Source organism: Camelus dromedarius, chromosome 26 (assembly GCF_036321535.1).
Source record: "Camelus dromedarius isolate mCamDro1 chromosome 26, mCamDro1.pat, whole genome shotgun sequence".
Taxonomy (NCBI): Eukaryota; Metazoa; Chordata; class Mammalia; order Artiodactyla; family Camelidae; genus Camelus; species Camelus dromedarius.
The window spans coordinates 28,332,267-28,404,355 of NC_087461.1; the positions used below are offsets into that span (position 1 = coordinate 28,332,267).

The 72,089-nt window shown below is 37.9% G+C and overlaps 3 long non-coding RNA genes and 1 pseudogene across 8 annotated transcripts in view; 2 read left to right on the forward strand and 2 right to left on the reverse strand.

Moving 5' to 3' along the window:
- LOC116151703 (uncharacterized) overlaps window positions 1-1,835 on the reverse strand; it is a 12,016-nt gene extending 10,181 nt beyond the window's left edge. For 2 of the 3 annotated variants that reach the window (XR_010377998.1, XR_010377997.1), the window contains exon 1: window positions 1,362-1,727. This is a non-coding gene — a long non-coding RNA (uncharacterized LOC116151703). The other variant, XR_004135216.2, reaches the window with a different exon arrangement.
- A 2,893-nt stretch (window positions 1,836-4,728) lies between these two features.
- Window positions 4,729-28,670, reverse strand: LOC135319415 (uncharacterized). Of its 4 annotated transcripts, XR_010378000.1 has the most exons (7): window positions 28,229-28,670; window positions 27,135-27,259; window positions 26,310-26,420; window positions 16,723-16,818; window positions 11,732-11,872; window positions 8,638-8,811; window positions 4,729-5,715 (listed from the first exon to the last, which is right to left on the reverse strand). It is a non-coding gene; the product is annotated as an uncharacterized LOC135319415 (long non-coding RNA). The 4 variants fall into 4 exon arrangements; XR_010377999.1 differs by lacking the exons at window positions 4,729-5,715; window positions 8,638-8,811 and having other exon boundaries at window positions 11,477-11,872; window positions 28,229-28,657; XR_010378001.1 differs by lacking the exons at window positions 4,729-5,715; window positions 8,638-8,811; window positions 11,732-11,872 and adding an exon at window positions 13,894-14,169 and having other exon boundaries at window positions 28,229-28,661.
- Window positions 28,671-28,868: 198 nt separating this feature from the next.
- On the forward strand, window positions 28,869-29,412 carry LOC135319370 (diphosphoinositol polyphosphate phosphohydrolase 2-like; annotated as a pseudogene).
- A 14,471-nt stretch (window positions 29,413-43,883) lies between these two features.
- LOC135319371 (uncharacterized) lies at window positions 43,884-46,931 on the forward strand. The gene is made up of 2 exons (XR_010377890.1): window positions 43,884-44,053; window positions 46,253-46,931. It is a non-coding gene; the product is annotated as an uncharacterized LOC135319371 (long non-coding RNA).
- The last annotated feature ends 25,158 nt before the right edge of the window (window positions 46,932-72,089 follow it).

Sequence of the window (72,089 nt, forward strand, 5' to 3'; positions counted from 1 at the left end):
CCAGCTGAGCTAACGGGGTATCCTTTGGGGAAAATGTTGCCTCTCTGGTCTCTTTTAGGGGTTTGGAAGTTGGCTGGGAGGCTCTGTTCCCATGTAACATGTTAGGGCATGACTGAGCCTCGGGGGAAGAGCTGCCTGCCATTGGACTGTAGGTGGTTTCTTGTTCTGAGCTGATAAATTTAAGATGAATTCCATTCATCTAAAGATTTTTAAGTTCATCTCTGTAGGCAAACCTAAGTGAGTTTTAGTTAAATGAGGTACCAAAATAGGCAACTGAGCAAGGGCTTGTCTTCCAAAAGCATTTGTGAGTCATGATGCAGTTTCTAGAGGTATAGTGTTGTGCACGGTGGGCAGGTTCCCAGCCCTCCCCAAGAGTATTTGTGCTAGGTATTTACCCTAAGGGGTCACAAGCCTTTCACTTTCACCTTCCCAGGAATGCCATTGGAACTAGAAATTTCCCCAGCTCTTCAATTGCTCTGTATTTGGAATTCCTCCCTCAGGGTGCAGCAAACTTGTTTCAACCTCAGGGACTTCTCAATTGCTGTTCTCTGCCTAGAACATTCTTCCCCTAAGAATCTGAATGACTGCTTCCTTCTCAATGGAAGGTCAGCTCCAGTGTGACCTCAGGGATACTTTCCCTAATATCTAGATAAAGTACCACTGCCTGCTACCATCATAGTCCTTCAGACCTGGGTTCATTGCTTGCTGACTTGTTCATATTCTGTTCCCCCCAACACAAACACAAGAATATAAGTTCTGTGAAAGCATGGTTCTTGTCTCCCTTGTTTACCTGTTCTTAAGCCTGGTAGAGAGTAAACTTCCCAACCTGCTGCATGTGATAGTAGGCAAAAAGTTTACCCCTTTGGACATAAAATAGGGATAACATCACCTGTGCTTCCTGCCTCATAGAAAAACTGAGGACCTGGAGTTAGGGTGCTGAAGATACTTTCTCTCCCAGAAACTTGTGACTAATTTTTTGATTCCATATATATCAATACCATTTACCCAATTACATAACCCCAAAAGACTTAGAACATATTTTGTGCTTGTCTTTGCTTTGCTCCCCACTAAACTACTCCTTAAACAATAGTAATCAGTTTGTCCAGAGGCCATATCCTTAAGGTCCCTCCCTTCAGCACCCTTCCTTCACAGCCTCTTGATTGCCTTGAGTCTTTCCAGGACCACTGATAATTGTCTTCCAACCAGCAGTTCAGTTTGTATTCTTTCCCCTCTTCCACCTCCCAAATTTGTCATCCACACTGCAGGAAAATAATTGTTGTGGAAGGCAAATTCCACACCAATACTGCTTAGTTTAATAATCATGTAATGACTTGCTTTGCCACAGGATCATGTCCAAATACCTTGAAGAACCATGTAAGGCAGTCTTCCTCTGTGTGCTTCTGCAACTCTCCAGCTTCACCACTTGCCCCTCTGTCATTTCTAAATCATCAGTGCACACAACATGGACACAATGTGCACAGTCACGTGCCATGCACCAACCATCCCAAACTGTTTGCAGTGCAGAGAGGAAGGTTTCCAGGTGGCTTCACTCCCCTCTATCTGTGGTGTTCACATTGCCTTGTCAAACACCTGCCCATCTTTTAAGAGTCAGTTCAAGTGTACCTATTCTTAAAGAACATTCCAAACACTTGCCCTCTGCCCACCACTTCCAAGAGCTCCTCATTTCTTCCTCTGCACTGACTCTGAGCCTTGTAGTACACCTATTATAATACCCATGCCAGAGATCATCTCTGCCTCCTCCTCAGTGCTCCTTCATGGTCAAGTTATTTGATTCATCTCCTGAGCTTCCTGGGCCAGGCATTATACTTGGCATGTAAATCAGTATCTGGAAAAGAACAAAACAACCAAATTCAGTGTACTTATTATCTAGTAGAGGGCTTCGTTCAATAACATACTTTTGACTGATATTTGAAAAATTGAAAGATCTCCTTGAAGGTTAGAGTTAGGAAGAAGGGATATTGTATTTATGTTGTTAATAGATATCAGTTGAATGGCCAAAATATTTTGTCAATGAGCTAGTGTTAACTGAACATTTACTGTGTTCAGAGTTCTGGATGTGGCCAATTGCAGGGGATGCTTGAAATAGCTTTTGGACATTTCTGAAATGACTCTGGCTTTATCATTTCACTGGGTCAAAATGTTAAATGGTCAGCACAGGTTCTCAGCTTCCAGGCAGTTTAGAACATAGTGCCTGAATGTTTTTTCATCCACTACCCTCTAAAAGGATTTTGAAACACTGTGTCCTTTCCTCATCCATTTAAAAAGATAATATGTAAAAATTTTATCTTGACTTTAAATCATTATAAAAGATGGTGCTTCTTACATTATAAATATTGATTTACAAAAACCACTCTTTTTAATGTACACAATGGAAGCTAAATTAAATACCAAAGTGATTTTGTATCTACCGTGTCATCCATAAAAAAAAAAAAAAACACATTATAAACAAACTCTTCTAGAAAAGCCAGGAATTTTACATAGTTGTTTCCCTTGCAGAACTCATTTCATTCCTCTTCTCCTATAAAACTTAATCCCCATATAACATTCTTGTGTTTGATATCTTTTATTGATTACAAGTGCATTCTTAGCTCACTCTCATCCATGTACACCCACCCCTTGGCTCAGGACACCTGCTGGACATTGGTTGAACATCAATTTCACCTTTTCTGTCTCTTACTTCAAGAGACAGAAAAGGTCCTCACAAAATTGGGAAGGAGGAAAAAGAAAAGTAGAAAAGGAAATCAGTGCAGGACCTGACTTTTGGTGAGGGAGCTAAAAAGGGGAAAACACTGTTTTACTGGGACACACACAGAGAGATCAGTTGGGATTGAAGGAGATCCAATGAGGGTGAGAGGAGTGCACAGCAGATGCCTGGCTGACAGAACTGAAAGAAACCAGCACAAAATATCCCTGTAATCAATCCCCAGACCTTGACTTGAGCTGCTGATGCTGAGCTAGGAATGTCTGCTGAAGCTGAGGGAGAGGGCTGAAGCTGATGGCACAGACTGAGTCTCATGGGGTTGGAGTGTGTTGTTTTCTGTGATTGGTAGTGTCTACAGAACAGAACTGCCTGGGACCTGAATTCAAAAAGCAACATTGCTGACGCACATGGTGTGGATTATCTAGGTATCTCATGGACATATTCACGATCTCTGCAGGTCCAGGGCCAAATTTGGCATTTTTGCAATAGAAGAGAAGCACGGCTCTATCAGAACCATCATAATTTTGGTCTGAGGGACCCAGGGGAAGTTCGGGTTGAAATCAGAATCCATGGCCAAAGAACCTGCATATTTCATAGGCACAACTGTGATTTTTATTGGGTCCAAGGCAGAGGGTGTGGATATGCTCTGTGGTTGTCTTGGCGGTCCCATGCCACAAGGAAGAGAGAGCCAAGAGCAGAGATCTGGGTGCACAGAAGGGGAAGTTGAAGCCTTTCCATCAGCCTTGTCTACCACATGCAAATGTAACAATAGGGATGGCACTGACCTGGTACTTCACTGAGGACCCAGCTGGGGGACTGAAGGATCATTACAGCAGGCCCTAGTGCATGATATCTTTAGATTTGTTTCCACTGGTGTTTCTGTGTAGAATTTGGACATTCCCATGGCAATAGAAAGGACAAAGGAACTGTTATGAGTGTGTATTGGAAACATTCCAACACCACATACCACAGCCTGCACCCCAGAAATGGTTTGGAAGTCTCAATTCCAATAAAAGGAGAAGCCCTAGCCACTCTCCAATCTGTGATAAACACCTAATCAAAATGAGGCTCTGTTAAAAAACAAAAGTAGATTGTGTTCACCACAACAAAAACCACATTGGCAATCATAGAAATAACAGGCAATGCACTCACAAGAATGACATGGCACCACACCATACCAAAAACAGATCTCACAGCAATATCATGGAAATGTGCGCAGCCAACATAGGAAATCTTCCACTTAAAAAAAGCCCTTCAAGTCTACAACAGATAACTGACAATCTTTAACCCATAAAGATAGAGAGATATAATAAAATGAAAAAGAATAACCATTCCCAGACCCAACCTCCAACATACTTGGAAACTGAACAAAAAATAAATTAAAAAAAGGAAGCATGTGAACACCCTTATCTACAGAACAGACTGAAATAAAAATTAGATTATGACTACTTCTTAAAAAAAGTTTTAGTTTTCTAAAATGTCTGAATTTTCAAAGCCACATTTTATATTCTCCACCAACTTTTTCTTGTCAATGAGCCTGAGTAAGGTGTTCACTCAGTGACCAAGAAGATCTCAGGTGTTGTCAGCAGGACCTAAAGCAAGCCTCCTCCTACTTGCTTCATCAAAAGAAAATCGACCTATAGTACCTGCCACTGAGCCAAGAAAACAGGCAGTGAAAAGACATTCAATGTTGTTAATCATCAGAGAAATGCAAATTAAAACCACAGGGAGATATTACCTCGTGTCTACCAGGATGGCTATCATCAAAAAGACCACAAAACCACAAACATTCAGCAACAATGTGGAGAAAAGGGAACCCATATATACTGTTGGTGTATAGTTTATACAGAGACTAGTGTGTGAGAGCTGAGTCCTGGAGGCCTGTGATTTATCCAGGAGGTCAAGTCATTGCAGGCAGCATGTGCTGCTTGAAGCCAATTTTCAGCCCTGGCTGTCCATGGGCATCAGTCTCCTCAGGAGCTGAGTCCCCCGAAATCACACACCCCCACCCAGAGATTCTGATATAATTGGCCCAGGCATCCAGATTTGAAAAGCTTCCCACTTGATTCAATGTGTAGTCACATTGAGAGACACTGTGAGCAACTAGTTCACTCTGGGTTTAGTCAGTATAGTTTATACACCCAAACTAGGAAAAGAAGGAACAATAGAAATGCAAACTATTACAACCACTATGGAAAACAGGACGGTGGCTTCTCAAAAAACTAAAAATAGAACTAATATATGATCTAGCAATTCCACTTCTGGGTATTCATCCAAAGAAAATGAAAACATTAACCTAAAAATATATATGAACCCCAATGTTCATGGTAACCTTATTTACAATTGCCAAGATATGGAAGCAAACTAAGTGTCCATCAACAGATGACTGGATAAAGAAGTTGTGGTATATATAAAATGGAATATTACTGAGCCATAAAAAAGAATGAAATGTTGCCATCTGCAACAATATAGATGGACTTGTGGAGTATTATGCTGAGTGAAATAAGTCAGACAGAAAAAACAAATACTGTAGAATATCACTTATATATGAACTCTGAAAAAGAAAACTAGTGAACATAACAACAACAACAACAACAAAAAACAGACTCACAGGTATGGAGAACAAACTAATGGGTATCCATGGAGACAGGGAAGAGGGGAGGGCAAGACTGGGATAGGGAATTAAGAGGTACAAACTACTACTTATACAATAAATAAGCTACAAGGATATGTTATACAGCACAGGGAATATAGCTGATATCTTATGATAACTATAAATGGAGTATAACCTTTAAAAACTGCAACCTGGAACTTATATAATATTGTACATCAACCCTACCTCAATTAGAAAAACGTCAAAGACCAGTTTGCCCCATGTGACCCAGGTCCCTCCAGTTTTGCCTCCTTTTCCTATCTGTAGGGCTCAGTGTCATCATCTGTTAAATAAGGTACTCAGGCTAGAAGGCCAGCTCTACTTCAAGAATCCTGTAAATCTATTGAAAGCAAACTAAATGATCAAATGAGAAAACTCAACCCCAGCATGAGCAATCCTTACTGCTGGCAGATGTTCCATCTCCACCATGATGAAATGAGGACTAGATAGTGCACACTTGTTCCTTGCTTTCATGGACAGGAAGACACAGCTGATGTTATGTGAGATTTAAGAAGTAGGGAGAACAAGCCACATACTGCACTAAACTTAATACTCTCATCTGCCTTTGCTTTCCCTTCCTTGCACATTTACTGGAGGTGAGATGTGTTTAATTAAGGTTATATACCAATAAAAACCAAATTATTATTTGCTTTTACCCATCAAATTTGTCTATATAGAAAATGTTTTCCAATAATAAAAATAACATTTATTAACCATAAAATTTCAAATAATTTTAAAACACAAAGAGTAGAAAGTAAGAGTTATCCATCTCTTGCCCAGATATATTTTATTTCCTTTAAGGAGTTTAACACGTATCATTCAATACCTTTTCTTATATATATATACATAAAGTATATTTTAAATAAAATGAAATAATACTATGTGTAAATTTTACAACTTGCTTTTTCATTTGACAATATATACTGTAGACATCTTTTCATTTGAATTTACATTGCTTTACCTCATTCTTTTTAAAGGCTGAATAGTATTCTACTGTCCAGATGAAATAAACTGTATTAAGCCCTCCCTACTGAGCCTGGTCCTCTCCTCCCTAAGGTGCAGGCCCCTGCATCTGTGAAGGGGAGACGTGGTCTTGGGGGAAGAGCAGGATGTGCAGACAGAGGTGAGCAGGCAGGGAAGCAGGGCCAGCTGACTGCCACTTTCTGCCCCTCCCCTCTGGCTTTCAGCAACACTTCCTTCATCCTACAGTTACATGAACTGCCTTTTTCTCCTTTCAAGTTTCAAAATTCCCTGCACTCAAAGAATTTTGGAGAAACATTACATGAGCATTTTCTGATTGTTCATTTCAGATTCCTCCTTCTCTCTGACAACACATCTGGCGCTAATCTAAATACTCATGAAGCAAGACCAGCGAACTCACAGAAAGCAAGAGGGGAAGGAACCCCTTGATCTTTCAGTCAACATGGAGGGTTAAAATTGTCCAATTTAAAAATACAGCTGGGCAGATAAGAATAAGAGATACTAGAATATTTAAATCAAATACTTCTGGCTAACTGAGTTATATTGCCAAGCATTTAAGTCACCCTCACTCCAAGAAAAATATTTTACCAGGAATCTGGCCCTTAACAAATCCTATAAAACAGAAGTCAAATAGGACTATCTGCAGACTGATGGTAAGGGTCTATTATTCTCAGAATGCTGGGCTTTTAATTTCAGAATGAAATCCAAGCATGTTACCCAAGCAGCTTATACCTTATATAGCAGATGGTGGACATCAATGGGACAGTTCTGTGTTACTTTGTCAACAACATCTGAGATGGATTGCATAAAATCCGGGTTGGTGAACAGAATTTTGTACAGATATAAAAGAAACAATACACATTTCTCTCAACAACTTTTTTAAAATGTAACTTTAACAAATACAGAATTCACTATGCCTTTTAAACCATCACATTGGAATGAATGTGTCAAATTAATCCAAGTGACTCTGGGCATGGAGTGATGGTGATATGTCCCTTCAAGAGATGAAATGTGTGGGTTTAGAGAGGGAAAAGAAATCAAACAGTAACGAAGACAGACCAGCCCTGCATTAGAATACACAGTGACTCAAACTTTATACGAGATTGTAAAAAGCAAGTGCTCAGTGTATGTGGCATGTAATGAAAAATATTGTAGATAATGAGCATGTGATGTATAGACACTAATGTCATGAAAAGTTAGCCAGGATATAAGAAAAAACCTAGTCAGTGACTCACACTGTAAATCTGAGCTAGAAGACTGGGAATGGGGAATGGTGGTGCCTTCTAGGTGAAACAATCAATATGGTAATAACCATGTTATTAACTAAAAAATCTTACATTCAATTCCATAAGTGAAATAAGCTAAAGTATAAGTAATTCAATTACAAAATTCTTAAAAATGCTTTAAAAATCATGAAAAGTGTCAATGTGCTCGAGGGAAGAAGAAGGCGCCATGCAGCTGTTCACTGGACTTTGCTGGTTTATGTCTATTTTAACTGAAGACTATCACGAGCGAATGAGTGCCGTGATATCAGGTACTGTCAGACATACATTGTGTGCCATTTCCCTGAACAGTCACACACATCGAAGAACAGGCAGTGGTTTGTATTTACCTATTAAATGTAAACTGAATGAGGCAGAAAAATATACCAAAATACAAATAAAGTCCATTTTACTTAAACCTTAAAATATTGCCTCTTAGTTACTGCTTTTACAAACGCAGTAATAATTCTTTGTGACTACTTGCTAAACTGATGATATCTTTAATTCTTCTTTCCAAGGCTGTCCTCAGACAGAAGTTTTATCTAACTTGCAGCAGGGAACACAGCAGGACCAGCTGTACTGGGTTAAATGTTGGACTGAGGATGGATCGTCATGTGTGATGGGAAGGTTATACGTACACTATCGTACTCTTATACAGAGGCAAATTCCAATCAGTCCTCGAGATAAACTAGTTTTCATATCAGTAGGAGAAGAATTTCAAATCCATTCTCTTCTATTGCTCTTAAAGCTTCTTCCTAACTGCTCTTGGTTTAACCAACCATTAACTGTTTAACAGATAGCCAGACCCAAAGAGGAGCACGATGAAACACCCAGTCAAGTGCGTGGACCATGCAGGAGCCAGAGCAGCCACTGAAGCTGCAGCCTACACTCCCAAGGTCCTCCCTGAAAGGTGGCCACCTCACTCGGGAGCCCCACGGGGAGCCACTCTTGCACACACGAGGTGACAGCATTGCTCCACACACGTCATTCTCTGCACACTCAGAAAGCAAACGTCTTACCTCTGGGTGAAAGAAAATTTCAGGGCCTGGGAAACTTTCCTAGCCAACATCAATAATGAATTTCTTCTGGCTTATGGCATTGTTCCCTGTTTGCTGTTTGATCCACTTCCGCTGATCCACGTCATACTTGGCAAACTTCTTGACTATATTGGGGCAAATGTGACAGTACCTCTCCTGCAGACACACACACAGAGATGTCACCAGGCATTAGCGGCCACCCAGTCTGCCCTCCGGCAAACACCCAGTAACTCCAGCACCACAAACCCCCGACATCAGTCCTGCCCAAGGCCACAGCTACAAGGGACACTTACTGGGCTCAGTGATGTCTAACAGCTATGCTCTGGCCACGTACTCTGCTTTCTTTCCAGCTCTGATGTTAGTCCCAGCCTCACTGTGTCACATGTTGCTGCCTACTATCTGAGATGATGTCTGACGGTGCCTATCAAGTCCCTAGTCTCCATCTCCTCTCTTCTTACTCCTTGTATGCCCCCACGTGGCACCTGCCCAGGCACTCGCTGCCACCCACTGGGACAAGCAGACCCGCATCGCAGCCCAACCCAGATCTGAAGGCAGCAGATCTGGCCCTGTGGTCACCACATCCGATTGGCAGGGGGTTAACCTGCTCTGCGGTCTGACACAGCACACTCAGTGGCTCCATGACAGAGAGTTAGTGAGTGCCTAGGCACGTGGGATGCACAAGTGAATAAAACACACACAGACCCCTGCCCACTGGCCCATACACTGGCTGAGATTCAGAGTAACAAGTGACAGTGATAAATAAGTAAATGGCAGAGCACTTTATAAGGTGCTGGGACCATGAACCAAAGGAAAGCCCGACTTTGACAGGATGGAGCTGCCACACATTGGGGCATGAGAACCCGCTCAGTGCCAGCCCCAGCCTGTGCTGTGCAAAGTGTTTCCTCAGCTGGTGATGCCTGACTGGGGGTCTCTGGGTTGATCATCTGTCCTTAGAGCTAACCTCGCAAGAACCGCAGTTGGCCCCTGGGTACCGGATTCTGAAAGTCAGCTTCCTGTGGGCCAGGTGGGCTTTGTTCAATGCCTGCACTCTGTCAGGCCGAAAGCTGGTGCTCAGGAGGACCTCTGAAGGCATTTTCATGATACTAAGTTCAAAATTTCTTAGAATCCCTGAAATGAAACCTAATACCATCCTTGGTATACTCTGCACAACTGTAAGACTGATGGGCCAGACTTGCTACACACCCCTGTGCTCACTGATAACTGAGTGAGTGGGTCACCCCATACAACTTCAAATCTACCAGGCTGAGGGCAGAAACAGTAAGTTGTCCTAAGACACCAGGTCAATGTCTCGCAGCAACTCAGAGGCTTAACTGAAGGCAGGAAGTGCCTCCACAGTGTTGATGGTGTGCAGTGTGTCAGCCCCAAGTCCTGGACCACCACTGTCCCCACCAACAGAATCCACGCATCCACAGGCCCACTCCTGCCCACAGGGGCAACAAGACACAGGGTAACTCTGACCCACTCCCACAGAGGGAAGTGGGGCAAGAACTAACTGACAGCAGGGATGGGGTGGCTGACCTGCAGGGAACACAAGGAGCTCTTCCACTGCCTACCTTCATGGCTGAGTGATACATTGTCACTGCCCAAATGGGCCAAACCTGGTTCAGGGTCAGAGATGGACCCCAGAGAGCCAGTGAGGAAGGTAAAGCCCACCACGAGGACTAGGAGAGCAGCCTCTGTCACAGTCAGCATACTCAGGGCCCTTCTCACCTGCATGGCCACCCCGACAGTCAGGAGCCAGAGGCTGTGAGACATATTGGTAACAGGAATGGGGAGGTGAGGGAACTTGGGTCAACTATCCAAATTTATTTCCTTGAAGAAACACAAGGAAAGGACTAGGGGAAGTTCTAGGAAATATTTTAACATAAAAAGAAAGTCTTATGCTACTTCTGTAAACCTTCCCCCAGGGGGAAAGGATTGACTCCCATGGGCTGCCCAGGACCACACACCCAAGCTGTGAAGTGACCCATCCCTGGAAACTCTAGTCCTGGGTACACCCGGGTACCCAGCCACCCTACTCACATGGGCCCTGACTCGCACCTGTGCACCCTGTCCTAAAAATACCTCTCCGTCCACCAAGAGTGTCATGCAAAATGTGGGACTCCCCCCAGGCACTAGCTTTCCTTCAACCAGCTTGTTACTGGGTGCAAAAGTGGGAGGGAAGGGGGGAGGCTAACCTCCCTTAAACTCCCCTGCAGCTCAGAAACTGTGTGTTCAAGGTCACATGTCACTTCCATGCTTAAATTTTTCTCCAAAAACAAAATCTTTGCTCTTCATATAATAATTATCCTTGTATTAATAAGAATCTCTTCATTTTGACTAAAACAAAACAAAAACAAAACAGTAATTTGTCCTGATTTTGCAACCTGAAGAGAAAATTGCTTTGAAAGGGGTCTGTCAACTGCTACCTACAGAGTGACACAAAGACCAAACCGATGGATCAGTCAAGTGGGCATTTTAAATAAGGACCAATGAGCCATTTTCCTCCGAATCTTACTGATTTAATTTTAGAGCTTCCTGTAACTCCTCCAGCATGGTAACGGAGTCTAGAAAACACAGGTGGACTCTGTTCAATGATTCACCCTAGAACAGCATCACTCTGAATGGTAATTCTCAGGGTACAGAACCACACACAGCAAGAGCTGGAAATGAGTTTGAATTCTGGCTGACTGCACAGGATTCCTCACAGTCACTGCTGCTGCTGTCTGCTCCTTACTCAGGAAATGAAGCCTGGAGGGAGAGGTGCAAGACACATTGGCTAATTGAAGGTTCTGTCTAATCAGGCTCCAATTAGATGACATCGTACTAGGCAGGATGCTCAATACCAGTTATCAAGCTGCTCTCATTTACAGCTGGAGAACTCCACAAGCATCCATGTTCAGAGAAGAGGCTAAGCTTTCAGCCCCTTAATTCAAGTGGTAAACAGATGGAGACCCACATTCATGGGGAGGGGAGGGAAGGCACAGTGGGAGCAGGGGTGGTGGCCACAAGGGGAAGTGTGCAAACACTATTTCTCTCTCACCACCAAACTGGCCCATTTCCCATCTGTTTTTACCTTAATGGCCTTTGTGGTCTCCAGTGGTTGCTCAGGAGGGATTCCCACCTCCCTCTCCCTTGGCAGCTGTTGAATGAAATACATATCTCTACCTGCAATAGGGATGTGTTTGATGCAGCTTCCAATTACCTAACCTTCCACCTGGGGAGACAGAGAAGCAAAACACCATGTGAGTAACTCCAGGAGGAAAGCCCTCCCTGGACTCTAAGTTAGACTCCTGCCCCCACCTGCCCTGGCAATGCAAGCATTTACTGAATCTCCACTCTGTGCAAAGCTCAGGACTGGGGGAGGGGGAATAAAATGACCATGCATGCAATTCCATTAGGAGAACCTGAGATGCTCTGTAAGCAAACAAAGTGGCCTTTCCATTAGGAATGTGAAGAGAAAACCACAGAAGGCAGTTAATTTCCAAAATGCTGCTGTCTGTCCGAACAATGGGTCATTTTATTGTTCCTCTAACAAAAAGGAAAAAGTTTTAACTATTAATTTTATAAACATTTTTATTGAGTTATAGGCATTTTACAATGTTTTGTCAAATTCCAGTGTAGAGCACAATTTTTCAGTTATACATGAACATATATATATTCATTGTCACTTTTTTTTTTTTGCTGTTTAACTATTAATTTTTAAACCAACTACAAATTGGCTTGCATTTAAAAGTCAACCACCTGGTTAGCATGCAGGACTTAGAGTGTGACAACCTGGACTCAGATCCTGGTTCCACATCTGTGGGCAGAGTAACCATGGCCACATCTGTTAACACATATGTTTCAGCCTTGGCACCTTCACCCATCATATGCGGTGAGTGGGTGCACAGAAGAGACCCAGTGACAGGCAGCAGGTCAAGTACACAGCATGGTTTAGGCATGCATTAAAGACTCAATAACCGATCTGCTCACTCTTGTAAGAGCTGCACTTGGTAGGAAGGAACAGTCTGGCAGGTTCCCCTCAACCCTATGCTATGTGAGATCCATGCTGGGGGGAGTTTGGATCCGCTCACCCAGCTGCCCTCCCGGACCAGTGACCAGGCTGTCAGCCGTCACCAGCAGGAGAAGGCCAGGAGCTGTTGTGTGGTCCCAGGTCCTCATCAGCCCCCTGGGGTGCCACTCAACATGCAGGCCACCGGCTGGGAAGGTCCAGCTCGTGCTGGTGGGAGTAGCTGTGCAGAGTGGACAATGTCCCCACCTGCACCAGGTAGAGGAGGCACTCTGAGCTCCCTGATGGCACTGGCTGCTTGTCACACACTCATGGAGACAGAAGGCTGGAGCAAATCCTCATCCATCTGACAGATGGATCAGTTCCACTATGTACAAGCACAGTTACCACTGAAGTTGCAAGAACAGGTGACTGAATTCCTCTTATGTCTTCTGAGGTGCCCAGCTTCTAGAAGTGAGAGAGTGTGTAGCCTTTCTCAGGAGCCCAAGCCAATTGTAAAATATTTAATATCAAGATAAAAGATATGTACACATTATTAAAATAAAAAAATCATAAGAACAGTAGCTCTCGCAAACAGAAACTATTCACAATTTCTATACTCAATACATTACATATAACATTTTCTAAAATTAATTCAACCCATGTTGAGTATCAGCTTCATCACAGATTAAATATATTAAAACAACCCACAGCCAATGGTAGGAAAACAAGTAAGTGAGTTGTGCTACACCCACATGATGGGCTGTCAGGTAGTTACTAAATATCTTTCCACAGAGTATTTAACCATAAAGATACATCAGGGATAAGTCAATATGCAAAATACAACCTCAGGAGCACATTGTACAATTAGAACATGAAATCAGATGGAGGGTATCCCAACTGTGCTTAAAATGTGTATCGTGTGTCTAAGAAAAAGAGCTCAGTAGACTATACCAAAAAAGTGTGGCACAGTCCTCTGGGCAGGTTTGTGGGTCATTCTATTTTCTTCTTTACATTTCTCCATTTTACCTAAATTTTGTACAGTAAATGTAATTTTTATAAATAGGGGGAAAAAACTGCATTAAGAAACAGATAAAAATTTGAACAGCAACTTTCTCTGTGGGCCTGCACATAGTGTGAAACTTGTTTCAGATGCACAGGGGAGGCCAGGAAGCAGACCCACAGGCACAGGCCCTGACCTTGGCCTGCACTGACCTCTGAGGACGTGACCTCAGAGAGAAGCCAGGCAGGACCACACAGCAAGTGGCACCTAAACACCTCACACCCAGGAGGGGGCAGTGTTCTGAGACTGGATGAAGGGGCTGCGAGCACAGAGCATGCTCTGCAGGCCTCCTGCCTCTCCTCACCCCCGGGCAAAGGGGACACTGGCAGGGTGCAATGACAGAGGGGAAAGATTTGGCTTTTTCCTCCTGACTGTAGACACATCAGCCTCCCCCTGCAGTGATTTCTGAACTTTGAGGTATTAAAGCACCAGCATATTAGTACATCATCTCTGCAACGTCCTGAAATAAAAGAGTGACTATTTTTTAAATGAAATAAATGAATTGTTTAAAAAAAAAAACGTTTGCATTTTTTAAATTTGTCTTAGTTGATTTACAAAATTCTGTTAGTTTCCAGTGTATAGCATAGTGATTCATTTATTGCATTTTTAAAAGGAGCTTAGCACATAAACACACAAACCTATATTTGCACAAAAGATACTTGTAATACACAAAATAACAAACATTAGTATCAGGGGTTGCCTCCAAGAAGGGACGTGGAGAAGGAAAGGCAGGTCTGAATTCCCAATGTAACCCCCTCCAGATAGCTTCAATTTATTAAAAAAAAAAAACTTTAAATAATTCATTTAACTAGTCCATTGTACCAAATATATATGTATAGTCTCTTGAAGCCTGAATTAGAAATCACTTCTGTTATATTTTGAAAATTAAAACCAAAAAGTGACATTGCAGAGCATCCTGCAAGTCAAGGTGAACAATCTCTCCTTCTTGGCTCTTAAAAAATTTTTAAAAAGCAAGAAACAAATCCTCTCCAGAGGATTGTCACAGAACACAAAATCATCCTCCAAATGTTCATGTGCCACACCCACTGATACCCAGATTACAGTTCAGAATGAAAGTCAGGAAAACCCTCCTGGCAAAGTGACACCGGGGCCAAGCAGAGCCCAGGGACATCAGACGACTGCTGACAACAGACTGCACAAATCTGCTACTGCCAATTTCCAACTGCCAGTGCCACAGACACTAGGCATCTTCCACTTTCTCACACAACTGTGTTTAAAGGCTCTTGTTACCTTTGCTAAGTACAGGTATGTCTTCAAAAGTGGTGCTTTAATTAACAGAAGGGTTTTTTTCTTTCACTGCTTCCTTCATCTCAAATCAGGTTAGGCCCACAGACAGAGCAGAACTCGCTGCCCTACTGACCATTGGGATAGCGTGAGTGACCCCATCCCTGCTGTCAATGATGATTCCTGTTAATGTGTGTTCACCAACTTGTCATGATGTCCAGTACACAGCTAAGGCCAGCACTGCCTTCACAAATACCACAGAGACCATCAGCATGGGGACTTTCTCAAGTGTTCCACAAGCCTATCTTCAGGTTTGAGCAATAAGCCCTTTCTTTCTTACTGAGTCTGAATGACCTTTCCCTTCCCTACCTTCCATCTTCCTCCCAAATCCAAATTCCAAAGTGGACAACTAACATGTAAATTCTGTGCACCTAATCTGGAGGAGTCAACTTCTCAGTAAGATAAATCAAAGCTTTGCAAAGAAAAGCCAGAGAGAAAGGAATTTTATTGTGGTATCAGGAGGTTTTAATTTCTAATCCACTGGTTCCCAGTGTGGGTCCACAGATGGATTGCAATAAGACTACTTGTGGGGACTTTAGAAAGACAAAATACTGGGCCTGGCACCCAGAAATTCTCATCTGGCAGAACCAGGATAGTGGTTCTCAGCCAGGTGCAATTTTGCCCCCAAGGAGCACCTGGCAATATCTGGTGCCATTTCTCGCTGTCACACTTGAGGGAGGGGAGGCTGGTGGTGGTGCTTCCCCTGGTGGGTCAAGACCAGAGATGCTGCTAGACATCCCACAACACACAGCTCAGTACCCTCCCCTCCCCTGAGGACTGCCCGATCCAAAATTTTGAGGCTGGAAACCCGTGGTCTGATATAAATTCTGAGAATGTGTATTTTGAAAAAAACACTTTTGAGGAGACCTTGCTGCATAGATCACTTTGAGAACCACTGGGCCAGTGTTTCCTGAAGTGTCTCCTAGTCCATGGAACAGAAAGAGCTTAGGGGCGGGGGAATATTTCTGGTTAAATTTGGAAGTGGTGGAATAAACAGAGTTTTCTAATGTAGGCATTTTCAGAGCCTTTAAGACATCACTGTCTACTGAGAACCACCACACAGAGGACACAGCATGTGGAATCTTCCAAGTTAAACATCTATGCAACTCCTCCTCTTTTTTCCTACAAGTAAGGGAATAGAATATGCAGGAAGCATTTTGGAAAACAATTTTATCATTTATTCCCCCAAATTTCAGTCAATTCCCTTATATAGAGGCAGATACATTACACCTAAAAACAACAAACCCCCCCACGAAGAACAAGCAGCTTCAGGGGAAGTTCTGCAAACTCATGGAACCACAGGAGCTCAGATCCACAAAGGGAAACCCTTGAAAGACATTTATTTTGTTTCATTTTGTTTTGTTTTAACAGATTCTATAGTATATTTTCTTTTTTATGATCAGAAGTAAAAAAAGCCAAAGAACCACACCTACATCTTGATCTTGTCTTCCTGAGGAGACCTTAGATTCTAATGAATGTAAACAGACAAAAGCTGGACAAACTCTACACCAGCAGTAAAAACATAAATCACAGAAATTGCTCTGTACAGTGTTTGAGCTCAGACCTGAATGGGATGAGTTCGTGTGCACTTGAGTGCATGGGAAAGGAAACCACACCACACAATCTTACAGAGGCCTCTAGAATCACCATTTCTTCCACATTAGACAACTAAGGTCACTTGGGAATCATGAAAGTCACTTGTCCTTACCTGAACTGCAATGTAGAGTCCCGGTACATTAAATAATTTGAACATAATTTCTGCAAGATATTCTTTATTTTCTGGTGTATTCAGAGGAGGTTCTGTCTGTAAGGAAATATTCACTATATTTAGTGTTCACCCAAATTTCATGTAATTACACCAGAACCGCAAAAAGTTAATCTAAAAGCATGTTCATTAAGATGCTGCACAACTCCTTAATTTGACAGACAGAGAACACCCAGAGTGATTGATTAAACATATTTTGGCTGTGAGGTTTAAAATCTTTGAGAGAGCAAAGCCTCTCTAAACACTTCTGCTCTTACTAATCCCCCCCAAAACAAGAACAAGCTACAGAAAAGGAAACTTCTCCTCGGATAACAGAACACCCAAACACCATGAATCTGAAGAGACGTGCACTGAGCTGCCAAGGGCAATAACAGCCCCACTGAGACCAGATGAGTGAGGACATGGAAAGGGAACACCAGTGACTTCAGATACCAGGCAATATCCAGTTCTCCAGAGAAGAGCAAAAGCAGAGAGCCCTTGCTTGGATTCAGAGTAGTCTGAGCAGCACAGCTGCAGGAGCCTCGCTCCCCAGGCCCCTCCCCTCAGAGCACAGGCAGCAACGTGAGAAGTTACACCTCCACCATCTGCTGTGAGAAAGACAAGCCTGGGACAGAAGCTGCTTCAGCCAGACACTGCCCACCACCCAGCCTAAACCCAACACACAGCCAGTTCAGAAAGATCTCCCCTCACTCAAAGATGAGGAAAGAACACAAAAAGACTAGCCAAACATCAAATAAAAACACTCATAGAAAAAGAGAGGGGAGAGAGAAAATAGGAAAAAACAAATGGCAGATAAAAAACATGTAACCAGAAAAATATAAAAATAAAGCAGATGAAAATCATGACATAGATATCCGAGTTTTTTGAAATGTCTATTTAAAATAATAACTATTATCTAATAGGAGGAAATTAACAGGATTACAGAAAGATAAAAATAAATAAAACTGCTTTTTGTCATTCAGCAATATGTTGAACATTTTTCCACGTTAATAAATATGGATTTACATCACATATTTAAGCTAGGGAAAAAAAGAGAGAAAAAAGGAGAAAAAAAACAACAAAGAAAGGAAAAAAAAATCTAGGCCTTTTGGCAAAAAAATAAATAAATAAAAATCCACATTACCCTTTGTTATATACTGAGCTGTGTGTCCCAAAACTCTTATGCTGAAGCTGCAACCCTCAGGTGACTGTGTTTGGAGATGAAGCCCCTAGAGGGGTAATCCAGGATCAGTGAGGTCACAGGACAGCACTAACATCTCTGCAGGAAAAGGCAGAGGGATCAGGGAGCTATCTCTCACTCACACACAGAGGAAGAGCCACACAAGGACCTGGTGAGAAGGAGGCCATCTGCAAGCCAGGAAGAGAGATCTGACCATAAACCAACCATGATGGCACCTTGATCTCAGACCTAAAGCCCCCAGAGCTGTGAGAAAACAACTGTCTGTTGTTGAAGCCACTCAGCCTATGGTGTTTTGTTAGGCTTATTGAGCAGAGCAACATACTCTTAAAGCAGGAAAAGGGCAGCCTGTCTTGGCCATTGGCACAGCCGCATGCAGGACACTGGGACACACAGGGCCACATTTACAGACTTTTCTGGCAGGAAAATATGACCCCAGAATTCTATATCTGGCCACACTGCCAGTCAAGTCTGTTGCAAAAACAAAATATCTTTAAACATACAACAACTTGAGAGAATCTGGTTTCTATGAACCCTTCATGAATTAACCATCAGACAATAAGCTTTAGCCAAATAATAAGAATGCATAAAGTACAGCCAAAGACTTACAGTGAGCAAGTAGTCCATTTAAGATGTAGGGATAAATGCTTTTCTCTTCTGGGAGAATCTATAGCTATAGAACAGAATGTAAATATTATAAATTAAAACAACAGGAGTAGTATCAAGTTGACAGGCACAGATGGAAAGGAGGAAAATATAAAGACACTGATGCCCTTGTGTCATGGAATCAAAAGATATTGTTTTCTTGTTAGAGCAGCAGAGACACCAGTAAACACAAAGTCACAAACATAAATATCAGAGTAAGTTCACTAACATAAACAATCAAAAGCAGGTGATAGAAGAAAGGAGGAGGAGGTAAGAAATGTGGCCATGTACCAACGTGGTCACTAAGCACAGTAGGAAGTAATCATCCCTAAACAAATACAGGTAAATATCTTATACAAAAGTACAGTTATGTTAAAATATGTTTTACCAATTATCAGAACGAATATGCACCCAATAGAAACCAAAGAGAAAGCCAAGCCTGAGTTTTAAAATATCCATATATAAATAAAACACACTAAAACCAGAAAGCACAGCACCAGAAAAGCAGCTGGGTCCACACATGCCTGCCACACAGCCCAGGCCATTTCAGCACGGGCAACGGGAGAGCTCCAACTCCAATCAGCCCAGCTACACCCCACCTTTGATTTTACCAAGTTTGGAAAGTGATTTCCTCTCTCCATGCATAATTAGCACTGACTTCACAGGAGTCTAAACAAAGTGCTCATGGCAGCACCTGGCATGGGGAACGTACTCAGTGAAAGTGCATTATTATCACTAAAATCATCAGCATGTACCAGTGAGAAACTCACCTACTGAAAAGAAAGTCTCTGAACTAAGACTATGAGACAAAATCAAATTCCATTGTCAAGCCAAGGGACATCTAAAACAAGGTGCCTCAGAGAGGTGCACAGTTGTCACAGCTTCCAAGATCAGAAACAACATAACTGCACATAACTAGGAACTGATTACATAGATTAGGTCACATCCATAAAATGTAACACTTTGCAGCAATTAAAAAGGATGGGCAGTGTGTCTGCAGATATGAAACAATATCTACTATAAATTTGCTACATGAAAATAGGCCTCTCCATACATACACATTCTTAAATATACTTCTGTATCTAAAACATTTTTTAAAAAAGCAAGGTGTATGAGGGAGAGAAATGAGGAGCTGTTTATGGGCACAAAGTTTCGATCTTGCAAGATGGAAAAGTTCTAGAGTTCTGTTACACCACAATATCAATGTAGGTAACGTTACCAAATGATACATTTAAAACTGTGTTAAGTGGGTAAATTTCATATATTTCAAATTATAATTTCTAAAATTTTTAAAGTAAAAATCAAAATGTACCATAGTGTGTCAATTTTGTTACCATTTTATGAAACAAGTTTATGTATAATCCATGTGCCTGCACATAATTATTGCTGGTTAAGCACCAGTAAACTTGGTTTCCTCCAGGAAGGGGATCTGGAAGGCAACACAGAAGTGGGAAGGAGACACTCTTGCACTGGAAATCCTACTCACCTTTTGAATTCTGTGCTGTGTGTATGTTAACTCTTCAAGCAAATAATCAAATCTGGCTATCAACTAGCTGGGGGCTTTAGTTTATACTCCTGTCTGATACAAAGCTCAAACATCATGCCCCAAGTAAGTTTTAATTACTCTAATTAGAATCAATACACTCCCTGAATGGGAGAGAGAAAGCAATCTTAAGACATAGACAAGAAATAATAAAGTCATCAAAAGCAGATTGTAAGTAAGTGATCTAAATGTCATTCAACAACACATTACTTATTTTAATGTGCGTACCTCAAGGGGCTGAGATCAAATTAGTTAATACCTTAATGTTCCCAGTACACATTTAGCTCTGTGTTAGTGATTACTATATCAGATTTTTTTTTTTTTAGTTTTCTTTCATTTAAAGCACATGAAGAATAGCTGTGGATTCCAATATTTAGGTTACAATATATCTCCTTATGGCACCTCCTATCAACCTGAAAAACAGGCCTAATAACTAACTACCTCACAATTGTCTGTGGGATTAAATAAGTGAGTTAATTCATGCAAATATTTGGTGGGGAGAGGGCTGGGCCTTTAGCAAGTGCTGAATATATCAACAATCAACTGTAATATCAAGAATATATCTCAGGCCAGAAGAAATTGAATGTATTAACTCCAGAGACCTAGAGTCTTCTCTTACCTTGAAGAGGAATCCAAGCACCTTAATAAGTTAATTTTATAAACATAACATTTAAACTGATTAGAGGGGGGAATAGGATGAAGAGAGGAAGGCTAGAAAGGTATGCAAAGTGGGAGCACAGTCATGCAATGTTTCCTTCCTGCCTGGTTTAAAAAAAAATGTGAGCCTATAGAAGGCATTCCAACAAGAAGTAGATTAACCCTGGCTCTGGATTCTTCCTGGGTTTAATTTCAGTGTCAAGTGATGTTCCAAATAAATCCCAGATGAATGAAAAAAATATATATAAACATCAAAGGAAAGTAGGTTTACTTACATAAAAATTTACAATTATAGATGTTCAAAAACATAACCTACAAAAAATCAAGTAAGAAAAAGTATTTGCTTATGACAAAAAATTCTTATCTGTTATATGAAAGAGTTCAACCATAAACAGATTGTGGCCATACATACAACAGAATATTATTCAGCCCTAAAAAGGGAAGGAAATTCTGACACATGCTACAATGTGGCTGAACCCTGAAGACCTTATACAAAGTGAAATAAGCCAGTCATGAAAGGACTAATACTGGATGATTCCACTTATATGAGGACCCAGAATAGTTACAGTCATAGAGACAGAGGGGGGATGGTGGGGGCTAGGGCTGGGGGAAGGGGAAAGAGAGTTATTCTTTAATGTGGACAGAGTTTCAGTTTGGAAGATGAAGAAGTTCCTGAGATGGATGGTGGTGATGGTTGCACAACAATGTCAATGTACTCAACTCACCAAACTGTAAATTCAGAAATGGTTAAAATGGTAAATTTTATGGTGTGTGCATTTTATCACAAAAGAAAAATTTAAGTAGAAAAAAGTTCAAAGAAATCATAGCAACAATAAAAGCAATAAAACACTGATATGTACAAAACCCAGGACATGAATAGGCAATTCACAAAGGAGAAAATACAACTAATAAATACATGAAAAACTGTTTAAGATCAAAGTTATTCAAACTTCAAATTAAAAAGTCAAATAATCAAAAGTGATATTAATCAATCCTAAGAGTTCAAATAATGTGGCTTCTTGTACACTGAAGATTTCAGTGTGAAATGGTATACCAGAAATTCAAAATTATTAACACATCTGGACCTCCAAACTATATATATATAAAATTTTTATATTCTTAATATAAAAATGCTCTAAATATAGAAAAAATGTGCAAAGATTACTTTATGTTATGTCTTACAAAACCAAGAAACTGGAAACAAAAGTAAACATCTAAAAACAGTGGGGCTGCTAAACAGACAGGAAACAACCACTGGATACATGATTGCATGACCATTAAAGTGAGGATTATGAAAACCGTGCAAGAAAATGGGGGAGAGGGATGGAGGACACAATATTGAATGCAAAATCATATAAAAACATGAGTGAAAAGATTAAGTATAGCTATACTAAATGTTAATATTTATGATAATGGGATAGGAGTGTGAAAAGCCCCACAAGCATCTTCCAAATTTTCTAAATCGCACTTATAGTTCTATAATAAGAAAAAATTTCATTACAAGAGTTGTGAAACCCTGAGTTACAGCCTGTGTGCGAAGGCCACAGAAACTCCCAATACAACTTCCTGGTTTATTTCTCCACAGGCGGAGAAGCTAACAGAAGAAAGACTTCACCCCAGGGCAGAAGCCACAGCACATCCTGGTGTGGCTTTTCCCTAGCCTGTTGGCTCTGTAACGTGGAAAACACTTTCCATATCCAACCACAGTTGTGAAGACAGCTGAATTCTTGATCTGCCACTGTCTTCATACCTGTAGTCACATCTTTATGGCAGGCACTGCAATTTCCCTACCCAGTATCTATTCTGCCTTCTGCCTTAATGACAGACCACTGATCAATCACAGGCCCAGAAAACAGCATTTCCCAGACTTCCTGGTGTACAGGGATGGCTAAGTAAGTTCTGGCCAATAAGAAGCAAAAGTTATTGGATGTGTCTTCTGGGAAAGCTCCTTACAAGGTTGAAGGTAGACTCATGTAGTAGGCCCACTTCTGCTCTTAACCCCTTCTTTCCTGGAATATGGAGGTGATGACTGGACCTGCAGCAGCTAACTTGTGATCTAAGGCAATCTTAGAATGGAAGCCGTATGCTAAATATACTAGAGCACACAGATCCCTAATGACACCAGGAAGCTGACATACCAGCACTGCCCTCCCTACTACAAATGACTTTAAGAAAAATAAAACCTTTAACTTGCTTAAATCACTGATTTTTGCACTTTAGTACGTGCTGCCAAACAATTCACCATCTGTGAAGAACTAACATTAAAATCTATACACTTCCATTAAGAGAATGTTTACAATAAAATTAGGTTCTCCTGGTTCCTGGATCAAATTCAGCGTTATTAAAGACACATTCTCTGGGTTCTCAGAACCATAATCATAAAACTATGTTTTCCTCAATCCTCCTTTTCTCCTATGTTTACCACCAGTAATTGTTCCTTTAGAGGACTAATTTAAATAAAACCTTCCAAAAACCATTATTTATATATAACGAGATCTAAATTGGAGATATCAAGTTTTTCTTATTTTTTAAATACTGAAGCATATGATTAAAACTTCACATGAATGCAAGTTACATAAGCATTTTTATTCATAATAATGGTAAAATATCATCAAGTATTAATTCAAAAATGAATAATTAGTCAGTACTATAAAAATCAATCCATATTTCTGGATAAAGAAAGCAAGCTGAACACATGCAACTAATATTGCTCCAGTCCCAAACCTCTCCATAACTGCAGTAAAGAAACATTTTTAAAAACATAAATCCTCAAGGAAGGGCAAGTAGGAGTGGAGATGACAATATACTGAAAATGGGAAGAACACGGGCCAGCAGTAACAGACTCAGCAGCGCCAAGGATGTCCAGCTCCACACCAGCCAGTGCTAGTGTACAGGACAGAGCAGGTCTGAGCCACCCTCATGAACCAGGAAGGGAGTTACTGCGGTAAGCCAGGACAAGCCACATGTCATGGTGATTATTATGTGTCAGCCTGACTGGGCTAAGGGGTACCCTGAGAGCTGGTAAACCATTCTTTCTGGGGTGTGCCTGAGAGGGTGTCTCTGGAAGAGCTTAGCATGCAGCAGACTGAGTTTGGAGACCTGCCCTTGCCAATGTGGGTGGGCAGCACACAGGCTACTGAGGACTTGATTGGAACAAAAGGATGAAGGAAGGGTGATCCTCCATCCCTGAGCTGGGACACACATCTTTCCTGCTCTCAGGTGGATGGCAGAGCTCCTGGTTCCCAGCATCCTTGGGCAGCACTGCTGCTTGCTCTTTCTCTCCTGATTCATATTCAAAAAGGTTTGCAAATCTCCTCTACAGTTACAATTCAATTTCCCTTCAAGAGCACTGCAGTTCTTTAGAATATATGATTCTGTCTTGAACTCTGGGCAATTCAGTATTAGAGAAAAGAGTGTGGTTCCCATTTGCTATCTGTTTAGTCCACGTGACCAACATGAGTTGAGTCTCTGAAACTTCTTGAAAAGCATGAGCCGTACTGAGCTCATTCCCACCATGGATGTGCAGATGTCTGTCATGGCAGTCAGAAGGGACAATTTCATAGGCTACTGAGGGAACTTTAATTTAAAACTTTTAGACTCTTTTACACCAAGAAGCCATTAGCTGATGTAGTGGTTCAGTAAATGTCTTCAATGAATTTCTGGACATGGCCACAAATCCCTGTACCTGCTTCACTCCCCTTCAATTATCCCATTAACTGATGAGGAAGGACATAAGCCTGAGATAAAACCACCCTTCTCATAACTTCCTCTGTCACATCATGCAGCAAACCCATCTGCTAACTTCAAAGTACAATACATGTAACACAATATTTTCTTATGTTTAACGTAATAAACTTGATTATTTTTGAACATTCACTTCAGATACTCATTTTTGGCAAAGGACTTAAGCTTTTCCATATTCATACCAAACACCTCCAGTTCGTTCCCAGCAATTGGTTTTATTGTACTGCGGTGTATATGCCAGCTAGAGCAGAAAATTCCTGGTAGGAAAAATTTCCTGTGGGCTGTGTCCTGGTGATTGCATTTGCTCCACAGGCCTAAGACTCAGACTCCCTCTGAGCAGAGAGGGATGGGGCAGGCAGGGAGAGAAAGCTGGGCCCCAGGCCCATGCCTGGAGTCCTGTCAACAGGTAGTTATGTGATGTACAAGAGAAGGGAACATGCCAAACATGGCAGGTGGGAGTCTGTAATATGTTTTGGCTGTAAAGACAAAGCCACTCAGACATACTGTCAGTTTCCTGGCTCCATGTATTTTACATAAACCATCGTAGATATACAGGAGAGAAAATACACAGTGGCCTGTAAAACACAGTACTTGGACGTGGCAATTCCTAGTTGTGAAGATACAGGCAGGAAAAAGCTTAGAGCACTTTCAAGGACTTGATTTAATAGACACGAAATATATAGATTCCACTAACTACCATAACAGCCTTGTACTTAACATATTTTAAGCCAGATAATTCTAAAGAATATTTCATATTTAACATTAGAAAGAATTATATGATTGGATCAGGGACCATTTGACAATGCACTAGCATGGAAAAAATGCAAAGCTAAATTATGTAGGTTTTAATGTGCAGCTTATGTTACATGCAATTGCTCTCCTTAAAGTAAGTGTTTTATACATGTAATTAATTTTAACTTAAAAAGAACATAAAACAATGAAAACAGGATCCACAACCAAGAGACACTTCTCTTCATTTCTCTGTATTGTTTTATTTCATCTGAACAAGATCAATTACATCCACAATATCAGGGCCCATAACTCAGCTCAGTGTTAGTGTGAGATTTAACCTTGGCAAAACAGCACCTTGACTCAGCTCCCTCTGCTGTAAGAAGCAAAGGTCAGAGCCATCCAGTTATTTCAGGAGGATACCTAACTACACAGGTGGTTTCCTACCCAAACCCATTCCTTCCTCCTCATTCCTTGCTGCTGGAGGCCGGTTTAGGTACTTACCTCTTGGGGCCAGGTGATGAGATGTGATCCCCTCACCAGCAACAGGAGAGAATCTTGACTCATCAAAATGTACCAAAGTAATTTTGTTCCCCTCTAGGGCCCACACTGGGCATGGACAGACAGGGCAAATCTGCTAGGAAGGTTTCTGAGGAAGGGAGTCTTAATTCTAAAACTCTGAAAGTAAATTCACCAAGAGTCAGTACAGGAACTCGGGCAGCCACCCTGGGGCCTGAGGGGAACCAGCACAAGAGGCCAAACAGGTGAATTAGGCTGGGTTCTCACCTCCATCTCTGAGCTGCTCAAGTAACCAGCCCTGAGTGGCCTGACCCTGGCATCCTGTTTTGTGGGATAATAAGCCCTCTTTGATTTTGGACATTTTGGTTGAGCCTTCTGTTATTTGCCCAAAAAGCACTCCAACTCATACAAAGAGCTTTAGTGGGAATTAAAAACTCCCCAGGGAAGAAGATCCTGGGTTTAAAATCTAAGCAACCCAGAATCCACAGGGCTCTTCTCTCAGTCCCAGTTACTCACCATCAAAAAGTGATGGCCCTCAGGTTCAGCTCAGGGAAAGTTAAAAATAACTTATTCCATGAACCTCTCCATTAGATCCCAGTCTTCAATTATTCCATGTCTTTTTGGCCACTAAAGCAAGAGAAATCAAACTATGTCAAGTTTCAGTCCATGTCAGTAAGAGCAACAGTTTTAAAAGCACTGGCCCAGAAGAGACTGAGTTATTAGAGAAAACAGGTCCTTTGCACTGGGTGAATGTTAATTTATGTAAAGAAATAACAGGCACTTTACCAGAAATATTAAGTTATATTATCATTTATATTCTACTTCACATCTCTAAGTACAAAGTATCATCTTAACAGTGGAGTAATAGATGCAAAAGTACAGCTAATCCGCCATACCGTTCCATTTGGAGTTTGGAGGTTTTTAGAACAAATACCTAGTTAAACAATTTTAGTGTTTCTTTTTAATTAATCAATCTACAGCTCTTCTACATCTGACAGGTCAGTGAGTCAACCTGCAATTTTCCACAGAAGCAGGTCTTGCTCTCACACGAAGCCCAGCATTCCCAGAGTCAATCCTGCATTCTGGGGTTTTGTAAATTCACCTGATTCCCCACATGAAAAATACCTTGTTCAACTAACACAACACTGTAAATCAACTATACTTCAATTTTGAAAAATACCCCATTCAAAACCAAAAACAACAAAACCTCTTTTCCAACACAAGAATCAAATACACAGCTCACAATTACAATTGCTATGAAATCTACCATTTTGCATGATTCATCCTACTCTCTGTTCTTGGTGATACACTTACAGAAGCAAATCCCGGTGGGGAGTTTACCTTTGTGGCATATGTGGGTTTATCTATGGCTTCATCCCCTATGAAAAAGTCCAGGTCATCAACTCTCCTCAGCACCCTCCTTTGGGCTTGGTCAACCACCTTTGCTGACTCTCTGATGGCAATACCTTAGGGAGAACAACACAAAGATTTCCGTCTGCATCCATACTCATTTCAAGGGTCAAGGAAGCATAATATAACCCCTGTGTATGTACAAGTAAATTTTCAATGTCAGGGTCTTATTTGGAGTTGAGTGTGTTCACAGAAAAGACGCTATCACAGAGCACATAAAGTAATACAGAAACCTTTCTTATGTTCTGGTATTATTTTTAGTGCGGCACAAAGGAGCCTAGCTGGTCTGCTTTTAATACTGACAAAAGATGAATTACTAAATTTTTCAGTTTCATCTGAAAAAACATCCCTCATGATAGTGAAGTAAAAAGCACATATCAATCGGTTCCAAATTTTAGAATACAACGTAGAAGGACACAAAATTAAAAATATAATGTGAAAGAAGAAAGTAAACTGAAAAATGCTCATACACTCAAGTCATTTTAATAAAACTGTGTCACACAGATTTAAGATATATTTTTATTCTTGTTACAAAATCACTAAAAGAAAAAACTGAGGTTGCTGACTAATATCTGACAAGAAAAATTCAATAATCAAACAACTGTATTATGTAAAAATATTAATGGCTTTATGATATATTATTTTAATAACAGTTTAACCACAATATTTAGGAATATACTTATAGTTAATAATCATATGAAACTTCACTGTAGAATTTAACATCTAATGAAATGTGGAAAGCTTCATGAAGATTCAATTTTCCATTTAAATTCCTAACCCCTGGTCACACTTTGCTTTCCCATAAACTCATCTTCACCAAATTTATTCCAAAACAAATGAGTAAACATATACAACTATTTTTAAATGTAGATTATTTGTAGTTCCCAACTTATTAGAAATGAAGAATAACAGCAAAGCTAAGGGAGTGAATTTTAACCCTTGCCCTCAGAAAGGCATCTTGAAATAATAGCTTGAAAAGGTAGGAAAAAAAAAAAGAGGTACAGGACAGAAATCACTTTGCTCACCTCCTCTTCTGACTCCATCTCACTGCCGCACTTGGTCCAGAAGCTTTCAACTTACAGAAGGTGGCACAAACCCAAAGCGCAGGATTTCTGCAGGACTAAGGCAGCAGGCGTGACGTGGACGTGCTGGGGGCGGAGCCCAGAGGAAGCATCCGGGGCAGAAGCAGCGGGCGTGCCAGGACCACGAGGCCGAGAGTGGGGCTGGGGAGGTCTGGAGGGCCGGGACGAACTGCCTCAACTGCAGCCACAAACACACCCGTCCCCGAACACAGACCCCGCCACGGGCGGCGCACTGACGGGCACCGCGCAGCCACCTGTGCACACGCAGCACGTCAGAGGGCCCTGGCGGGACGGCCCGCAGCCGACACCAAACGCCTCGCGCGGCCGCGGCGCTGCTGCCGGGCCGGCGGGAGCCCCTGCAGCCGTCTCCCCGCACCTCGCGCCCCGCTCCGCCCTGGGCGGCGGCGGCAGCGGCGGGAGCCGGGGAGAGCGGGCGGCGGGCTCCGGGACTGACCGGCCGCGCCGCCCTGCGCCCCGACTCGCCCTCGCCCCCGCGCCCCGGCGGGGTGGCGGCCTCCGCAGGGGCCGCGGCAGCGAGAGCCCGCCTCTGCGATGAGGTCCAAGCCCCCCTAGGCCGCGGACCTAGGACCGCGAGGGCTTCAAGAAGCGGGCGGCGTCCCTGTGCTTCCGGAGCGTGCAGGAGGACGAGGTGCTGCAGGTGGACAGGCGTCGGTCCCGGACCAGTGGACTGGCCCAGGAGGAGGACTGGAGCCCCAGGAGGAGCCTGCCGGTGCTGCCGTGAGGGAGGCTTACCAAGAGGCTGGAGTCAAAGGAAAATCAGGCAGACTCCTGGGCATATATGAGAACCAAGACAGAAAGCACAGGGCATATGTCTATGTCCTTATTGTCACTGAAATATTAGAAGACTGGGAAGATTCTGTTAATACAGGAAGGAAGACAGAGTGGTTCAAAGCAAAGGATGCCATCAATTTCTCCAGTGTCATAAGCCTGTACATGCAGAGTATCTGGAAAAATTAAAGCTGGGTTGCTCGCTAACCAGTGGAAATGCCACAGTCCCTTCCCTTCCAGAGAGTAACACCTTGTTTGTAGCTGCTGCACAGAGAACCTCTGGGCTGCCATCCAGCATAAGATAGACAGGGTTGGAAGGACCTCTTCCACCATGTGCAATCTCGTGGGCAGAGGCTTCTTTATTTTCCTTGGCAAATATATGAATGACGCTTACAAACTGAATTTGCCATGCGGGATTTTTTTTTCTTTTTTAACAATCTGCATGTCTTTTAGGCATTTTCAAATCTTCTTAAAAAAAAAAGAAAGATAGTGTAAAATATTTTAATAAGCCAAAGCCATGTGGAATTTTTTTTTTTTTAGATGCCTTAAATGTGCTCTCCCACCCAGCCCACCCACCTTGTTATTTTGGTTGGCATTTTCACTTTTTCCCCAGTATTTTTTTATCCATTTGATGTCAGTCTGTGGTTTTTGTCAGATCAACACACATGTGGGTATGTTATCCTGGTGAATTGTCTTCTCATTCACAATATTAACATATTCAATGAATCCATTTGTCAACTCATTTATCTCAATTTTCACAACTGGTACTATGTCACTAGCTACCTGATATGGCCAATTCCCCTGTAACTCAATAGTCCTTTAATACAGAGTTTAACTCTATGTAGCTGGTGAGTTTTAGGCAGTTACTGTAAGCAAAATGCATGTAGTAGATATCTTATCATGGAACCTGTATTCATGGAATTGAATTAGGGTGCTCAGTTGCCAATTCCCTTTATTCATAATCTCTCTTTACACAGAACACACAAGAACCATATTTCCCTCAATGTAAATTGCTGCTTTTAAATATATATTTTCAGTTTGAATTTAGTGACATCTCTTCAGTTAAACTTGCTGGTTACCAGTAAACACCTTAAATAGCAGTCAGTGGTGACTGCATCAGAATTGAGTAAAATGGCCTTCTTGTTCACCTGTTACAGACCTAGGTTTTTAGGGTGCCTCGGAATGTCTCATCTTTTATAGGTGGTCAGCAGGTAGGTACTATTTATCATGTAACTAATTACTGGGACACTGGAATGTACCTGACTAAGAATTATTTTGTCTTATTTTTATATTCACATAAATCCAAGAGTCCCATCCAAAACACATAAATACCTAATCTGAAATGCCTGTACTTCCTCAACCAAGTCAGAGATGAGATGGGGCAAGTAAAAGGTGGTTCTCTATGTAGATATTAGCTTTTTGTAAAGATCATAACTGTTGAGTATAAAGTAGGAAGAAGCATAGTTAGACATTTGTTGTAAAAATTGTTAACCTTTAAAAATATAATTGCTGCTGAAAATAGTGCTGTTATAAGGAAAATCAGTGCCACCATTTTGAAACTGGGCTCTTGTGCCATAAAAGCAGCTGAGCTAAATACGAGTATTAGTTCACAAATTAAGGCTGCCAAAGGAATAAGACAGAAAAACTTTAAACCACTGACATTTCATTCTAAATTATGTAGTGTGATCAGACATGATCTTCCAGAATTTTTATATTTTTCTTTGTACAGAGGTTATGTTTTCTGGGTTTTTTTTTTTTTAAAGGAAATACTTAAAAATCCCACAGATTGACACTTGTTATCAATCTTCAGTGGACTGTTTTTTCCTCAGTAATCTCTGAAGTTTCTTTAAATTATATACTTAACACAGCAGAGAAATTGAATTGTTTTTGTACATAACACTGTCCACCTGAAATGCCACAAGTACTGGGGGGCCTGGGCATGTTGTACATTGATATTCTTAAAGGTAATAATGCATCAATTTCTTTTATAAACTCTTGGACTATGTATTTGATGTGTAAAATATGTATAGTATTAATGTCAACCATTTCTTAAAGGTGAGCCTATAAATATTGTTGTATCATTTTCTTTGGTCAGTAACATTTGGACCAAGTAGTGCCACTTGGGTCAGGATTTTCTTCAGTGCCATTTAGCAAACCACCTGTCTTTGGTCTATGCAACTAGCAAAATTTTGTATAATTTGCATCAGAATACTTCAGAGTTGTCAAACTTTAAATTTCACATGAGGGGTTCTTCACTATTCTTGAATTCAGCCCACCGAAGCTAGAGGAAAGGCCCTGAGGATATTTATTTCTGTTAAGAGAAAAAAGCTTACATTTGCAAGCTTAACAATTGAATCTACTTCAGATAATAAATAGTGTCTACTCTCTCAGTCCTTCAAAGTTTACAGTGTTGGGACTTTCATTTGTGCTGCTTTCTGTCAGGTAGTTGGATAAAACTGGGCAGCTAAAATTTTCAGTCCCATGTGCCTATTAAATTAAAAAAAAAAGTTTGTAAATTGACTTGCAGACACAAAGTAGCAAGTATCCTACATGTTCGATTTTGAGCTTTCTTAATTTCTTCCTTTTTTTTTTTGTAAACAGGTGAAATTTTCTAACTAGGCACATACCATTCAATTTTCTGTCTATCACATAATTGTATAAAGTAGCAAAACTGAAGGGGGGAATGATTGTTGTATACACTTTAAAATTGCTTTGCATGGTTTCATTTGAGATAACTGGTGTAAGAATCTTGATGTTTTATATATTTGGAAATATCAAATTAAAAATTTGAAATTAAAAAAAAATCTTCACACAGTCTATCAGTGCAAGTTCCAATCTATCAGTGCAAGTTCCAGACTCCATCCTCTGTGCAAGACCAAACTTAATTATGCATGGATTTAGAATTAAACTGCCAAGAGAACATGAAAGACTATCAAGAGACAAAGGCAAAAAGGTTCTTCAATTCATGACTTTACTCAAGTTCACCAAGAATTTGAGGGCAATATTTCTACTCAAAAGAAAAAATCACCACCCTAAAGAAAAAGTGCTAATTTAGTGAGAATGAAACTACCACGCTCAAAAATTTAAATGATAACAAAGTAAATCTTATCTTTCCCAAAAGGTAGATACAAGTACTCTGACCCCAAATCATAGTAGGCCTGTGTTTTCGTGCCCCTTAGAAATAACAACAACAAAGCACATACATTCTGTTAACTATTATGTGGCAGCACCTAAACCCATGAAAGTGAATAAGGGTGTATAGAGCTTATACTCAAAATCTTTTGTTGACACCTATGAAAAGCAAGCTGTGGACCAAAGGGCCCTTGTGAACATGATGGGGAACCAAGTCTAGGAAAGCAGCTGTAATGAGTATCTCCAAATACTTATGGAGGATACATATGACTTATCATAGAATGAAGACTTCAGTCACCAGCAGCTGTCTCCAACACACTTCAGCTTACACAGGACCCTGACTCAGGCGTACACAGAAAACATAAGAAATGTGCAGAAGACACTAAGATGGAAGGGAAAATAAATATATCAGGTAACAGGACCAACACCTAAACAGTGCAAGTGGTTACATACACATGGCATCTCCATGCACTGGAACAGCATGAGGCCATGAAAAATGGTAAAGAAATTCTTCTTGTATGAATCCAGAAGGTTCACTAAAATGGAGTGTTATAAGAAAAAAACAGGATGTGATACGGTGTATGCAGTATGCCACCACCTGGGTAACAATGCATCTGTGTACGTCTGCTGGTATCTGTAAAGTTACCTCAGAAGGAAGCACAAGTAACCAGAAGCACTGTTGCCATCAGGGGAATTGGATGGGGGAAAGTTAATTTCACTGTAACTTCTTTTTATATCACTCAACTTGTATGTCACATGAATGTATTACCCATTCAAAGTTAATTAAATTTGGACTTCTGCTTCTGGAAAGATGGATAAACATACTTTTCCCTGCTCTTCCCACTAAGCATGGCTAGACTCCCTAGGCTTTATATTTGAAAGAAACAAAAACATGCTGAGAGGTGAAGAGAATGTGGCAGACTGGCCAGGGATCTGGACCTGAGGAACTACACAGTGGTGACTTCCTGAGTTTTCTTTTTGTCTCATGCATCCCATACTAGGTGCCAGGGAAGCCAACAACCCAGAAACACCAATGGGAGCAAGTGAAAAAGGTCCCCAGAAAGCCTGCTCTCTCCAGCCAAAGGAGAAGAAGGGACAGTGGAAACACAGAAAACTTACACAGTAACTGCCTGACTCCAGCCAAACATTACAGGAAAACAAGCCCCCACCTGCAGTGTAGACACCACATGCGGAACCAGCACCTCCATCCCCCTCCACTGCCTCCATGTTGGGGTTATGACAGGAGGCCCAGTGGAACATCAGGAATTCCACCAATGACACCAGGGCACCCCTTGCCATCCCAGCCAGATGGTATGTGCAGAGGCCTTGGGGAGAAGCCCGAACTCTGGTCCACAATTAGCAGTAAAATGGAGCCCCTCCCCAAATGAGTGTCAGCAAAGGCCAAGATTAAAATCTGAGCTTCAATTCCTAACTGGCATTATCCCCTTCTCCCTGCTGGAGCATTAACAGAAATGACTTACTAAAACATAATATTTAAATAAGATCTGGAACATCATAATATAATACCCAAAATGTCCAGCATTGAATAACAAAAATTCTCTCAACATAGCAAGAACCAGGAACATCTGAACTGAAATGAGAAAAGATGATAGACAGATACGAACACTGGCATGACACAGGTAACAATTACCAAACAAGACTTTAAAAGCCATCACAGAATGCTTCAGTGAGCAACTACAAACACACCTGAAACAAATGAAAAACAAACAAAAAAGACAGCAAAGAAACACAAAATCACAGCAAAGGTAAAAGGCTACATGGAAATTTTAGAGCCAAATAACATAATACCTGAAATAAAAATCTCAATACATGGACTCAACATCAGAAAAGAACAGAGGAATCACTGAACTTGAAGACAGGACAATAGAATTTACCCAATCTGAAAAACAAAGAGAAAATAGACTGAAAAATGAACAGGGTGTCAGGGACAGATGGGCGCAATATCAATGAATGTGACATTTATGCATTCTGAGTCCCAGAGAGGATAAAGCAGTAGGGCTAGAAAATTATTCAAAGAAACAATGGCTAAAATTTTGCCAAATTTGTCATAAATAAATAAATAAATAAATAAATAAATAAATAAATAAATATAAACAAACCTAAATATTTAAGACTGAACAAACTCCAAACAGTTCTTAACCCAAAGAAATCCACTCTGACATATTATAGTTAAACACCTAAAAACTAAAGACCAAAGAAAAAATTCTGAATGCCTCCAGCAAATTTCTCATCAGAAATCAGGGAGCCCAAAAGGAAGTTACATATTTTTCAAGTGTTGAGAGAACTGCCCACTCAGAATTCTGTATTCAGCAAAAATATCCTTCAAAAATGAAGAGCAAATCAACTAACTATTATCTATAAAATAGATAAAGAACAAGGTCCTCCAGTACAGAATGGGAATTCAGTACCTCATAACGACCTATATATATAAAGTTGAAACACTCTGTGGTACACCAGAAAGTAACAACATTATATACGGACTGTACTTCAATAAAAGGAAAATTTTTACATTAAGTATGTATTTTTAACTGAAGTATAGTCAGCTTACAATGTTGTGTCAATAATAAAATGTTTTTAAATAGCAAAATAAGACATTCTCAGATGAACAAAACTAATACAATTTGTCAACCAACATATATACTCTAAAAGAATGGATAAAACAAAGAGAAAATGATTAAAGAAGGAATTCTGGAACATCAGGAAGGAAGGAAGAACAATAAAAAGAGTACAAATTTGGACAATTACAGTTTATTTCTCCTCCTGTGCTTGCTAAATTTTGTTTGGTAGTTGAAGCAAAAATTAAAATGCTGATGCGCTTCTCAGTGTGTGAAGAGGAAACATACAAGACTATCATAACAAACTGGTAAGTGTTGACACCAACAGACTAAGAAAAGTTATGTGTATATAATGTAATAGTTACAGTAACCACTTAAAAAGATACACAAAGAGCTGTAGCACAGGGAACTATATTCAATATCTTGTAGTAACCTATAATGAAAAAGAATATGAAAATGAATATATCTGTATGACTGAACTACTATGCTGTACACCAGAAACTGACACAACATTGTAAACTGACTCAACTTCAATATAAAAAAAAGATACACAAAGAGAAGTACTCAAAAACACTACAGATAAGTCAAAATTAAGTTCTGAAACATTTTCAGGTAATCCACAAGAAGTCAGGTAAAGCAAAACAGAGAAGTGAAAAGCAGAACAAACAGAAAAAGGACTAATCAATAACCACAATAAATCTAAGTGGTCTAAACACACCAGTTAAAGAGTACTCAATTAAAAAAAATGACTGAGCTCTATGTTGTCTATAAGAAACTCTTCAGTTTAACAGTATACAAACATACTTGTTTTACTACACTTCAGTTTATTGAGTTTTACAAATTGAAGGTTTGTGGCAATTCAGAATCAAGCAAGTCTATCAGCACCACTTTTCCAACAGCATTTGCTCACTTCGTGTCTCTGTGTCACCCTTTGGTAATTCTCACACCACTTCAAACTGTTTCATTATTATTATTTTTTTTTATGGAGATCTGTGATCAGAGGTCTTTGATGTAACTACCACGACTCACTGAAGGCTCAGGTGATGGTTAGCATTTTTTAGCAATAAAATATTTTTAAATTAAGGTACATATATTGCTGTTTTAGACATAATGCTATTGCACTTAACAGACTACAGCACAGTATAAACATAACTTTTAAATGGGCTGGGAAACCAAAATTTCATGTGACTGGCTTTCTTGTGATATTTGCTTTATTACAGTGGTCTGGAACCAAAGCCACCACATCTCCAAGGTATGCCTATATGTAGGTTAAAATTAGGAAGATGAAAAAAGATATTCCACATAAACATTAATCAAAGAAAGTATGAGTGGACACATTGCTATCAGAAAAAGTAAAATTTATGGCAAAGAAAATTACCACTAACAGAGAGGGATATTAAATAATGATCAAAAGTCAATCCAACAAGAAGACATAGCAATTCTAAATGTGTATGTACCAAAGAAGAGTGCTGCACAATACATGAAGCAAAAACCAAAAGGAGAAGTAGAAGAGTGCACAGTTACAGCTGCAGACTTCAATCCCTCTCTCAGCAACTGATGGTACAAGTAGAGGGGAACTCAGTAAGGATACAGGACTCAACAATACTATCAACCTGCAGGGTCTAACCAACACGAAGAGAGTACTCCGCCCAGCAGGAGCAGAACGCACATTGTTTTCAAGTGCACAGGGGACCAAAGTAAACTTAATACTGATCGTAATACAAACGTCAATAACTTTAAAAGAACTGAAACCATACAGACAATGCTTTCTGACTACAATGCAATTAACCCAGAAATCAGCAACAGATGGGTAACGAGAAAATTCCCCCAAACACTTGGAAACTAAACAACATGGTTCTATATAATCTATGGATCAAAGAGGAAGGCTCAGGGAAACTAAAAACTATATGAACAGGATGAAAGTGGAAAATACAAAATATTAAAATGTGTGGAACATAACTAAAGCAGTGCCAAAAGGAAAAATTTTAGAAAAGAGAAAAAATCTCAAATCAATAATCAAAGTTCTCACCTTAATAACCTAGAAGAAGATAAAAATAAACCCAAAGCAAGCAAATGAAAGGACATAAAGAGAGGAAATTAATGAAATGTAAAACAAAAAATAGAGAAAAATCAATGAATCAAGAAGAAAATTCATCAAAAGTTAAAACTGTTGCTCAGCAAATGACCCTGGGAAGAAGAAAAGGCAAGCTATGTGATGGGAGAAATTACACACATCTGACAAAGGACTCATATCTAGTATATACCAAGAATCCTCAAAATAACAAAATTATAGAGATGGAAACAGATGAGTGGTTGTCAGAGGTCAGGAATAGTGGAGGGGAGGGGGAGTGTGTAATTATAAAGAAATAGCATAGGAAAGATCTTTGCGATTATGAGACAATTCTGTATCTTGACTGTAGTGGTGATTACAGGAATCCACACACGGGATGAAATAACGCAGACTGCACTTACATTGTACCAATGTCAAACCTCTGGTTATGATGTTGTACTATAATTGTGTAAGATGTAACCTTTGGAGGAAACAGAAAGAAGGGTAAATAGAACTTTCTAAGCTCTCTTTACAACTCCCTGTGGCTCTAAAGTTGTTTCAAAATAAAATATTTTAAAGACAAAAAAACAGTTTTTAAATGATTTAAACAAATTAAAAATTAAAACACCTCAGTTAGCTGTAATGATGAATCAAAACTAATGAGATTAAACTCAATAAAGAACAATGTAAAATTTTTGAAGATTTTTTTAAAAAAAATAGAATGTGTGTAACCAGAAAAGACATTCTATTCTCCAAGTGCTAAAAAGTCATCTGAGGGCAATCTAAGGAAGATTATTAGGGACCATATATCTAAGGAAGGTTTCATCTAAAGATTTAGATATAAATTCTGGATCTTAAGAACACCTGCTACAGCAGTTGACAATAGTAATTTTTAAAATAAAAATATCCAATATGTTTCCCAAAAGAATGTCATATATTTTACTAAACTTTTACAGAATAAATAATTCCTAACTTATATAAACTGTTTCAAAGAATAGAAAAAGAAAGCTAACAAATTCATTTTACAAGGCCAGTAAAATTCTGATATACAAACTGGATTAAACTAGTACAAGAAAGGAAAATTATCTCACTTCTGAATATTGATATTAGAATCCCAAATATATGCAAATACAATTTAGCATGTACTTGATATTTCATAACCAATTAGGGTTTACCTCAAGAATGAAATAAAAGACTGTTCAATGTTTGAAAATGTGTCAATGTAATTCACCATGTTAGGAGCTTAATTATAAAAGCCATATAATCATCTTTGCCGATATACAAAAAGCCTTAATTGTCAACATCTATTCATAATAAATTTTTTTTGAAAAAAACCTCTTGGTAAACTAGGAATGCAAAGGCACTGTATTAACCTGAAAAAGCATTTCTACAAAAACCTATAGTAATCACCAGTGAAACACTAAAATCATTATTTTTTAAGTCAGAAATACAAAAGGGCCTGCTACTCCCAAGTTCTAGCAAGTGCCGCCAGGCAAAAAAAAAAAAAAAAAAAAGTATTGGCATGAAAAGAGACACGATAACCATTATCTGCAGTACATCTTGGATGATTTTAATAGATATTGTTCAAAAAAAATTTACAGAGAGCACATAAAAAATAAGTACAGTAAAAAATGTCCAGCCTCATTAGTCATTAGGGAAATGAAAATAAAAATCACTATGAGATACAACTTCACACCTGCTAGGATGGCTAAAATGAAAAAAAAAAGGACAATAACAACTTTTGGAAGGATGTGGAAAAGTTGGAACCTTCAGCTTTGCTGGTGTGAATATTAAATGGTGTACCCACTCTAAATAACAGTTTGACAGTTCCTCAAAATTTAAACAAAGAGTTATTCTGTGTGTAACAATTGCATTCCTAGGCATATATCCAAAAGAATAAAAACATATGTCTACACACACACTATACACGAATGTTTATAGTAACCAAAAGTGAAAACAACTCAAAAAGCTATCAGTTGATGAATGGGCAAAAGCAAAATTGAATACCTATATACAATAGAATTTTTTTTTTACCAATTAAAAGGAATAGAGTACTGATATATACTACAATATAAATGAATCTTGAAAACATTATGATAATGAAAACAGCCTCCAATTGTAGGGGTCAGTTTATATGAAAACGTCCAGAATGGCCTAATCTATTGAGACAGAAAATATGTTAGTCTTACCAGGAGCTGAGGGGGTGGGGTGCTAGAAATAACCACTAATAGCTATGGAATCCTATTATTCTAAAGTTTAATAGCTTTCATGACTGAATAATGTTGGGAATATACTAGGAACCACTAAATTGCACATTTATGGGGGTTAATTTTATCATATGAGAATTATATTTCAATAAAGTTGTTATTAAAAATAAATTATGTATGGAGTACATAAAAATGAAAAATTAAGTTTATTAAAATAAAGCCATATATCACTTTGGCTAATGGAATCTTTATGAATTTTAAAAAATTAGAAATCTAGAAAGAATGATCAATATGTTTCTCTAAAGAAGAAACACTGAATTACAAAACACTGTAAGCTTGAAATATAACCCAAACTATGTATGCAAAATGAAAAAACAGATCATCAGTGCATTTGAATCCTACTTACATAGCAGCTATTATATGCCAGATACTTAATCTAAGTAATCCATACATATTGACATATTTGATCTTATAACAAACCAATGACAAGAGACTACTACAATCCTCCCATTTTAGAGCGGGGGATACTGAGAAGTCAAGTCATCTTCTTAGTTTCACTTGGCCCCTAGTTAGCAGAGCTAGGCTCAGACACCAGTAAGTTTCCTCCAGAGGCCGGGCTTTTAAGCCCCTACACACACTGCTGACCTTGTCAATCATGAACTGAAATAGGAATAAAGACAGGAAAGGAGAACAAAGAAGCAAGCAGAGAGAAAAATGCCCAAATCAAAGGAGGTCAAATATCCTGATAGGTCTGAAGATGAGAGGCTAGAAATACAGTGGAAATGAATGGGTAAAGGGGAGAAAAGTTGACAGATCTCCTGAGGTCAGGAAACAACAGCCTGTAAACTAGAGTCAAAGGTGGTGTCTTCACTGTCTCAGCAGCAGAGAATGAGGATGACCAGGAGGGGATGGTGCACCTGTCTTCTTAAGCTGTGATTTGCACATTTTCAGTATCTCTTACTATAGGTGTTATTTAAAGGTTTTTGTTCATATATGCGGTAATGATTAGGATGTACCCTCTAAGAATTGTTTATTATCTTTTCCAGTTTTTAAGTTTTGAGTTCACTATTTTTCATGTTGGTTCTTCAATTTTACTTTTAATGTATTCCTCATCTTTTAATTTTTGTGTAGAACATTTTTGATTGGGATTTTTTTTTCATTCTTTATGTTAACTTTATGATTAGAAAACCCTTTTTAATTCTAATTTAATACATTTCCAAATACATTTCCCTCATTCCCTTATTGATGTAACAATTCCATCAAACCCTTTAAAATTTCCTTTCAAAATTTGTTTTAAGGAAGTAAGTATCCATCTTTACTTCTTTTTCTAAACTGTAACTAATTGTGTCAGCATCATTTGTTTAACAAAACTTTCCTTCATCTGTTATTTTTTATCCCTGTATCTTTAAAATATGGTAGCATCCAGGGACTTAGCAATATCCACAAAGCATGGCTCCAAAAATCTACTCTATTGTGTTTCTGAATTTACCTGTATTCACAACATGTGCATTTCTGTTAAAAATGGCTTCCCTCCAACTGATAGACACAGATTGATGGCAATCAAGAAAAAAAATTATTATGGGGCTGTTGAATCTAGGTCTCGAATGATGAAAATATTCTCTCCATCAAGAAAGTCAAGGAGAGGGTGAAGAGGAGGAGGGGCTGAATAGAAAGGGAAACATCCTGTGTGTTCTGGCTGCCGTATTATTTAGATCAAGAAGAATATATTCTTAATAACTATCAAACAAAATAAAATTCCTCAATGTCATATTATAGAAGATTATGCATATCATGTTTCTGCAGCTCCCAGGGGGAGCTTTTGTGGACTTACAGGAAAAGCCTCATGACCTGGACAATGGGAGAGGATCTGGGGCTTTGACCCTAACAAAGACATCGCCATGTAGCACTAATGTGTGATAACACCCCCAACACCACCGCAGGCTATCATGAAAAACAGGGTTCCTGGGCGAGCACTTAGGCAGTAGAACAGAGATTCCAAACAGAAAGGCCAGAGCCATCCCTCTAGTTAACACCAAGGCAGCTAGTGCACACATGGCCGGGTATCATAGGGAAGAGGTCAAACTTCTGCAGATATCAATTCAGGATGATTCAAGTTAAAAATATTTTGAAAAGTCTCATGAGCCAAAAAGAATTCTCGATGACCTGAAGTGTAACAGTAAGATATCCAGTGTGTGTAAGATAGACAAGCACACAGGGATGCAAGCATGAGAAAGCTTTGTCACAAGCAGAACAGCTCAGGGGGACCACATCAGAACAAAGATGAACCCCTTCGCTGGATGAGAATAACTGGAAACGATCATTCAAATACAAAGTGTACCTGATATTTGTAATTACATTTATATATTCTTTTATGCCAAACTGAATAACGTGTTTTTAAAGTCTATTTTCAAATAATCTTTTAAAAATAACCCTTAAGACCTGAAATAAACAAGTTTTCCACCGTTTTCCTATATGGCTACCTAGAAAGCACAGCCCTTCAATATCTGCTATAATCAAGATCCCTTCACCCAGTGAAATGAAAATTATCCAAGAATATAACCTTGAGAATGTTTTTTAAAGTATCTTAATTTGCTATCTGTGTCATTCTGCAACAAGAAATCCCTTTAATTTAGATATTTTCTCAATCAGGATATTGTGTGATCGCTTCTAACTTATACATCTTTTCATGTTTTTTCCTCTTTCTTCTAAGTGGAAGCAGAATCTTCCAGACTCAACTTTACAATCACCATTCCAGACAGCATTTCTGAATAAGTCATATTTTAATATTGCCTCCCCACTTTGAATAAAGCATGGATCTTTTCACTACACTTAAAGTAAAACTCGATAAATATTTATTGATCACTTCAATATGTCAGGCACTGTGATTAAGAATTTAAATAAATAATTAAATTTCATCCTTTAAACTATCTTTTTAAAATGTACTACTATTAGCCCCATGTTATATACAAGAAAAATGTTATATACTGATGTTAAATTAAGTTTGGGGGTCATCGACCGCTATGGGCTGAATATTTGGGTGCCCCACCCCACAGTTCATCTGTTGAAATCCTGGTGCCTGTGGGAGGTGATTAGGTTGTGTGGGTGAAGCCCCCAAGAATGGGTCTGTGCCCTTAGAAAAGAGACCCCACAGAGATCTCTCACCCATTCCATCATTTGAGAACACAGGAGAAGACTGGCTATGAGCCATAAGGTGAGGCCCTCACCCGCGACATTAATGTGCTCATACCTTGATCTTGGACTTAGCCTCAGAACTGTAAGAAAGACATTTTTGTTGTTTATGTCACTAATGTTGTAGGATTTTGTCACAGCAGCCCAGCAGAATAAGACATCCGTCAAAGCAATTGTCTAAGATTGGCATCCAACCAGTCAGACTCCAGAACTGACCTGCTCTTGTGATTTTACAATTACTAACCCATCTTCCTCTTTCCCAATTCTCCACTACTTTAGCCAAACATCAAAATCACCTGTTGAGTTTTTCTTTAACACAGATACATCAGTTCTACTCTTTACCTCCATCCTGATTCAGCATTTCTGATCTTTTACTCTTTGATTTTCTCAGCATTCTCCCAATCTTAAACAGATGAAATCAAATGTGTGATTGTGATTCTCAGTCACCAAGGAGAGCTACAGCCTTAGAATGGACACTTATATTCAGGGACAAAATCTTGACTTATTCAGAACCCTTATTACGTCTCTATAGTCTTGCTGCTAATAGACACTCCATAAATATTTTCTCAGTGATTAAATCTTTATAGGCCTCAACACTATTAAACAGTTGCCTCACGGTGCTAATATCTGGAAAGTCAATAGGAAATACCTAAAATAATGTATTATACTGAGTTGATTGCTAACTTTATTTTCAAGACAGCACAGAAGGGAACTGGTGTGGGGGAAAGAAAATTTGTAGTACATTTCTAAAATTTTGAAAATTGTATGGCTAGTGCTAATTGACTGTAATATATTGTGTGAGAATAATAATCACAAGGTTTGACAACCTGTAGGTGATGAGCACTTTTCAGTCAGAATGTACAAGGCAGTGAACATCAGGTGTGATTACACCGGACTCCAGCAGCTGAATTTCAGACCTGTATTTAACCATAGGCGTTTGTCACGATCTAAAAGATAAATTCTGTCTGTTACAATGTGGTCAATTGTAAATTTAAGTTTATTTTCCCATTTCATATTAGGTTTGTACTCACGGTTCTAAATTACATGGTCTCCACATATTAGTGCACTTTAAATGCGGTTTTCTATGTAACATACATTGCTTTGATATACAGTGACATTAAAGTCGTTTCCTTTCTAAGTTTGATTATGTCAGTATGCTTTTTACTTTGTAATATTATGAAAACTATTTTCCTAGCTTTTTATGTGCACACAATATATGTTTATAAGATAGCAATAAAAGTAATTTAGGCAAGCTTCTAATTATTGAAGGTCACAGAAATACTACTATCTAAAAATTTATGTGATTTTCTAAAAATTACGGCAATTTCTTACTGGCCTATTTACTTAGACATTTAATTTTTTATCAATAAATAGCACAGTGAAATATAAATTAAATATATAAATTGAATTTGATAGATACATTACTCTTAACAACTTTCTTTCCTAAAGTAAAAAATTTCATGTATCAATTCAAAGAAACACAGCAGAAAACGAAATGTACAGGAATTAAAATTCTTATTTCAAATTGGTAGCAAACAAAAAGTGAAGCAACTGCGTTATCTGGTAGAAAAGCTACCACCAGGCGGCGCAGCTGAGCCCCCAGCCAGGAGTGGCGGCGCGCTCCCGCTCGCGCGCGCCACGCTGGGTGACTGGGAGCCGGACCGCTGCCCTTCGCGCCTGGGCTGGCCGCCGTGGGGCGCCAGCTACCGGCTGGGGTGGGGGCTGGTTTTCTCGCAGGCCATCGGGGAAGGCCGCTGGAGAGAGGGGAGGGAGGACAGGGGGTGGGAGCGGCGGGAGGGCAGCCGGAGAGCAGGGCGAGGAGGCGGTAAGGGGAGGGGAGGGGCCGCGCGAAGCTGGGGCCAGGCCGGGAGGGGTGCGGGGAGGGTTGGGACCGAGAGAGAAAGTAACTGCAGGACGAGACCGGAGCGCCTCGCTCCGCGGGCACAGGCGGCGTGGCTGCGCCCGAGTTCGCGCTGCCGCCCACGCTCCAACGTAAGCCCGGCGCGGGCGCCACCGTTCAGCGATGCGCACCCCTGTCCCTAACGTGGCTGCGACGCCCAGAAAGTCGCCCAGCCGGGATTCGGACCTGGGCAGGGGCGGCGGGATACGCGGAGCGGGGACATCCAGCGTCAAGGTCTGGTGTGGAAGAGGGGACTGCCCACGTGGCCGGCCCTGGCCCCGGGTAGAACCTCTCCAGGCAGGTTAGGGGCTCAGGTCCTGGCACGCTGGCCTCAGTGCAGGGCCAGCGAGTATCCGCGGTCAGAGCCGGGCTCCCGGAGCTGGGGCTTTGGGCTGACTGGGCCCAGCTTGGTGTCCAAGTCAGAGAGAGAAAAGGTCTCCAGCGGGACAGATGTGCGTCCTCTGACGCCCACCCGCGAGTCCGAAATGGAGCGGGAGGGGCTGGCGAGCTGCTGGTCGTGCCAAGCGCGCGGGATCTAGAGCCCCAGGGGGGCACCTGGGAGACGTGATCGCCCCTCGGGAACCCCGCTGCCCGCGGGCATCCCCGGATCTGGACCGCGCACCCGCATACACTCGCAAACAGCCCCCTCCCCCGGAGATGGAGCCTGCTTCCCTCCCTCGTCCCCCACCCCTGACTGCAGAAAGATAAGCTTCAAATTTTCACTCCGTGTCTCATATGTGCCTGAAGGTATTTAACTGCACGAGTGAATAACAGCATTAGTTTCAATTTCTTTTTAATCCCTGCAACAATAAACTTTGAGAACAACAACAACAAAAGAAAACTAAAACCAAAACTATGAAAATTCTATGTGACAATATTATTTGATGGTACATGTAATTAGTTAGATTAATTTTATTTCACTTAAGGAAACAATACTGTAAAAAATTTCTATTAACATGCATAATAAAAATACATAAAAATATCAGTCACTTTTACAGAACTATTATTCAAAGTGTTTTACATATGCGGAGTCAGACTTGCCATGAAGCTGATGGAATTTGTTTCCGAGCACCTCATTTGTACAAGCCTTTCCAGGGACCTGAAAACAGTCCTAGAATGTGTTTATATGGTCAGTTATTTTTGTTACATTTAGAAATATATTTATAATTGTGATTTTTTTCTTATTGTAATTAATATTTTATTTTGTAACTGATAGTTATTTATAATTTGTCTTCTATTTCTTAAATAGAGCCGCTTCAAAATGGAGGGGCTTTAAAAGTTAAAGGGTCATATAGCCTTGAGCTGTATTAGTTAGCTATATGAATCGACTGCATTAATTTGTTTAATTAATATGACAATATGCTTTACACACAAAGAAACAGGACAGGAAAGTTAAGGAACTTCTCTATGAAGGCTGTTAAGTTAATGATATAATATTCAAAACAAGGCTGTCTGGCTCGAGTCCCTGTTCTGAAAGTCCACACTTATAGACATAGATATTAACACAGATGGAACTCCAGACTCTGTCATACATGTATGCAGTATGGCTCAATTTATGTAAAATTCCAAACAGGCAAAAATAAATGGCATGTTTTACAGATACATACATTTACAGTAAAAATACAAAGACTAGCAAAGAACTGGTTAACATAGGACTCATGGTAGGAGTTACCTCTAGAGAAAAAGGAGAATTTAGTGGGGAGGAACCTCCAAGGGCTTCAAGTGTCTTTGCCATCGTATATTTTTAAATGATTATTAATTCTACAGTTATCAGAGTATTATTTTACTTTAAGTCGTATGTAGCTTATAGATACCCTCATGTGTGCAATACGTATAAAAAATTCAATAAAAATTGTCACATATTTCAAAGTACATAGGTTCCCCTAAGTATACGTAGAAAATCCCAAATCTCTTTCTTATTGCTTTAAATAGACAGGAACTGTATTTTTTAATTTAATGGAATAAAAATAAAACATTTAGATTTTAAGCTATATTTTGGCATATTTCAAAGGAGAACACATCTTTATTTTGGTTTCATCATGAAATATTAATAACATAATAACCAAAAATACCTGGAATCTTGGTAACCATGAAAAATTAGTGATTTAATCACATGTATTACAGAGACCTGGTTCCATCTAAGGATAGACACATGGAAAGAGTGTCATACTTATCAAACCATAAGAAGAAGCTGGGAAATCTGCAAAATCACACTGCTGCTGAACCCATCAGAGTGCTGACTTTGAACGGCTACCATCAGGGTAAAATTTGAGGAACGCTGGCATGAGCCTCCAGACAGACAAGACACTGGCAATCCCTCACCTGTCCCAGAGCACTGGAAGTGTTAGGTAGTTAGATAAGTGGGGGCACCAGGCAGACAGATGGAGGAGAGAGAGGATGGTCTGGATGATGGTGGCATGCCTGCCTCCAGCATAAAGGGGCTTTACTTCTTTTAAGTGAGTGCCAGCAAGAAACCAGTTAGAACTAAAGGGATGGAACTTCATGGTAGTGACAAGGACCTAACCGGACATGACCCAGTGCTCATTGTAATATAATTAGCATTGAGGTTCTGGCCCCTCCATGGGTTTTTCTGTGTTCATCATGGATAAGGGCATTCACAAAAGGGGACAAACATGACTGAGCACTCCAGGGGCAAGAGCCATCAATCAATCAAAAGACCACCTCTAAGTGAGGGTACAAGAGGAAGGAGCAAAGACCATTGCTGTCTGCACTTGGATCAGCCTGCCTCCTGTTCTTGGAGGGGTACTTCACCTTTCCTAATAAAATCTTTCACTGCACAATGCTTTCATATCCCATGTGAATTCTTATCTTTTGAGTAAGTCAAGAACTGGGGCCTTTTCCTTCCCCCTTTTAGGGTAACAGAAGGAGACAAGATGGCGATGAAAACAGATACAAAAGTATCAACTAACTCCTTAATGAACTGCTCAAAGCTGAGCACTCCCAGTTGGGAGAGTATGGAGTCCTGGGAGCACAGATGGTCGCAGCCCCTTCTCCATGGACCTCACTGTTTGCTTGTGAAAAAGCCTGGGGGCAGGAAAGAGTGGAGAAAGCCTCCTACATTTGGTGTGTTCCTGTTGCCCTGGGATGGCACTGCTGAGGGAGAAAACAATTCTTACCTGGATGCTTTCCCCAGTGGAATAATGTCTTAAGATGCTGAAAATAAAGGGCAGTAAATCCTGTCACTTTAAGCGGTTGAAAACTCAGAGTTTGGTTAATGGAGACAGGCAGACATCCTCCTAGTTTCAGAAAATTAAAGATTTCTTTTTACCATGGAGGGCAGGGCAGGATCACCAAGGAAACTCAGATCCAAAAACTCAGAGACACGTGAGCTACCGAAGACTGATGCTAAATGAGGAAAATGTGGAAAGCCTCTTTGTTCCTCACCACCTGGAGTAACCAGGACCAAGAAACAAGCAACAGCAGACCAACCCCCAGCAGAGGGATAAGAGCACACAGGGACCAAGATGCAGGGTCACAGGGAACATCTGCAACTGAAGGTGGACCAAGCACATTCCAGAATAAAACTCAGATAGTCTATCAGTCTAGCTCCCGCCCTAACCACAAGGTGACACTGAAGGAACCTGAGGTTGGCCACGCATGGCAGGTAATTGAAACTACCAGCAAAACAGAAACACAGCTCAGCTCCTCAATGAAAGCCTAGCAGGAAAAGAGGCGTGCCTATTTCCAGCCTTAAACATTATTTACTTAGGCTTCTGACCCCCTACATGGAATATGTAGATTTCAACTAAAAGTTATGAGACCTATGAAATGGAAAGAAAAAAGAATCCACTGTTGAAAGATAAAACAAATAATAGAAGTGAAAATCAGACAGGGAATATAAAATCACTATGATTAATACATCACATGCTCCAGTGAAAAGACTTGAAGACATTCATGAATAGATGGGTCATTTCAGCAGAGAAATGGAAACAATAAGAAAATGTCAAAGAGCAGGCTAGGAATAAATTTAAACACATGCCCAGCAAAGGGGATGAAGAATGTCTTTGACAGGCTCATCAGTAGGCCTGACACATTCAAGGAAAGCCTTGGTGGACTTGAATATAGGTCAACAGACATTACTCAAATGAAAACAAAAGAGGAAATTCTTGGAAAATTTTAATAATTTAAATTTAAAAGAACAGAGTATCCAAGAGATGTAGGCCAATCAGTCTGAAATATATTTAATTGAAGTTCCAGAAGGAAAAAGAAAGTAAAAGAATGAGGAAAAAAAAATTGCAAAATGAATGGTCAAGAATTTTCAACAAATAATGAATTAAAAAACAACCTAGAAATAAATTCATACTGCTAAAGGCCAAAGATGAAGGGAAGCATTAAATTCTGTCAGAGAAAAGTACATGATCATCTTTAGGAAACGGGGTGTCTCCCAGGTGTTTGAGACCAGGTGGAACCAGAATAAAGTTATCAACGTGCCTAAAAATATGATGTATAATTTAGATGAGTGAATGATCCGCCAAAGGCGTTAAGAGAAATCAGAGAAGGGAGGTAACAAGGTCAGTTATCCCATGTAAAGTATGCTTTTCCTGGCTAGAAGTTGGATCACCCAGTCATATATAGTGTACAAATCAATGGATCAATTAATTAACTGTATGAACATATATAAATAACTAATAAAGACAATTTAAAATTATATTCTGATGCTATTATATATTCAAATGATAAAACAAAATATGTCTCGGTATTTGTACTCAAATAATATACATTTCTGATGTTTTTTTAATGTAAGTATAGTCAGTTTACAATGTATCAATTTCTGGTGTACAGCATAATATTTCAATTAGACATATACATACATATATCCCTTTTCATATTCTTTTTATTATAGGTCACTGAAAAATATTGAACATAGTTCCCTGTGCTAAACAGTATAAGCTTGTTGTTTATCTACCTTATACATAGTAGTGTCAGCAAATCTTAAACTCCCAGTTTATTCCTTCCCACTCCCTTTTGATTTGCTTTTCAATAACATTTGCTTCTTTCTTTCAATGTAATTTCAATAATTACCTTTCCAATATCTCAGGTTGATTTTAATATTCTACTAAGTTGAGCTTAATATTCATTGACAGATACTTTAAATTTCATAGATTAAACTGACAAATAATACTATGCAAAATGCACCCAACTTTACTACTGTGAATCATGTCTTGAATCAGAAGAGCTCTGGGACCCTGAAGAAAGCAAGCACATCAGTCAAGAACTAATCCAGAGACAGGAACCATGTGGTACCTTGAATGTGGACATTTTAATTAAAAGTATTAACTATAACAGGGAAACATCTACTAAAATGTAAAGGGTCCTATAGAAAATCTAGAAATAACAGATAAAATAACAACCAGATCTCCTAGAGATGAGATCATGAACCACAGGGAGAGACTCATTTCCTGAAGTGTGGAGAACACCCAGACCTCTTTTTAGAGGGTGGGTATATCTAAGGCTCATGAGAGAGTGGAGAAGTTCACCGAGGCCACAAGCCTCCCAGGGAGTACAGGAAGAAATTTTTAATAGGAGGTACCCTGCTGGAAAATCCCCACTAAGAAGCCACTGTGGAGTTGGTGGAGAAATCTACCCCCCAGGAATATCCTGAGCTGCTTATAAGTCAGGTACTTCTGGAGTCAAGGGACTGGAGGAGCTATGCCCTCTGCTGAGCTTGGAAGTTGACATGGTGCAGGAGCCTGCCTAGGAAAACACAGCAGACTTGGAAGAGAAACCCCTTTCTTACTCTAGTGTCTCTCTGGTACTCTCTACTAACAAAGCATGCCATCTGCCACAGGAGAAACATCTACAGGGTCCAAATATATTATTTCAGAGCAGTCATTTAAGGGTGGTTTGCAGCAGAGAGGCAATGCACTGATAACAAGTATATTACAGTTTAATGTCTCTCAAGAAAAATGCATCTGGAAAAAAAAACATGGTCAGCTATCTGGTCTAGTGTGAGCCACACATTTTGCACTACATGCACTTGCTATTCTAAGTATTTGCCAATAATAAGGGGAAAGAAAGAGACAACACAGAGAAAACATTCAAAAGCATCCCAGAGCTGGTTATGTCAGTGTTTTCAATTTGTGAAATCTCATCAAGCTGAAAAGTTAAGTTTTATGCACTTGTCTTATCATTTATATATTTCAATAAAGACTTTTAGAGTAAAGCATATATGTGGCAAAGTTTAGTTTTTGATTATGTAGCACTCCATAGAATTCATGTATTTAGCTCTATTGGCACATGGATTTCTTTATATTTCAATTGCCAATTCAACTGCAACGACTCTGAATTGAACATAACTGTATTTCCAGGCTCTCAATAAAGATTTTTTTTTTTAAATTGAAGTATGAGTGTATTTTGGAAGGAAAGACTTGTCAATCATGCAAAATATGTGTTTTCTTTGACTTCTTAGAGGTTCCTAGTTTGCCTCTAACTGAAAGTTATAGTCATTATAAATGCCATCAGGAAGCTAGTAATTATTGTATGGTAATTATTTTATAGTAGAAAACCAAATGACCCTCATTTCATTCACTAAGTTCTTTTATTTTAAACTGAAGTATTTTTGACTTACAATATATTAGTTCTGGTGTACAGCATGGAAATTTTATATTTTTATAGATTATACTGCATACAAAGCTATTATAAAATAGTGACTATTTTCCTTGTGCTATCCATTAGGTCTTTTTTTATCTTGTTTTATGCATAGTAGCTTGTATTCCATAATCCTCTATAATAGCTTTGCCCCACCCCACACCCCTCTCTCCTGACAACCAACAGTCCATTCTCTGTATCTGTGAGTCTGTTTCTGCTTTGTTATATCTGTTCTAATTATTATTATTATTATTATTATTACTGTCTTCACCCTTCAATGGAGAATCAGTCCCTGTCTTAGAAGACAGGTCTTCAACAGTGTTATTAACAAGTGAATCACCTTTTGTGGTAGGCTAATTTCATTCATGGTCTCATTAATTTTCTAAATCCTGTCATTTACTTTGTAATTTTCTGCTCTTCCCTTTGACAATGGACTTTTCTACGTTGCAAGCTCTGGTCAAAGCAATGTTAACAATTGTGATATAAGCTGAAAATTAATTGAAGATAGAAGAGTGCACTTTTGATTGTCCTGTTCATGACATGACCTACTCTCTCTTGAATCCTCACCATCAACCTGAGAATGAGCTGAGACTAGCTTCCTGGCAGCTAAGAGACCCCATCAAGCAGGGTTAAGTCACCCCAGCTGAAGCCAGCCAAGTCTGGTCAGTTCACTACTGACTCATAAGTTTATTATACAGGAGAAAGAACCTTCAGCAATGTCAGACCAACTCAATTCAGATTAGCAAGACCTCCAAACTGAGTCAAAACCTTGCAAAAAAATAACAGGTAGATGTGATTTTAAGTCACTATATTTTGATATGTCATGGGAAAATATGTACATAGCATAACTTTTCACTTCTGGCAGAAGTTTTCTCTCTCACTCAATGTTTTAAAATTTAAAAACAATGTTTTTTGTTCCTTAGGAAATATTATTCATAGCACTCCTCTCGAGTTTTATGCATTGACAAGGAATTAAGAACCAGAAAATGCACTGATATTCTTATATGAGATGGTCATGTGAATTTATTATAGTTCAAAAACATTTTTCTTCATCCCAGCAAGAGAAATTGTGAATCTAAATTTCACTATAACTAAGATACAAAATATTACATACTATGAACTTGTAGGGTTCCTTGGGAAGAGTTAAAAGTTTAAAGTTAAAATCTACAAGTGTTGAGTCCACCAAATGAGAGAATTGATTAGAAACTAAGAATGGTTTTTATTAATTATTTTTGGATCTAGAGATTATCATATTATCTGAAGTCAGAGAAAATCAAATATCATATTACTTACATGCTGAATCTAAAAATGATACAAATGGACATATTTACAAAACTAAACCAGACTTACAGACATAGAAAACAAACTATGTTTACAAAAGGGCAAAAGGCAGTGGAGGGATAAATTAGGAGTCTGGGATCAACAGACGCACAAGGTATAGCACAGGGAACTATATTCAATCTCTTGTAATAACCAATAATGGGAGGAGTCTGAAAAGTAATATATATATACTAAATCACTATGCTGTACAGCTGACATTATCACAACATTGTAAATCAACTATACTTTAATTTAAAAAAATAAAATAAAGCCAGCAACCTCTTGGTGCTGGTCATTGGCAAAACAAAAACAAACAAAAATAAAACAAAAAAGACAATACTGGTGATCTGATTCCCTCATTAAGAGATGCTGCAAGAGTTAATTGAATTTCTTTTCAAAATTATTTAGAAATATTTTACAATAAAAAAGTGATAATTGAATAAGTGTAGGCTTAATCATTGTTATACCAAGTGTGCGTGAACCCATAGGTTATTAAAAAAACAGGGCAAATTTAATGACTGACAATCAGGCAATTATGAGAACAGCTGCCAAAACCAAACTGTCCCAAGTCCTGAATCATTGTGAAAACGCAGGGAAAGAACCTGTGACTTGATGAATATCCAATAAATATAATTTATGTGAGAAATGTATTACTATATTTTATGAAAATTTGTATGTGTGTCACTTGGTGATGCCATGTGTTGGGCTCAGCTGTGATTCATGAGTCAAGAGAGAATGGGGAGCGTTGCTCTGCTAATTGCACACACCACAGCTAAAACATACATCATATTCCAAAACAATGACTCTTTTTTTTTATTATTATTTTTATGTTGTCTATCTGTTTTGGAGACAAGAATAAACAAGAATTTTAAAAATGAAGAGCACTAAAAACATTCTGTAAGACTATATTTTTGAGAAATGTTTATTGAGCACCTCATCTTTACCAGCTACTATGAGTCAAAGGCAAAGACTGCCTAACTCTCCTTTCAGAAGTTGAATGGGAAGAAATAGTTTCCTTTTAACTAATCACAAAGAAAAAGATATAATTGATGTTGAGGACCTGAAAAAAGCCATCTGATTCTTATTCTACTTCTAATCTTAAATAATTTCAACTCTCCAATTTTATGTTTGCTTATGTAGCTAAGAAGATACTTACAGTATTCTTGGATGATGATTATTTATCATCTCTAAATGTTTTTTCTTTTGACCTATCCTTTCTGCTTCTTTGAGCTACATTGGATGATATTATCTACCCACATGTGTGCAATAATTTTCCCATGAAAATTAAGCTTCTTAGAGAAAATCTATTGTTGCTTGGGTTAACTTTACAGCCCTTCAGATCCAATTATTTATTTAGGCCATTAAGTGTTTGAAAAATGAAGACTTAGATTTGAAACCCAATTTGGTCACTGACTGGTTTCAAGAAATTGGAGAAAATTATTTCCTTTCTCTCTGTTTTGATTTCCATATGTACAAAATTGGAATTAAAACATTTGCTCACTTTATCTCACAGATAGGTGTAAGGAGAACATGAAATGCAGTTTCAGAAAGAACTTAGTAAATTACAATGAAACGTGAAGCATATTCTCTTAATGATAAGGAATTAAAAGTTCATAAATTGACAAATTTGATTTCTCATGCACTGGAGATTTCTAAATGGGAGTAAACCTGTTAGGGTTGTAAGGATGAAAGTTTTATAATTACTTCTAGCCATTCATTCCAATATCACATCCCTGTATTCTTTGTGAGGTTGGTAAATTTAAGATGTTCTGGGTTCCCTTATAAGTGAAGCTGCATATTCTTGCTTTCTCAGGGAAGGACTACTTTTCTAAGGGTCTCTTTCATTTTGGCTGTGAGGGATCAGACAGCTTCATTGTTCAGATGATAGCTTCACATTCAGAGAAAAATAGGAAGGAAATGAATAACTGGAAATCAAGCTATTTTCACAATTTGGAAAATTTATACACATTTCTAAAATCATGAAAAATCATACAGTAAAAAGTCATGACTATAAATCTTAAAAGAGCAATTCTAATGGGTTTCTAGACTGAATATATTATAATGCCTTTCTAGGAAATCATTAGTACATATCACTAAAAAATATTTCATATCTTAGGTTAACAGTTATAAGGGGGGAGACATATGGTACAATAAAAGAAAATGTCATGAGTGTTTTTTTTTTGAGAGTTTTAAATTTTATATCAGAAAAGAACATCTTATTGCCTCTCCAATTTTATCTCCTGCCATCAGACTTGGCCCAGGGAGGCCTCATCCAGACCCTCCAGCAGCCCAGGATCCTTGGTATCTTGTGGTCCACATATTTGCCACCTGGGATACACTTTTCAGAATATCTCCTACATATCCTTGAGACATTAAGTCTCTTCTGGGATAACATAAATTAGCTCCCCTTTGTAAAATCTATCACTTGGCATGTTGTTAAATAATTAAAAAAAAAAAAAGTCCTGTGTTTGTGGTGAACATGAGGTTGTAACATTCTGCTGAATACAATCCTCACTGGTATATTTTTATAGTTGTATAATGGGTATATTTTTGCTGAATATCTTTCAGGTTAAGAAATATTATGTTGCTTTAATTTCCTTAAATCAAATCACTTGTATATTAACACCTCTTCCTTATGTGGTGAGAAATATTTATTCTATTCAGCCAAGTTACTCAATAGGGAGCTGTTTCCTCCTCACTGGCATTTTTACATTTGACCCTTGAGGACTTTCACTGGCTGGTATGTTAGACAATGCTCTCCCCTACACACAGACTCCCTCCCTGACATGATCTATTCAGCACATCAATCTTAGGTCTCTGCTCTTTTTGAAAGCATCCAAACTAGTTGGCTAATGTCCTATCACTACTATCATTCACATAGACAGAATTGAGTTTGCCAGGCTCCAGGCCAAAAGCCTATGTCTAATTTAAGTCCAACTATAGGCAATTGCAAACTATTTACTTGAGGAAATTCACAGGGGAAAGCTGCTCAGCCCACCCAGACTCAGTGCCCAGCCAATGAATTGCAGTCTCAGAACCCAGGGCCCCTAGTCATGCATGTCTTTACACTAACCTCATTTCCTGGCCCAGGCCCTCCTCTTGGAGGCTTCATCATCAGTGTCTCACTGCAGAGGAGGCTCTCAGGCACCTCTGCCCAAATAACCTTATCAGGGACCCTTGAAAATATTTTTCTCTGTGCTATCCTAGCCCTTACCCTTTGGCTCCCCCACAGACCTCAGATCCAACGTGACAGGAGCATTTGGTTTGGGGGCTCCCTGGAAAGTAAGACAAATATTTTCATTGATCCACCTGACCATTGTCTTGGGCAATGTCCTGGGGGAAAGTGAACCACCATGGGAGCTGGCACTTTCTCCTGTTTAACCTCTAACTGTGTCATCTCAACAAGTGATAGAAGGCTTGACTGTTACATTCATCTGGCCTTTTGTCTTGATCAACTACTTCAACATCTGACAGCTTATCTCTCTTTAGCTCAGAAGGCTCTGGGCAAGACCCTGAGACGGTGCACAGCAACAAATGATGTACAGCAACAAATGAAGCATGTAGTAGTAGAGCCAGAGCTTAGGAAAATACTCTATGAAAATCATCATTTGGGGCCATGCAGCTGTCTTTCAGTTATACTCTTTTTGCTTTTACACATTTTGGAATACTCTAATTCTAAAATTTGAATATTCAAATTAGTTTCCCACCATTGTCCGTTTAAGTCCAGAATAGCCACAATTCCCAGGACACAATGCTTCTCTGACTTTGAAGAGGAGGGTTACCATGGTCTCTCACTCTTTGCTGTGTAGGATACAGTTGTAAGAATAAAACAGGAATTAACATGTATTAAACAATCCTGTCAAATCTTTGACAGGAATATCTTTCTGTGTTATCCTTCCAAGGCTTAATTTCTCCTGTATCTTAAGTCAATTGCTCTCTTTCTGGGTAACACCTGCTACATTGCTTCTGTTTCCTGTGTGTTAAATATTTATGCTAGTGGGTTTTTGACAGCATTCTCTCTTATGATCTTCCCCTCCCCTCTACTCCTTTTCTCTTTCCTTATTTTTTGGGGTTTGTGTTTTGTAATTGTACTTAATTGTTTGTTTATTTGTTTGTTTGTTTATGCATGTATGCTTTCTGATGGAAAGGATAGTTCACCAACTTCTGGCCACTCTGCACTGTTACATAGTGTGAGAACTTAATGACAATACAATGGGGAAATGGAGAATGTGCACACAATCAGAAAAGTGAATCTTGTGTCACTCTTGTTGTCATGCTTTATTCCTCTTGACACTATATTTTTTTATTCTGGAATTTGCCATGCATCAGTGTTTCATGCAGATTGGGTGGGAGTGGTGCAGGGAAAAAGACACCATTTGTACCCTTGACTCATACAGCATGGTTCCTTGACTCTGTTGAGAAATTCCAGATCCTTTTTTAAAATATAAAAATTTTTCCCTAAGGGAAAAGCTAGATTTTGAAAGGAATAAAATCAGAAGAATATATGTCCCATGGAAAAACATGATTGGCAGCTTCAGGTTTAAAACAAGAAAGAAAAGAAAATAGTAGAACAAAATGTATGGTTATCCATATTTTTTTTCTAAAACTGAGTTTCATAGTTGTTTCTATTTATTTACAATCCCCAAGTTTGAAATGGAGAATATAACTAGTCTCTTAAAATATTAATTCTCAAACAGTATTTTAATATTTTAAAGAAGAAAACATTTTGAGTTTATTCCTTTAATAATCTTACAACAATTAATTTTTGAATGTCCTAAAAATAGCTTTAAATGCATCTGAAACTATATACATCAGATATGTTATTAGGATCTGATAGACAGCATAATATCAATAGATGAGAAAGATCATCTGCAACCCTTCTTGTCTTCCTTTATGAGTATGGAAATGAGATACTGTCAAATATCTCTTTTCAATTATCTATTTTCAAATATCCATTGTCAATTGCTCAAAGTTTTGACATTTTCTGGGGTTTTTTTGACTTGTAATAAATCACAATTGTAACAGAGCCAAATTTTTTAAAAAGCAACTTCCTTAGAAAAAAGTGTTCCCAAATTTGTATTATAACCAAATAAATTAAACTGACTTTTTTATTTTCTTTGATGTAGGGCAGCTCTCAGAGGGTATTATGTCCCTTTGGAGAATTACTGAGGAACAATACTGATAGAAATTGAATACTGTTTGGAAGAAATCTGTGAGAATCAGATTTGTAAGAGGACAATAAAACATGTTTTACTACTGCATTATTCAGTAACCGTTTGGTTAAAAGTGACATTGATTCAAACTAGTTTAAGCCATAAAAAATTACTTATCAGTCCATACATTGAGAAGGATAGATACTGTGATAAGGGAAATAAGAATTATCATGGTTCTTAGTGAACTGAAAAAAAAATTAATGAGAGACAGAAAGTGTGATATAAGCAAGGTTTTTATTAGTAAAGTAAAAAGGTACTAAAAGAGAGTACACTCCTGAGAATCGGGAGCAGGCCAACCGAGGGGAAAAATGCTCATTTCAGGTGAGAATGGATTCCAGGCTTCAAATATGTAACTAGCAACCTGTATCATTTTCTGCATCTCATTTCTGACTTCTTTCTGAGACACCCTCTCTTCATCATTATGAATGCTGCTCAGAGTTCCAGTTTAACAAAGAACTTATTTTTCAGGACCTCACATGCAGAGATATCCTCCTTTCCAAATTCCACGTTGAAAACTCCACATATGTCTACTTCTACCACCCAGAAAAAAGAATCAATCAAGATAAATCATATTAATCAAGCAATCAGGCAAGCAAGCAATCCCAATTCTGTCTTGCTTAGCTTAAACCACATAATCATCCTTAAACCAATTGCAATCTGTGGAAGATACATTCTAACTGAAATGTTGGTCTCTGTGTTTTGCAGTGACTGTTTCTTGACAAATTATCAAAACTTTTGTTGTGAAAATTCATTTTGCTTGTTGGTTCTGTGGGTCAGTGTTTCAGACAGGGAATGGTGGGGAAGCCTTTTCTGCTTCACTTGACATCTGCCAGGGCATCTCAGAGGCAGGGGTCTGAAGTAATCTGAAGTCTCTCTCACTCATATGTCTGCAGGTTGAAGTTAGAGGGAGTTGGACAGCTTAGGGGCAGAATAGACAGGAATCCTATGGCATCTCTTCCTTACTCCATGTGGTCTCATCACCTGACCTCAGTATGAAGCTTAGGGTAATCAGGCTTTTAATGTGTCAGCTCAAAAGTTCCAGAACAAGAGATCCAGGTGGAAGGAAGTTGCATTTCCTTTTTCTTACAGTCACAAGTTATACAATGTAACTTCTGACACATTATATTCATTAGAAATGAGTCAATAAACCAGTCCATATTCCAAAGACTCATATATCTTGTGAGAATTTGAGAACATGTTTGAAACAACCTCAATGTGCCTAATTTTGGGAATGGTAAATGACACATTTTTGTAGAAATTTCGACAAAGTAGAAGAATAGATAACCAAAAAAAGGGGGTGTATGTGTTTGTTACAACTATGTAAGAAATAAATACATAATAATCACAATCAATTTTAGTTTTAATGGTCCAATATGCTATAGATATTATCTTATTAATTATAATTTGCTATTACAGTTGTAATAAAGTTAACAATTATTTATATCATCTCTGAATTATCACTAAGCCTTGTTCATTGTTAGACATTTTAATCAATCTTTCTATTTAAGAGTATTAATTTTCCTTTTTCTATCAATTGGTTAAAATAGATCTTTATTTTTTTATTTTATTTTTTTTTTTAGGCAAAGTAAACAGGTTTAAATTCTTCTTGAGTCCTGTTTACTTTAAGTGGATTTTATCTTGAAAAGGAATATCTGATCATGAGCTTTTATTTTCAATATTAAACTATGGATGATGCTGTGAGTTTAGTTTTTCTTCTATCGTTTTGTGTTTCAAAAGAAAATGTGAGGAATATGAGTTTGTTTATTTGCTATTTTTAGTATGAAGCTAACCTTTATCTTTGACTTTTCTGTTATATATCTTATGGGATGAATTTCCTTCCTCTCTCCTCTGTGTTTACATGTAGGTGTCTTAAGAATTATATTACATGTAACATAGGGAGCATTTCATTGCACATGCAATGATTTTTAAGCATTTTTATTTGTCTAGAAAACATATCCACACTACAATTTTGGCTACCACTTCTTCCCTTTTTGTTCTGTTCTATCAGTAATCACCAGTAATCTGCATTTTAGAATCACCAGTTTACAGCTTCTATAGATACTTGCATATTTTTTCTGTTAATTTTCATCTTGTCCTGTGAATTCAGGGAAACCTTTTCAAATTGTTCCCCATGTCACTTAATCAATAACATTCTTCTGAGAATTCAAAACAATTTCCCAAACATTTTCCAAATTATGGAACAGATCATTTTCAGAATTAATACCCTCCTTTAAGTGTTTTGTATTTTGTTCAATATATTTGATTCTGCACTATACTTTCATGGCTCACAAGTTGTTAGTAACTATGTTTTTCTTTTAATATCATTTGAATTGTAATCCCCCCAACATTGTTTATCAAGAGGTGGGTTATGTTAACTTGATCTCTATCCTTCTGACAGTGCCACACCATCTTGAATAATGTAATTTATAGAAAGTTTTGAAATTGGGAAATGTGAGTATTCTACCTTTGTTTTTCTTTTCCATTTTTGTGGTATCCTGGACCCTTGAATTTCCATATAAATTTTACAGTCAGCTTATCAATTTCTGTGAAAAAGTTAGGTAGAATTTCAATAGGGAATTCACTGAATCTAAATCAGTCTGGGAACTACTGATCCCCCCAAAATATTGTTTGCCAATGTATGAATACACGATTCCTTTCCACTTATGTAAGTTTATCTTAATTTCTTTAAAAGAGGTTTTACAGTTTTCAGTGTACAAGTCTTATAGTTCTTTTGATAAATAGATTTTAAACATTTTATTCTTTTATATGCAAGATCATAAATGTATGGAATTTGTCCACTGCTATTGTATAGAATTACAACTAATATTTTATACTGATTTGATATCCAACAATGTTGGTAAACTCATTTGTTACTTCTAATTGTGTTTGAGTGTGTGTGAAATACTTTGTAATTTCTGTATCCCCTCACATGTCATCTGTAAGTATATGGAATCATTTTTATATTTGGCAAGGCATAACTCTCATGTTTTCCTTTAGTTCATTAAACATGATTTAATTTGATTCTTGGGAGATATTTGTAGAAGTTGATATAAAGTCTTTGTAAAGTGTATCCCACATCTAAGTTTTCTCAGGGACAGTTTCTTTACTCTTTTTTCCCTATTGTGTAGCATAGTTTCGTGATTCTTTGCATGTCTCATAAATTTGTTTGTTTTTTTTTTTTTGAAAACTGAACATTTAAAGTAATATAATGTGGCAATTGTGGAAATAAGATTTTTTTCTTACTGCTTTTTTTTTTTTTTGGTACATTTCCTGAACAAATCTGTAAAGTCTGTGTTCAATATCACTTGTCACCAGAACTACCTCTTTTATTAGCTTAGCGGTCACCTAATAAGTGCACACATTTTACTTAAATGCGAAGTTCCAATAAGTCTCCTGGATATTGCTGAAGGGTTTTATGTGCATGTTAGACACATCTTTAATTCTCCTTCAGTTTACACTATGCTTCATCTCTCACTTTGAAGTTTCAATATCAGCCAGAAGTGAGATATTAAGACCTTCTTAGTTCATCCTGGGCTTAAAAACTGCCCTATACATGACCTTCCACATTCTCAGGAATATATCAGAGCTATTTAAAACCCCCTATGGATGTCCTATTTTCCAATTTTTCCTTTAAAGTCTTTTGGTCATCTTCCCATTTGCTCCAGATGTTGTTATTGGCTCAAGCAGTTGTGGTACTAAACAATTATGGCTGATGGTCTTTAACATGTGTCCTGGGGTAAACATTTCCACTTTACATGCTGACTCGTATCAAATAAAAAGCAGCTGTTGAATTTGGGTTTACAGGGGGCTGCCATGCCAAATAATAATAAAAGATATCTGTAGGAATAAGGCTCTATGGGGTAGTCCAAATCTATTCTACCCTATTGGGACACAAACTTCAGGAAGTGCTTTATATTTGTTTATATTTAAATAGATACATAAAAGTACTTAAAGAATATTATCCTATTAATGCAATGAACAGAGGGTAGCTATTTTAAGATTGTAAATGATATATAACTTTCTGTAAAAGTTAAATGTACTAGAAAAATTTATATGGGTTTTTTTGGTATTAGTTTCAGGTATGCAGCATAGTGATTCAGTATTTTTGCAGATTTTATTCCAGTATGTGTTATTACAAGATATTAGGTATAATTCCTCATGTTATACAGTAAATCCTTATTGCTCATCTATTTTATATATTGTAATTTGCATTTGCTCATTCCATATTTTCTTCAGATTGACAATAAGACCAGGTCACCCACTATCACTACCCAAACCATCATAACTTCAGTGAAGTTTAAATTATAATTCCTGACAAATTATTTTTAGTAAATACTCAACATACATACACAAGAGCATCTATTTAATAATAGTTCAACCATTAAAAAAAAAAAAAAGAACCTGGAAGACTTTTCCTACCCAAGAAGATGTCATATTTTAAAGAAACAAAACAATGTAGTATAAACATCACAGTAAACAAATCATCTTCTTGGAATAAAATGGAAATTTTTAAAATAGAAATAAAACACATATGAATGAATCTATTCTGTGATAAAATTATCGCAAAAATTGGACAAAGTGCAGCTTGTTTAAGGGAAGGTATTGGAAAAACTGAATCATGGAGATTATAACTTTGGATCTCTACATATCAATATACACAAAGAACTATATGGGAATAGTAAAATTGTAAAGGTAATAGAATAAAACCAAGGAAACTATATTCACCATTGTGTTCAGTAAGGGATTTTAATAAAGCATTTGAAAGCACATATACAAGGCCAAAAATTAAAAATTCTGGTTCAGTATTGTCAAATTTAATATTGTTGTTCAATCAAAGGCACAACTGAAAAATAAGCTGAGATAACAGAGAAATGAAGGTATTTGCAAAATTAGTATCTGAAAAATATTTCACATCTACACTATACAAGTTTATATCAACATAATAAAAAACAGTAGAGACCAAATGCGAAGAGGACAAAGCTCACTAATAAGCAAAGGAAAGAGGGGCCTCTGTACATGATATGTCCTTTAGTGTATATTTTCAAGACATTTATTGCAGCATTCTATGTGGAAGCAAACAATTGGAACCATCCTTGTTACTGATTACTAAAAATAACAATGTAAATGTAGGATATGTGTAATACATACGATGCCATAATAGGTAGCAAAACAAATATGTATAAACTAGAGGCCCTCAGAGCATTTTGATGGATCTTAAAACATGAAGTTGAGCACAAACAAGAAGAAAAATAAAATGTCATTGTATTATCATTTCTCAATCACATTTATGCATGTAAACAATGAAGATATGCAAGAAAAATACATTATACTTAAAAGCATACATATATATTCAACATATGTGTGTAGACACATATATTCAATTTTTCATGCCCAAAGCATTAGAATATCTCTGTTGGGGGAACCCGGGATATTGAAAGCATGTATAAAGTAGAATGGGGAAATATGTACTTAATTCTTGCACTACAAGTCTGCAATAGTGAGAGGAAAAACAAAAATAGAGCTATTTTAACGTAATGGGTAAAACTTAAATCTTAACCTGTGATACACTGGTTTTATACTTTACCTCCTACAATCTCTTTTCACAATCAACCTATTATTTATATAATAAATAAATGTTAATTTCCTGGATGCTGATGCCCAATATCTTGGATGTGTTTTCCTATAATGTCAAGATAATAAAGAAACCTAATTCATGGTGTTGTTTTAAAGATTACATGATTTAATATGTGAAAATATTTAGAACAATGTTTGAGACATATTAAACGCTCAGCAAAATTGCCTTCTTGAAATATTTGATTGTTTATATATATATAAACAAAAATTTAAAATAAATAAAAATATATGTATACTATACTATGTACAATTTTTAGAATAAATGATATTGCAATGTTATTTCTTCATTATTAAGTGATTAGAAATCTGAATTCAGCATTGTTTCACTTACTTCTAAGGCTTATTGGTAGTCTCAATTTTGAACTTGGTCTTTGAAAAATTTAAGAGTTTTATAGTTAAATATAACTATATACATAATATATTTAATATATGAAATATTTGTAAATGTATATATACTCGTTTAAATAAAAAGGTAACTGTTTAGATCACAGAGCAGAAAAGCTTAAAAGACCCCTGGATTCTTTTGAATGTTAATTTCCACATTCACACATCCTCAGAAATTTTGCTTTATTTCTGTGTATTCTGTGATGTTTTGGGCATTTTTCTCCTCTGTGAGCCACTTTCACCATTAGGACAGCTTGTCTGATGAGTAAAATACATATAGGAGTTCCTAAAATCCCTATGCTACTCCAACCAGTCCAATATTCTGTTGTTCTCAAGGAGTTAGACAAAGCTTCTTTCCTTACTGCCTTAGCTAAGTGTTCTCAATGTCACATGACCTGGATTAGGTCTTGTGGTCATCTCAGAACTGAATTCTGTGGCTAGGAGAATAGGAGTCCTTCACGGAGCTTAAGATTAATCATTCCCATCGAACTCAAGGAGAGAGTGGAATGGGAATGCCATTTCACAAAAGAAAAACTGAGTGCTCTAGTTAGAATTCTAGGGAGTGAGCCTTAAGCAAAGAACCAACAAATAGAACCTTTAAAATGAATACACAGTAGTTCCATGCATTCCCTCTAGAGTCTTTTTTTTTTTTCTTACTATAAAGGATTATTCAAGATGTGTGTCTCCATTTAATCTGTTTTCCTCATGTTTTTAAAGACTTTCCCAATATATCTAAGTTCTTGGCTTCTCCTTATGACAACATTTCAGATATTGACAAATCCATTGGTTTCATTTGTTCATATTGTTTGTGGAGTATTTAGAGGCTCTGCTGTAAAAGGCAAAAAAAGAAGAAGCAGCACATATATTTTCCTGAAAAAAAAATTGTCCTACAAAGATATTCAATGTTGTATTTCTTTGTTATTCTTTAGCTTTAGACGAACAAAACCAAGTGCATATAGTTTGATGAAGTCTACTGAAATTATCATGGTCAAGCTAAAGGATATAGGTTGGTTGCATCATCTAACTACATATTCAGTTTTCCCTACAGTGCAAGCATAAAATCACTGACGCTGACAATCTGAAAAGGCCCATCAACATGATGCTGAAGATGTGTCTGGTGAGGGAACCAGGATAATTTCAGAGGATGTATTATGCTTTTCTTTAGAGGCATGATATATATTTGAGAATGCTTTCAGAGAATGTGTATAAAGAAAGAAATGGGTGTAGGGCTTTTCTCTCTCACCTATAGGTGTCAGATTGCAGAAAAAACACAAGCAAAAGACCTCACATTTGGGGGATTGAAAGATTGTTTAGATAAAATAAAACATAACAACATAAATAACCATAATAAATTTATCTCTGACCACTGAATGGCAAGGATTATATTTTATCCAAGAAACTTGGATTTTTTTTCATGATTAGTCTAAGCTGCAAGTGAATATTTTACTTGATGTTGCAACGTGTAGCATGAAAATCACTAATTCAGCTTGTTTTGCTCCTTTCACTAAGTATTTAATAAATAAAGAAGGTACAAAAATTAGAGGAGCATATCTCAGTACTGCAAATTTTGCTGTTTGAAAATAAAAGTTAGAATATATTAAGGTACAGATTTTAAGCCTTAGGCCATAGTTTATAAAATTCAAGTGTTAGATACAAACCTTCTACATCCCAGAAACAATGTTGTAAGGCAAGAAAGTCCATCAGGAAATTTTCTAGAGAATCAAGCACAACAGGCCAGTACATTTTGTTAGATTTCAAATAACAGAAGACTCCAAAACAATTTGCATTTAACTGTATGTATATTGTTTGAATACAAGACATTTAGAGGCAGGACATCATGAAACTGTATTTGTTGACATGCAGTGACATCAACAAAGACCCAGTTCTTCTCATCTTTCTTCTCTGCCATCCTGAGGGTGTTTGATTTGTCCAGCCCTCAGATGAGGCTAATGGCTGATGAACAGGAAGGAAGTTGCTGCATACTGATGTAGCCAAGGTGGGTAAATTCATCCTGCTGTAAAAATTTCTTTTTCTGAAGACAAAGTCATTGAATGTATCTAGAACAAAGTCCACAAGCTGGGATTAATAGCCCAGTGGCCTGCATTATCAAAAACTCATGAAAATGATCCCATAGTGCCTTGCACAGCCAAATAAGCATATGAAAGACTGGGCTAGACTAACAATTCCAATGAGATTTGTGTCCTGAATGGATGAATTTTTTTTCTGCACCCAGCAGGGATTCCTACAGGAGTGAGAATTTTCTTAAAAATCTGAATAAGAATAATAAGCTTTCTCATCTAGTGTGATACTGGAGGCCATGAATGTGGTCATTCTTTGATCCCTATGTGTTCAATTCTGCTTTACAGATTTTTTGCTTGGCAAATTTTTGAAGCTGGCTTTATTTGTTTTTGTCTGGGAATAATTTTTCAAATGTCAAATCTGTGAGTAAATTTTAATCTATTTTGCTGATAGAAAATTTTAATTATTTTATATGTCTTGATGATTTCATTAGAAATGTAGGAGACTAATCTTGTGGGGGGAAAAACATCCGATTTCAATTTGTTTTTCTCTTTACATTATACTATGTGAGCGTTTCTATTTTATGCATATGGACATTAATACATTAAAAATATTTTGCATCAATATGAACATTTTGATCAGCTGTTTTATCTTAAATTACTTTATAGAAAAAAAGAACTGTCATTGATGGTAGTACTATAGGATATGTAATTACTGCTATTCATATAATTCATTAAGAGGAATAGATAACAAATTATTTTAATGAGTCTCCCAGACATAAATTTGTTTCAATCTACAAACTCACTTATGTTTTTGTGGTATATCCAAGTTAAATAGTCACTCTCTGATATTCTCAGAATTGTTCTTTCTTATAAAGTAATAAATATAGCACATAGATCAAAACAATTTCTTTACTCAAGTGTTATAGCACTTTCAGGAAATTATTAACACTTCCAGCAAGCCTTCTACTTATGATTTTAAAAAACAATATTATTAGTTTCCATTCAATATGGTAAACTCAGACATCACTATATGATGATGTGCAGTAGAACCATGAAAAGCCACTTATCTAAAGAGCCTTATTTAAAATATTTCATAATTATTTTACCCAAACAATTGCAGCTATCACTACATAAATGTACAAATGTTTAAACTAGTAAACTCTAGAGTAAACTGCGTGGATTGGAATTCTGGCTCAGGTATGTTCTAGATATAATCAAGTAACTTAAAGCCTTTATGCTTTAGTTTCCTTATCTGTAAAACTAAGGATTAAAATAGTACTTTCCAAATGAGTGATAATGGCAATTGATATTACAATATAGGTAAAATGCTCATTTAAGGCATATTATTTTAATTATTAAATATATTTCCTTATCTTGAATATATGAATATATGTGAAACATAGGATATATATTTGGTCTTTGCTGCCAATTTCTGACACAGAGCTTCTAAGTCTCTTGTAACTTCCTGGATGATGAGAATATCTTTTGTTCTAATGGGTAAATTCTTGGTGGGCTTTTGGATAGCTTCAGCATCAGAGCTGGTCACCAGAAAGAACAAGCCATTATCAGAAGTTTGGAACTTTCAGCCTCATCCCCTGTTCTCCAGGGAGGAGAGATAGGCCAAAATTGAGTTAATAATCAGTCATTTCTACCTGTATCTCAGCAACTCCCTGTGTCTCAGGGCTGACAGCTTTTCCTTTTCTATGTGAAAAGAAGTGTTTCCTATGTTCTGTGCATTCTCTGAAAGGCAGAGAAGGGCTCCTTGTTTCCTTTTTTCTGGACCACTACATATTATCTGCTTCTAAGCAAAGATCACTCATGCTATTTAAACTTGAAAAGATTCAGTGCCACTATCTTTAAGGTGTTAATAAGAAAGAAAAAAAAAAAGAAAAAAGACAAAGATGGAGAGGACAAAAGAGAAATAAGCAAAGAGAATAAAAGGAAGGAAAGGAAAGGAAGGAAGGAAGAATGATATAGGGAAAATAATAGGCAACAAAAATAACAATTAACATTGTTTTGTTAGCTAAACTATAGAATATAGGATGCAACAGAAACATCAGAATTCTTTGATATGACCCTTTAACATCAGATGAGAAAACTGAAGAACTGCTGTGCTTGTATCCTTGAGTTCATTCATCAGTGTTTATTTAGTGCTAATAAAAGTCAGGCTTTGGTCTAGATGCTTGAACACCGCAGTAAATAAAAGAAAGTCTGGGGATTTCCTTAGCAGAATTAAGAATCTTGTTCTGATTTCCCAATTCCTAATTACTCTGCCTACCTCATTTCACCCATGCCCTAATGAAAGTGACCTCACTGATGCCATGAGCCTGGTGTGTATTTTTGGAAGAAGTGGCTACGTTTAGCATTTTGACATGCTAAGAATCTCTGGTCCTAAAAGTAATTATTTAAAACACCAAATTATTAATTAGAAAATTATTTCCATAACATGTATTCTACTGAATGTGTGCTGGCCTCACTAAAAAAAGAATAAATGACTTGTGGTTGGTAGATAAAAGCAGCAAAGGGATCATTCTTAGAAAGTTACATTATTCTTTGTTTATGTTTCCAGTCTTTTAGTGTGCCACTTATTCTGGCAAACAAACAAGCAGCCCTTAAATACTGTTACAACACAGAAAACTTGCTTAGGAAAAGATAAAGTCTATATTAGAGAGGATTTTAAAATACTTGGAAATATTGCATATGCAAAACAGATAGAGGAGTTGCAGAAAATGCTACATTTTTACTTGTCTTGATTGGCATAGGTAGGGGAATGTAAATTGCTTGGGGTCCATCAAAACATGGCAGGTGACTCAAAGATGCCCCATGTGACATTGTACAAGCTAGACAATTTGTCACTAGAAACCTCTCTTCATTTTTGAGTGTGTCTTTGTTTGGAATCATATTGTTAAATTATCACATTTTATAGTGCATTCAGTATGCATTTATGTAAAAAATAAACATTATTCTGCAAAAAATATTTTCTGAGAAGAGATTAAAAAAATGTTTAAGAGCTTTGTAGCAGGAAAGCATAAACTGAACGGTCCTATGTCAGGGAGGTCTACAACCTTCTCCTGGTTTTACCTTCTTTTCTTCTTATCAGAGTCTCTGCCTTTTCTTTTCATTTTTTACCCCCATGGGGAAATGTCTGTCTCTTTATCAAGGTCAAATTTAAATGTCAGCACATTGTGAGGCTGGTCTCACCTCCAATTCTGTCTTTCTTTTGTCAGTCTCTTCCTTTTCTGCCATTCTGAATCCTTCACATTTACTTCCTTTATAGTAGTTTAGAAAGATCAGTCCTGCAGTGTTGATAGGATTAGAGTAATGAGATGAGGAGGCAGGAACACTAGTTAAGAGTCTGATTGCATGATCCAAGTAAGAATTGATGCTGACCTGATATAAAGTAATGTGGTGGAGATGAACAGAAAACAATAAGACAGGTATTAGGAAATATAAAATAAAAATATGAAATTAAACAAAGTAAAGCACAAAACCAAAAAACAAAATAAAGGCAAAAACAGAAAACCAGATGAACTAAACTAACAAAAAACCCTTGATTCATCAGACTAAAGAAAAACAGTAGAATAATTTGGGTGAATATATAATATATCATCTGAATCAGGAAACAGTTTAGGGTGAAAAGGAACACTGTTGATAATTAAATCAAACAAGAAGCTTCTAACTAGAGCAGGCTTGTGAAAACCTGGGCATCTGGTCACCCTGAGGATAATGGCATCATTGCTGAATTATACATTGAAATGTATTTAAATCCTAATCTTAATTAATCACTAATTTTCTTGGAAAATTTTTGAAAATTAGCTAAATGATTTGAGGGTTAGTTTTATCTTGCCAAAATTGGTCTAGATGTACTGAAAATGGTGGGTGAAAAGGACTGAAATCTAAGCATCTAGCTATTTTTCTAAGATTGTATGAAAACAAAGAGGATAAAAACTCTCCTTCCTCTCCCTTCCTTTCCCACCCATCCTCCAACTCCTGAACACAAATAAGCAAACCAGACCTCCTCTGAAGAAGCCAGGTGCTCACCATGATCACATTGTCAACCCATGGGAAGATGTTACTCCTTGCTAACCACACTCTAATCAAATGATTAAGTTCCAAAGCTTCAACACTGTGTTTTTACTGATGCTTTCAAAATGTGTATCTCCAATCTCAATGTCTCCAATGAATGGAAGACAATATATTTTATGGGGTACTCACCTCAAATTTTTGAAAACTAGCATGTATTTTACACTTAAAAGATATCCCAATTCAGATACTAGATTTTCATCAATTACTTGATCTGTATTTGAATTTTATAAAATTTGCAGTTCAGAAAGTACAGTCAAAACCTAAGTTGATCCAAATACATGGAAAATTTTTCAGTGAGTTGAGTAGCAGCTTTAAATTTAAGTTTAACTTCAGTAGATTAAATAAAATGTAAAATTTGGTCTCTGCTAAGTACCAGAGGCTACCACACAAAACAATGTAGGAAAAACAGGTGTCTCAAAGTTACAGATTCACAAATTGCATGTTTACCCTACCCTCAAATCTGCTTCTCTCCTAGGCTTCCCGACTACAGTACCTGGCACTGTCATTTGCCTGTGGGCTAAGGTCAAAAAACTTGAAGTCAGACTTAACTCTAGGCTATTTCCACCCCTCATATCCAGTGTCCAGGAAATTGTGATACAAATGTAAAAAAAAAAAAAATACTGACCACCATTCACCACCTCTGCTGTTAAAGCTCAAATATTTATTGATTCTTCTTCTTTCACTTTTAGTGCCTATACGCTATTTCCCAGGCTAACTAATACTTTTCATCTGAATGTGCTACTTAGTTGCTCAGAGTTCCTAAAAATATTTTCATTACTCATAAAAAAACATACTGCAATCAAAAGTCTGACATGATCTGGTCATTTCTCGCTCTGTTGACTCATCCGCCATCTGCAGATCATCCAAGGTGTTTTCTTGATTATGCCCTGAACACAGGAAGCACATTCCACAGTAAGGCTTTACCTTTGCAGACCCCTTTGAAGTTCTTTCTCATCTAGTTACTTGGCTAACTCCCTTATCTTCTCATTGAGGCTCTCCCATTTTTTTTTAATTTTATTTCATTTTTTTAATTGAAGTATAGTCAGTTACAATGTATCAGTTTCTGGTGTACAGCATCATGTCCCAGTCATGCATATATACATACCTATATTCATTTTCATATTCTTTTCCATTAAATATTATTGCAAAATATTGAATATAGTTCCTTGTGCTATATAAAAGAAATCTGTTTTTAATCTATTTTTATATATAATTGTTAACATTTGCAAATCTCAAACTTCCAAATTTATCCCTTCCTAACCCATTTCCCCCAGTAATCATAAGATTGTTTACTATGTCTGAGAATCTGTTTCTATTTTGTAGATGAGTCCATTAGTGCCCTCTTTTTCCTTTTTCTTTTCTTTTTTCTTTTCTTTTTTTTTAGATTCCTCATATGAGTAATATCATATGGTATTTTTCTTTCTCTTTCTGGCTTACTTCACTTAGAATGACAATCTCCAGATCCATCCATGTTGCTGCAAATGGTATTATTTTATTCTTTTTTTTTTTAATCACTGAGTAGCATTCAATTGCATAAATATACCACAACTTCTTTATCCAGTCATCTATCAATGGACATTTAGGTTGCTTCCATGTCTTGGCTGTTGTATATATTGCTGCTATGAACATTGGGGTGCATGCATCTATTTCCTTAAATAAAAACTCTCTCACCTTTCACACATTAATTCTATTTTCTCTTAACAAGTTACACTCTAATTTGTTTACAGAACTCTTCTTCCATGGATAACTGTCATAGCATAGTGGTTAGGAGTACAGATTTTTTGGAGCCATATTTTCTGGGTTTTACTTTTTAGTAGTTATGTGACCTTGAGCAATTTTACCTTACCACTCTGTGCTCTGGTTTCCATAACCCTAAAAATGAGGCTAATAATAGTGCCTTGATAGTGATAATGTTACTTTATCTAAGGGGCTTAAAACACTGCCTGGCACATGGAAAATACCCAATGTTAGGTTATATATTTATTTGTTATTATTTATTTCTCACATTAGAGTGAAAGATACATGAGAAGAGGCAATTTGTCAGTTTACTTACACAATCTTCCTAGATCCTAGAAAAAATGCCTGGCCTATACATGAATAGAAAGACCAGAGTTAAAAAATATACATACAGATGCAAGAAGACATCAACAAATAATTATAATTAAATAAGATAATGCCCAGAAGAAATATTCAAACAGGGAATTGGGAGAAGAGAGGATTAAAAAGAAAATATATCTGTACTGTTTTGAATTAAATTAAATTGTTCTTTTAGCTTCATTCTTTTGTTAGCTCATTTCTGCATCCATCCTTCATTTAATATTTTACTTAGGTAAGGCTAACTTGCCTTGGCTTATCAACAGGGCAAATCATGTGACATCAAAGATGCTCCATTTGAAAGCATGCCATGTAATGAAATTAAGAGAGGGCCATGTCAGTAAATAGGAACCTGGATTCATTTCTTGACTATACCACCACAAGTGATTGATAGTGCTTTGTGTCTCTCATCTTAGTTTTCTTATGAATGGAACTGGATTAAGTAGTTACTATTAACCTTCTAGCTTTCTAATTTGTTGCATTTTTGTGGTATGCTCTGACTTTTTCCTGAATGTTTTCTATCTTTGTCCTCTTTCTGTCCTCAATTGGCACCAGTAGAAGGCATCAAAGTAATTTTAATATCATGGTAAACAGAGCATA